At 45.0% G+C, this 71,029-nt stretch overlaps 4 protein-coding genes across 19 annotated transcripts; 1 reads left to right on the forward strand and 3 right to left on the reverse strand.

The window, feature by feature from the left end:
• Positions 1–9,564: 9,564 nt before the first annotated feature.
• LOC103625816 (type I inositol polyphosphate 5-phosphatase 4) lies at positions 9,565–14,564 on the reverse strand. 5 transcript variants are annotated; one of them, XR_552545.3, is made up of 13 exons: positions 13,803–14,539; positions 13,598–13,685; positions 13,096–13,176; positions 12,800–12,890; positions 12,537–12,641; positions 11,941–12,438; positions 11,656–11,791; positions 11,277–11,470; positions 11,060–11,168; positions 10,827–10,969; positions 10,454–10,724; positions 10,219–10,372; positions 9,565–10,073 (listed from the first exon to the last, which is right to left on the reverse strand). XR_552545.3 is itself a non-coding variant. In XM_008646216.3 (12 exons), exons 1-11 carry the CDS (start codon positions 13,830–13,832, stop codon positions 10,496–10,498), a joined length of 1,704 nt encoding a protein of 567 aa, XP_008644438.1. In that variant the 5' UTR covers positions 13,833–14,564; the 3' UTR covers positions 9,565–10,372; positions 10,454–10,495. The 5 variants fall into 5 exon arrangements, 1 of the variants encoding a protein (XP_008644438.1); XR_552544.3 differs by having other exon boundaries at positions 9,565–10,117; XR_004849334.1 differs by having other exon boundaries at positions 9,565–10,117; positions 13,096–13,184; positions 13,803–14,534.
• A 2,945-nt stretch (positions 14,565–17,509) lies between these two features.
• LOC103627970 (cyclin-dependent kinase C-1) lies at positions 17,510–22,441 on the reverse strand. Its single transcript, XM_020537673.2, is given in 7 exon segments — positions 17,510–17,814; positions 17,816–17,967; positions 17,970–18,122; positions 18,124–18,344; positions 18,347–18,599; positions 18,602–18,745; positions 21,572–22,441. Coding segments are annotated over 7 exon segments (1,917 nt in total). The 3' UTR covers positions 17,510–17,690.
• A 14,106-nt stretch (positions 22,442–36,547) lies between these two features.
• On the reverse strand, positions 36,548–41,140 carry LOC100193988 (uncharacterized). The gene is made up of 5 exons (NM_001139053.1): positions 40,762–41,140; positions 40,612–40,637; positions 38,218–38,307; positions 38,032–38,120; positions 36,548–36,878 (listed from the first exon to the last, which is right to left on the reverse strand). The coding sequence occupies exons 1-5, from the start codon at positions 40,884–40,886 to the stop codon at positions 36,750–36,752; spliced, it is 459 nt and encodes a 152-aa protein (NP_001132525.1). The 5' UTR covers positions 40,887–41,140; the 3' UTR covers positions 36,548–36,749.
• A 2,583-nt stretch (positions 41,141–43,723) lies between these two features.
• Positions 43,724–59,006, forward strand: LOC100276230 (uncharacterized). 12 transcript variants are annotated; one of them, XR_566547.4, is made up of 12 exons: positions 43,724–44,484; positions 45,729–46,199; positions 46,290–46,433; positions 46,949–47,050; positions 47,719–47,930; positions 48,374–48,424; positions 48,502–48,571; positions 49,594–49,698; positions 49,847–50,092; positions 57,936–58,004; positions 58,279–58,329; positions 58,612–58,999. XR_566547.4 is itself a non-coding variant. In XM_020553220.3 (10 exons), exons 1-10 carry the CDS (start codon positions 43,747–43,749, stop codon positions 58,768–58,770), a joined length of 1,995 nt encoding a protein of 664 aa, XP_020408809.2. In that variant the 5' UTR covers positions 43,724–43,746; the 3' UTR covers positions 58,771–58,975. The 12 variants fall into 12 exon arrangements, 4 of the variants coding, with proteins under 4 accessions (XP_020408809.2, XP_008681627.2, XP_020408810.2 ...); XR_002269417.3 differs by having other exon boundaries at positions 49,601–49,698; XR_002269416.3 differs by lacking the exon at positions 49,847–50,092 and adding an exon at positions 57,502–57,642 and having other exon boundaries at positions 49,601–49,698; positions 58,612–58,975.
• The last annotated feature ends 12,023 nt before the right edge of the window (positions 59,007–71,029 follow it).

The following is a 71,029-nucleotide window of genomic DNA, read 5'->3' on the forward strand; positions in this document are numbered from 1 at the left end:
CTATTCATCGTTACTATTCACATACACTGTTCATCATCATTACTATTTATCATTACTATTCATCATCGTTACTATTCATCGATGATATCTATAATTTCTTTTCCATCGCCACTATTCATCGTTACTGATCATCGTTACTATTCATCGGTCATCTAGTCATCCCAAATTTCAACTACTCGTACATCATGTTGTCCAGTCCACCTAAGACCAGCCAGACCCGTATTCCAGTCATACGAACTCCGGTGACTGTGATTTTTCTTCCAGTAGGGAACTTCCCATCTGGTCACCCATCCTAGGTTTCTCCAAGTTGAGCACGCTTAACTTTGAGAATCCTTCGAACCAGGCTCCCAAACTCAGATTCCAATAAATCTCGTTTCTAAATTCTTATCAAACTATTCCCTACCCAACCATGTCATCCCTTAAGCATGGTCCATATTCCAGAAAACTCCCAAAATACTCTTGTCCCATATTCTGCCTATAACTCTCCTGTTCATACTAAGTCAGACGATTCATTCGTCACTATTCTCACCAACAGTGAACTTCACTGTGCTACACCACATACACCCAGCTATAAATACACCCAGCTACCCTCTCCCTCTCCACACACACTCAACACCCTCAGCCAAGGCAAACACCCCACCCACTCAGTTACTCTGCTCTGCCGGCTACACACATAGTGTCGCTTCGCCTCCAGTCCACCCTCCTGGTAAGCACCTCCGCTCCACCACCAGTAATATCACAACACCACATGACACAGATTCTACTCAAGACTCTACCCATCCATATATCGCTATTCTGACCACTATACTAAATATTTGTTGGTATACTTGCTGGTTTGTATGTTTGCTTGTTCATGTTGCATAGTTATCGGAGCGTTCGTGCCGTCTCGTGGAGGCCAGATCTGCAAGTCTACGCTAGGCGGTGGAGCCAGAAGCCAGTTCCGCGAGCTCCCCTTCCCCCTTCGTCGAATAAGCACGGCAAGCTCACTGGATCCCTTTGATGCATAAATTACCTATGTTTTACAACCACAACCCTCAGCCTGTTATTTTATGCATAATATGATTTTGAGACAAGTTATTATGGCCACCCAGCCGCTTGCCGCAATCAATCCCTGATATAATTGTTACAAATGATTTGAGGAAAGGTGTGAGTTTTCAAAAGAAAATGCTTTTCAAAATGTGTTTGATGAAGGGTTTTCACCCTTATCACCTTTGAGTAGGGATGATCAAGGACTCCCTGGTTTAGGGGAGGGCATAAGGTGATGGCTCAGCTGGTTTAGGCGTGAGCAGAAGGATTGTCCCCTCTTATAAGGACCGGTTTGTCATCTTTCACTACCTGTACTCATGATAAGTACAACCACTCGAGACTGTGTGGGCAGTCACTCAATCTGAACTCGTACGGTCCAACCCCAGGGTTATGAAGGCTGGGGAGCACCGGGAGGATAAGGAGGGGGAAAGTTTTGTCCGGTTTGGACATGGCGGTGGCCTGACTCCTTCCGGTATAACTGTTAAGGTTAGGACGTGCGAGGAAAGAAAGAGATTCGGATTCGGATCTCATCGGCCATGAGATCGCAGAGCCGGACTAGTGGGTAAAGTGTACACCTCTGCGCAGAGTTTGAGAACCTATTCGAATAGTCTGTGTCCACAGGAATGGACGAGTCTGGTGTGGTATGGCAATTAGTGTTTGGTTTTTCCAAAAAAAGGGTGTGTTTGAGAAAAGTGGTTTTTAAAAGGACCGGCGGTTGAGCCGTGAGCTATGGTGGACGGGAAGTCCAATAGTTGTTTTTGAAAATGAAAACCAGTGGGAAACTGCTGAGATACCTGGATGGTTTAGTCCAGGGGATTTTGTTATAATACTGAAAAACTTCCTGCTCCTTTTGGAGAGGATGCACTTTGCAAAATACAAAATGTTTTTCAAAACAACCCTGCATAAAATATTGCTGTTTCTGCAAATATCCTGAGCTCTACATATTCCATGCATTATATCTGATTTCCCCATTCCGCGGGTGAAGGTGGGCTGCTGAGTACGTTTGTACTCACCCTTGCTTATTTGTTGTTTTTTCAGAAAAAGGAGATCGGGTAAGAGTTACGACTGTTCCCAACCTTGCCTGTGGCTGTTGGACCGCTGAATTGCTTCACTGCGTATATCGGGCTGCTTCAGCCCCACTCTGATGATATGTCCCGAGTTGTGGACCAACTCTTAAAGTTGTTCGCCACCTTTGTAGGTTTGTCTCGTTTAAGCAGATTTGGTATCATCTGATGTATAAATGTGTTTACTAGCCTCCTGGGACTAGTAATTGTATCACATTTGAGTCCCAGAGGATTCGGGACGCTTCAGGCTTGTGGCAAAAGGTTATGCCCAAGTCGCAGGTTTGGACTTTGAGGAGACTTTTGCTCCTGTGGCTAGGCTAGAGTCAATTCGTATCTTGCTAGCATATGCCGCTCACCATTCTTTCAGGATGTACCAAATGGATGTGAAGAGCGCTTTCCTCAACGGGCCAATCAAGGAGGAGGTGTACGTGGAGCAACCCCTAGCTTCGAGGATGAACGGTACCCCGACCACGTGTGTAAGCTCTCTAAGGCGCTCTATGGACTTAAGCAAGCCCCAAGAGCATGGTATGAATGCCTTAGAGACTTTTTAATTGCTAATGCTTTCAAGGTCGGGAAAGCCGATCCAACTCTTTTTACTAAGACTTGCGATGGTGATCTTTTTGTATGCCAAATTTATGTCGATGACATAATATTTGGTTCTACTAATCAAAAGTCTTGTGAAGAGTTTAGCAGGGTGATGACGCAGAAATTCGAGATGTCGATGATGGGCGAGTTGAACTACTTCCTTGGGTTCCAAGTGAAGCAACTCAAGGACGTCACTTTCATCTCCCAAACGAAGTACACACAAGACTTGCTAAAGCGGTTTAGGATGAAGGATGCCAAGCCCGCAAAGACGCCGATGGGAACTGACGGACACACCGACCTCAACAAAGGAGGTAAGTCCGTTGATCAAAAAGCATACCGGTCCATGATAGGTTCTTTGCTTTATTTATGTGCTAGTAGACCGGATATTATGCTTAGCGTATGCATGTGTGCTAGATTTCAATCTGATCCTAAGGAGTGCCACTTAGTGGCTGTGAAGCGAATTCTTCGATATTTAGTCGCTACGCCTTGTTTCGGGATCTGGTATCCAAAGGGGTCTAACTTTGACTTGATTGGGTACTCAGATTCTGACTATGCTGGATGTAAGGTCGATAGGAAGAGTACATCGGGGACGTGCCAATTCTTAGGAAGGTCCCTGGTGTCATGGAATTCTAAGAAACAGACTTCCATTGCCCTATCCACCGCTGAGGCCGAGTACGTTGCCGCAGGACAGTGTTGCGCGCAACTACTTTGGATGAGGCAAACCCTCCGGGACTTTGGCTACAATCTGAGCAAAGTCCCACTCCTATGTGATAATGAGAGTGCTATCCGAATAGCGGAAAATCCTGTTGAGCACAGCCGCACAAAGCACATTGACATCCGACATCACTTTTTGAGAGACCACCAGCAAAAGGGAGATATCGAAGTGTTTCATGTTAGCACCGAGAACCAGCTAGCTGATATCTTCACTAAGCCTTTAGATGAAAAGACCTTTTGCAGGCTGCGTAGTGAGCTAAATGTCCTAGATTCGCGGAACTTGGATTGAATTATAGCATACATGTGTTTATGCCTTTGATCATGTTCATTCTGCATTTTGTTGCTTATTGTGGTGCTCAAGTTGTACAAACACTCCCTGGACCTCAGAAGTCCTTTTTGCAAGTGATGCACATATTTAGGGGGAGCTGTGCTACAACTTGACCCTTTGAGACTAACCATGTACTTGAGTTTGGTTGTTTTAGCCTCAAAGGAGGATTGAAAGGGAAAAGGTGGACTTGGACCATGCAAAACTTCCACTGCACTCCGATGAAAAGAGTAACTTTTCCAAGTTCATCTTTATACTCTTATTGCCTTTGTGTTCTCATTTGATGATTTTGGTGAGACAATGGGGTTAAAGGGCCAAGATTGATCCCGTTTTGGTGCTTGATGCCAAAGGGGGAGAAAATAAAGGCCAAAGCAATAGATGGATCAGCTACCACTTGAGAAATTTTGAAAATAGTAGATTAGAGCTTTTGGTTTGTCAAAACTCTTTTATTGTCTCTTATGTCAAAAGTTGGCCTCTTGTGGGGAGAAGTGTTGATTATGGGAAAAAGGGGGAGTTTTTGGAATCCTTGATCAAATTTCTTTGGGAAACCTCTCTTCATGTCTCTACAAGTGGTTTTGACTTAGAGATAGGAATTTGAGTTTGATTTGCAAAAACAAACCAAGTGGTGGCATAGAGTGATCCATATATGTCAAATTTGAATCAAAATAATTTGAGTTCTTATTTGAAGTGATTTTGTACTTGTTCTACTTGCTTTATGTTGTGTTGGCATAAATCACCAAAAAGGGGGAGATTGAAAGGGAAATGTGCCCTTGGGCCATTTCTAAGTATTTTGGTGGTTTAGTGTCCAACACAAGTGCCTAAGTGTAAAATGGTGGACAAAGTACAAATCAAGGATAAATGTATGTTTCTCAGACTTAGTACATTGTTTTAGAGACTAATGTATTGTGTCTAAGCGCTGGAAACAGGAAAAGACCAATTGGAAAAGCCTTGGCTCGAGCAGCCAAGACTTTGCTCAGTCTGGAGCACCGGACTGTCCGGTGGTGCACCGGACAGTGTCCGGTGCGCCAGGCTGGCTCGTGGGAAAAGGCTGTTCTCGGGACTTTGACGGCGGTGTACGACTATAATTCACCGGACTGTCCGGTGGGCCGTTCATAGGCGAACTCGTCGCTCTCGGGAATTCATCGGCGACGTACGACTATAATTCACCGGACTGTCCGGTGTGCACCGAACTGTCCGGTGAGCCAACGGTCGGCAGGGCCAACGGTCGGCCGCGCGATCTGCGCGGGACACGTGGCCGAGCCAACGGCTAGAAGGAGGCACCGGTCTGTCTGGTGTGCACCAGACATGTCCGGTGCGCCAACGGCTCTCTGGCTGCCAACGGTCGACTGCGCCATTTATGGAAGGAAATCGGGCACCGGACAGTGTCCGGTGTGCACCGGACTGTCCGGTGCGCCAGTCGACAGAAGGCAAGATCAGCCTTCCTAGATTGCTCTCAACGGCTCCTAGCTGCCTTGGGGCTATAAAAGGGACCCCTAGGCGCATGGAGGAGCACACCAAGCATCTCCTAAGCATTCCTAAGCACCAAGACATCAATTCCGCGCCTTTGATTCTTTGCGATAGCGATTAGAGCTCTAGTTGAGTGGTGAACTCATTGAGTTGTGTTGTGAGCTCTCATTGCGACTTGTGTGCGTGGTGTTGCTGTGATTTCTTGTCTTGAGTGCGTTGCTAATCCCTCCCTTGCTCCGTGCTTCTTTGTGAACTTTAAGTGTAAGGGCGAGAGGCTCCAATTTGTGGAGATTCCTCGCAAACGGGATTGAGTAAAGCAAACAAAACACCGTGGTATTCAAGTGGGTCTTTGGACCGCTTGAGAGGGGTTGATTGCAGCCCTCGTCCGTTGGGACGCCACAACGTGGAGTAGGCAAGCATTGGTCTTGGCCGAACCACGGGATAACCACCGTGCCATCTCTGTGATTGATCTTTGTTGGTTATTGTGTTTTGTTGAGGATTCCTCTCTAGCCACTTGACAATTTTTTGTGCTAACAATTAACCAAGTTTTGTGGCTTAAGTTTCGAAGTGTTACAGGATCACCTATTCACCCCCCTCTAGGTGCTCTCAATATATTAATACTAGCCAGTTGTTGTTGCTTTGCTACAATTGTAATATATCATATAAATAGATATTGAGATATTTATCAAAATATAATTATTGTTTATTTACAAACACTAAAGTACGTGTGGTTTGGTGGTTAGCCCTAAATTTCTGAAGCAGGGGGCAGGATCGGGTGCTGGCATACACAATAGATGGATGCTCGGGCTCTAGGCATGGGGCCCATAGGGCATGGTGTCGAGGCGAGGCGTATGGGACTGGAGAACCACTCTCCCGCGCCAGGGCGCGTGGGGCGGGCTCAGAGTTGTCAGCATGAAAGACAAAGCAGTGGTATCACCATGTGCACATATTAGATTCTTTATAGAGTAGTATTTGGCGTCCACATTAGGTTCTTATATATAGTAGCATGGGACGGGTCTAGAATGTCAGCGCGGAAGGTGAAGCGGTGGTAGCACCTGGTGCCCACATTAGGTTCTTAACAGAGTAGTATAGATATATATCATATACTCTTAATCATTAGTTTTTTATGAATAATTTCTATATTAAATTAAATATAAAAGTGTCTAAATTTCTACTATGGCACCAGTTTCATGGTGTGTCATGCGTCATATGTGATCACGTAGGTCTGTTTTTCTTTGTCGTTTCCCGCTTAACAACGAGTCTTTACATTATATATGGGTCTTTAGAAATCACCCACGCTCGACACTGAATACGATAGAAAGGTATAATACCACCTCGTTAGTTGAAGTAAGACGAGTGAGACCTATAAAACATAGGTCAACCTATACATTTCGGCCTATTGGCTACAGATAAGATGTGAAATTTGTCCTTATCGATTTAATATATGATATGTGGACCATATATTTAGTCTGATATTAAATTTATTTTTTATGGTTATTAAATGTGATTGTGTGGTGTTGCAACACACGGACATGATACTAGTCTACTCACACTAACTTCAGTGTACACGACGTGAGCATAAGGGCATGTACAACCCACAATTGATATGTATATTAAGATATAAGTGTAAAAAACACAAGAGACATATCTTGACGAAGTAACGTCTCTAAATCTTGATACAGTTGAACTCATACAACCCATACAAATGAGCCACGTGTTTAGAGGTTCTATGGCTAACTCCAGCAATGTCGTGCATACGAGTGTTTATAACACTGTTTGCCTTCATGAGTTTGAAATATGAAGTGATATAAGAATTGAGATATAGAGTATGATGGAGTGGAGATAGCGGAATATGATACAAGATTTAGATATATTAAGTTGTATGAACTAGTTTTTTAAGTCTAGTATAGAGAACTTATAACATGCAATAAGAGCGACGCGCGCGCTGGGCTTACGGTCCATTGGACAGACGCGAGCTTTCCGTGAATAATGGTCGCCCCGGCATGCTCGCGTGTAGTGTTGGGAATTGGGTCGGGTCGGACCAGTCCGGCCCAAACCCATCGTGCTTCGTGCCAAACGGGTTCGAGCCAGGAAAGCCCAAATAATTTTTGGGTCGTGTCGTGCCAGCCCAAAATGTAAAAACAGTGGCCCAGCCCGACCCTAAACCACGTCGTGTCTTCATTGGGCCGTGCCGGCCCAAACCCGACATGTATATTTGACCACATAAAATTAAAATTTTATAACCATATAAAGTTTATAGCTTACTAAATTAAAGATATTAAACAATTCTAACATCATTTAACCACATAAACTCCAAATATAACAACAATATAAAGTCGATATCTTACTAAATTAAAGAAATTAAACAGATTGGACTTAATTGGGTCGTGCCGGCCCAAGCCCGGACCATCTATGCGGGCCGTGCCGGGGGCCCGACGGGTCGGAATTTGAGGCCTGACCCAGACCCGCCTTCGGACCGTGCTAGCCCGGACCATATTATTTCGTGTCGGCCCGTGCTTTGGGCTCTTATTTTCGGGCCGTGCTCGTGCTGGCCCAAAAAGCCCGGCCCACATTTCCAGCTCTACTCGCGGTGCATGCTGCAATCATGGCTCAGCGGATCGGAGAGTGTCTGAGTGTGTGCAGCGCAGTACATTGTCAGTGCTAGGCTGCTAGCACTAGCACACAACGGCCTTGCACTGTAGCAATACGTGGTGTGTCGCGTCGCGTCTGGTTCCATGCTGTTCCGTCCGCCGCCTGGACTGCTGTATGCTCGCTTGCACCGTTGCACTTGTACTGTACATGGTACCACTACACGCTTGATGCTCATCACTAGGAGCGAGGCAGGCGGGTACTGCAGGCTTGCGGAGCATCTGCATTCTGCAGTTCCAGTTCTCTGGACGTCATTGTACCGCAAATGTCCCCGCCCAGCCGGCGCCCCGTGCTCGGCACGGCACGGCACGGATCGCAATGCAGTACCAACAAGAGCTGCGCGCGGTCAGTACGTGGGCCGTGCGGCGTACCGACTGATCGGGCCCATGGGGTATTGCCGCCCGCATTGGGGGCGCTGGGGCTCTTTCCCGCTTTTTCCTTTACGTGCTGCAGCCATGCACTGGGGGTAGGGCTGGGCAAAATACTCGTGGCTCGTGAGCTCGCTCGACTCGTGGCCAGCTCGGCTCGACTCGACTCGGCTCGTTTCAATTTTATCACGAGCTGAGCTAACATCTCAGCTCGGTTCGTTAACGAGCCAGCTCGACACGAGCTCGAGCCAGCTCGCTAGCTCGAATGAGCTAGCATTTATCTGTAAAACAAAACATATACTTGTATTTGATGAATTAATAAGTGATGAACTATATTAGTTTAGGGTTTAAATGATGTGATATATAAAATTATAAGTATTGTTAGTCTTTTCTAGTGTTAAATTAGTATAAAATTAACTAGTAATTGATTATATTGTTGTATATATACATGTATACTATTTTTTGTTCTGGCTCGCGAGCTAAACGAGCCAGCTTGAGCTCGCAAACGAGCCGAGCCGAGCTGGTTCTCTGGCTCGGTTGCTTAACGAGCCGAGCCGAGCCAGCTCGTTTCCTTAACGAGCCAGCTCGAGCTCGGTCGAGCCGAGCCGAGCTGGCTCGATATCCACCCCTATGGGGGGCAGCTAGCGCGCGCAGTCGTTCGTTGCTAGCACATCCATACCGTATACACATACGTATACCGTATACGCTTTGCTCTCCCTCTACTGGGTACTCTTCATCCCGTACGTCATAGGTAGGCACACACCTGGTCACAGGCCGGCGACACGTACGACCTTCTTGGTCATCACTTATCAGTCATCACCACCTGATGGCCTCTCTATCCATGCACCATGCATGCGTCAGGAGAGAGAGATACGTTGTTCACGCTTAATAACGGTCAAAAGCATGAACATGCAAATATCCTTCACATCACATGCACCGGACCGGGCTCGGGCTACATTTACACTTCCCTTTCCCTTTTACCGCCTTTATCTTTCACTGTCCGTGCTTCTTGCGCAGCAGCAGCAAGCATCTATGAGATGAGATCCCCGTCTCATCCCCTTTTACTGCCTTTAATTTCGACAGCTTATCAAGCTACTCTCCTGGGATTCCAGTAAACGGGACATCAGCAAGCACAACATCCGGTCAGAAGTCAAAGGCACCGATCTTAAATTCACAATCACATCAGTGCAGGTCGCCTCTAGATGGCAGGTGAGGAGGAGTGAATGACCTTGGCATCACAACAAGAAGTCACCGAATTGTCTCCCAGGAATCCACCAGCAAGGGAGATCACAAGAGACTAACCGACACTTGGCCACATGAATACGCAGACAGCTTGTCTGATGTAGAGGACAAGCAAGCAAGCTGATAACAAGAATAATGCCATGCTTTCCAGCCAGGAAGCAAGGCTCTGACCTGTTACAATTAGAAAAAAAAGGTTTAACAGCAATGAGCACAGCAAACGCAGGCATCATTTCGCTTCTCAGGCACTACACCACAGGGACAGAGGAAAAAAACAAATAAAAGGGTTATTATACACATGATTACACCTTTGCAAACCTCCCAAGTCACATCAATCCATCACCACTGTTCCCTCATCAGCAATGGAGATCATGATCACGGATCAGTTCGGTTCAAGCATCATTCCAGCCTTTTACCGATTCACAATGATTTTACACCTCATGCTGATACACTCCAAAATCTCATTCTAAAAAGATTTCCCAAATGCAAAGGGAGAAACAAAGAAAGAAAAAATATGTATGTTTACTAACTCTCCTAAAAAAAGAGAACCAAATTGGGGACGAGAAGGGTTTTTTTTTTCTGAGCTGTGTGGTTAATGACATGTACAGATGCGGGCCGATCCTTGTTTCAACACGGCTGTCCAAAAGGCAAACGGTTAGTTGCAAAACTGCCCGGCTATCCTGCAATGCAAAAGCAGGTCAACCAGCAAAGGACACGTTCTTAGGCCAACTGAGGAGTTCCTAGATTTCTGCAACAAATCACCGGCCAACAAAGTGGTTACCTTTTATGTCAGTTTTGTGCATTGCGCTTCTCAACCATCTGACTGGAAGCTGTGAAAGCCAGATGAGAAAAATAACCAGGCTTACATCTGATCAAGCTAGTGACCATGCAGTCTATGGCCCAAGGTATTGTTTGTTCATCAAGGACCCGGCAACCTGTGTCATCAACGCAGCTGTGTAAATACAAGGCATACATGTAAAAAAAAGGCAAGCAGAATTGTCGACCACGTCTACTACCTAAGTTGAAGTAGAAAACAAGCTCCAGCCATATGCCCTATGTCAGCCAAACCAGTAGAACTTCATTTCTCCGGAGCTGTATGGATACGGCAAAAGCTCTTCCACCTCGATTCTAGAGCTGGAATAGCCCATGTTCCTTCTTCTGTGGCGGGCACTCTCAACCTCAGCCATGAAAATACTGTAGACTGGTCTGTGGTCAGAGAAGCGAGACTCTCCGCGAACGTAGGACAGCTGCGAGAGGCCATTACCGTACCACAGAATGCGATCGCACCTTCAATAAGATAAAAACAAACGGCGCGTCAGGGAATTCCTTCGGAGTAACTCGATGGAGGGTGCAGTTCTTGTGGATAACAACAGGGCAGGAAGAGATTACCAAGCGGGTGTTCTCCGCTTTTCTTTGGGCCGCACACCAGAATAACGATCCGAGTTGAATGAGTACTTATATGTCGGAGGAAAATAAATCCTGCCTTCTTTCCAACCATGGAAAACACGCCCGCATCTTCGTTCTATCCGAAGCTGTTTAAAACAGGTAATTTCAAACATGGTCCTCGCACAGCCACACTGAGTAGAAAAGATGTAGTGCAATAGAGCAGTATAGCAAACTACCTGATCTTTCTCTAAAAGTTGCTTCCAGTTATGCATTTCGACAAGAGCTTTAGCTGAGCAGTACGATAGGGCAATCCGATAATTCAAATCCCCAAGCCAAATGATACGGCTGCAGTTAGGAAAAGGAACATCCAATTAGTGCCACTTCTCAGTTGCTACTACATGGCTACGCATAGGAGCATTGCCTCAGGAAAATAAAAAGAGCATCGATGCGTACTCATGCTCAAGAATCGTTTCTGGTGACTTGACATCAGCAGCACCACGGACCTGTGGAAATCTAGTCTTTCTTAGAATTTCCATAACGTCAGAGTTTCTCCGTAGTTCATCTCCCTCCTTTTCACCAGAGGTCAGATGACAGCAGACAAAACAAAAGGTTGTGTGGTGCAAAGACATGCTTATGGATATAGAACCCTGCAGAAAAAAATGAAAGCATGCTCAGTAGTCTATATTGTAGCAACAACGGATAACCATCCATCCACGCCTGAGGTGATCAATCTAAGAACAACAAACTGTTTTCTAGAAATTATGATAAAAAGATTGTAAACAAAATGCATAGCAGGACAAAATGAAGACCGTGCAGAATGTACATCATGTACCTTATTTCCAAGATAACCCATTAGTCCTCTACCCACGCAAGAAACTTTCAGGTTTCTCACATCATTTCTTATTTCGCTGCGCACCCAAACGGTGAGAAATATACCGACCATTTGCTTGCTGGCAACCAAACAATACCTAGTAGAAATACAACATTTATGGAGTCATTTTCAGGAACATAGAAAGTTAGAAAAAAAGCACCATAGGCACTATGATTCAAAAAATAAAAATTGTATACCAGAACACACTTGTGCAAACTTTTATGGAACATGTCGACAAGAAAATACCTAGATGTATTTGTCTGATGATCATTTTCTTCCATAGGCGCGGAGGCACCATAGCCATATGGGAAGGGTGGAAAATATGCTTCATTGCTTGTATCCTCCTCGATACAATGATCATCCGGTGATCCCATGAATGGGAAGTTCCTATCAAAATCACTTGGCCTGCCTCCCAAGCTAACTGGGTCACAGACACTGAACCTACGATCCAACCTTTGGTGTGGTAGCATATGATCCCCTTCAACTCTTAAACTCCGGCTAAGGTTGAACGACCGACGATGCAAATAGGATAAACTGTCCAGCCTTCTCGACGATCCCTCAAAATCAGCATTTTGTTCTACAACTGGATCAGGGACAGGAGATGGCGTGCGATAGCCACCATAACAGCATGAACCAGGATTCTTATTCAGTGTCCTCCTGACAAGGGATACCCATTTTTTCGCTGGGAGATTATCTTCTGTGCCAAGAACATTTCCAGCATTCAAAGGAACAATTTCTTGAAATCTGACAACAAGAAAACGAAGTTAAAAGGGAATAACTTAAGAGCATATGGTAAAGTCAAATATCGTTCCAATTTTAGGAAGCCCTTGGGCACCACACACCCTAACACATAGATATCAGCTGAAGGTGAAGAATGGAGCCAGTCATCAAGATTCAATCCCCTCGGTGGGGATTTACCACCTACATTCCATGTGGAGGCAAAGATTCTACAAAAGAAGGGAAACAAAAGAGATCTTCATCAGATCATCGCAGTAAAGTCAAGCTGCAAGAACTACCTACAAGCAATAAGTTCCATGATTACAAACAACTCACTGGTTTCAAAACTGAAAATCTGGGATGCACACTACCATACTACTACTAGCACCTGTAGTTCTGAACTTCTGTGAGGCATGCCGCATCGAAGTCGTTTTTTCCTCCTCTGATTCGATCCATACTACTCCGCTTCGACGGTCGGTCTACAAGGCATTAAGGAACAACAGAAACAAAGAAGAATCAGATGAACCGGTAAGAAACACACAGATAAAGACTATTTGAACGACCAATGGAATCAGTTTAGCAAAACGAGGAGCTCTGGCAAAATAAAGGGGAGGTAGCTACAATCTTTGATGCCTGAAGACAGAGAAAGAGAGAGAAGCGTGGTCCAAAAATGCTTTAACTGACCAGTTCTGCTTTTCTTGGCGGCGCCTGCCTCCCGCTCTGAGCAGCTGGTCCTCCATTCGCCATCATCATGCCCGACCCTCCCTGAATCGCTAATAAAGCAAATTTAGCCCAAACAAACAAAAATGCAGCAGATGCAAAGGAAAAGCCAGTTGTTTGAGTCCGTTTGAGCAGAGCTACTGTCTCGGAAATGAAAGCGAAAACTTAGACAGGTAAACACGCCATGAGACGAGAAAGATACAAAAATTACAAGCAGCAACAGACGAACATCTGTATGTATCACTTGGGCGAAAAGGTGTCTGATTGGGACATTCTAAGGACCAATACCAGGAACGAAGACTAGAGGCAGCCGAGTCGGATTGAGACATGTTCGCTGGTAATGTATCCGTCTCTGAATGAAAGTATGAAACCTAAGAACTAGACCGGACAATCTGGTAATGCGAGAGACGTCAAGCGCAGGATGACGAAAATTCCGTTCAGCAAGCATTACTCGGTGTAGCGTTACCTTGGGCGGCGGCGCAATCCGCACGGAAATCATGTGGCTTAGTCTTGATGTTGAACCACTTCCTCACGAGGGATTTCGACCAGGAGAGCTGCGCATGAATGTGAACAAAGCAAAAAAAAACCACAAGGCTCGATCAACCAAAAAACACAGCAAACGGAGCAACGAGGCATATCCCATACTGAACGGAAAGCAAGCAAGCAAATACCTTGCTCTTCTTGTTGCTCTCTTCCCTCATTGTCTCATACCTCCCTGAAACCACGCACTACAGCAGTGGGAGAACTGGCGCTCCCTCCCTTCCTCAGGGCACCTCGTTGGAGGAAAGAAAGCTCAAATCCCGCACAAATTCCGCCTCTCAGAGCAAGATTCTGGCCCCGGGAGCCGCGAATCGACTGCTCGAGTATTATAGCAGCAAAATGGTTCGGCTTGCCCACAACAAACCAGCCGCGACCGCGACGGGGATCAAGAGTCCATCTTTCCTTCCTGTGAGTCTGTGACCTCCTCCGCCCCTAAATCTTCCTCCTCTCCTTGTAACGGGGAGGAACGAGTGCCCCGCCTCGATTGGCTTCTCTGCAGCAGCACAGGCTAGTAGCACTGTAGGGGTATGGCAAGACAGCACTTTGCTTCTGAAATTCTGAACACACTCTCCTCCTCCTCTTCCGCTCCCGCTTCCGCAGGCCTCCTCCGTCTGGCTCTAGGGGTTAAGGCTAGCGGTACAGCCAGACGCCGAAAACAGGTTTGTACAGAACAAGGACTAGGAGGAGTAGAGTAGAGTAGAGTGTAGTAGAGGTCAGCAATCTGCACTCAGCAGTGCGGTGTATGGTGGTGTGTGCAATGCGAAAGCGAGATGCAAATCGAGCCTATCTCTCTCTGTCTCTGTTCCCCCTTCCTCTTTTATCACCCACCCTGCGTGCCCATCTCTGTCTCCGTGCTCGGGTTCTCTAATCTAATCACCCCCCGCTGTCAGCCTGCCCGCTCAAATCCGAGCCGCTGCTTAGCTTAATACTAATGAGTACATGGGCAGTAATGTAAAGCTGGTACGAGCTGGGGCTTGCGAGGAAGGAAAGGTGCGTGGCGTGAAGCAGCAGCGAGAGAAAATGGCAACGCCGAGAATGAAAAAAAAACATTATTTAAAAAAAATCTGGAAAGCTAAAATGATGGAAACGATAATAATGGAGCCTGGTAACAAACAGTTGGCGCTTGGCGGTGCAAACGAAACGGAACCGGAGAACAGTAACCGTAGAAGCTGGCCGGCCATGGCTGAGGATGGCTCCAGCGGAAGGAACAAAAGCTCCCTGGGAAGCGGGACCCACGGGGCAGGTGCGACCGGCTGTTGGGCCTTTCCTCCCCCTGGGCCCGCTTCCAGCCAACTGTCAGTTTGCCGCGCGTTTCCTCTGCGGACTTGCGGTGGGCTCGCGCTTCTTCTATCCGTTTTTTTACCCCGGGCCCGCCTGCTGGGTACTGGCAATTGAAGCTGAGCTTTACGCCGGACGTCACTTCACTCTTGTCGTTAGGGTTTGCGGTAGCCGAGGCAATTAAAAGTCGACGTCATGAGGTTTTTTTTGGGGGAAAAAATTCCGGCGGTACTACCCTCGTTTACCTACCGATAGATAATTGGCCACGACGTCGACGTGGCCTCTTCCCTCCCCGTCGGACAGCGGGCGGCGTCCGTCGTCGTCGTCGCTGCTGCTTTGCACGCATGCATGCGAGTGCGATTGTTCACCATCATCGATGGGATGCGATGCGATGCCATGCCATGCATGCACGCCTCCGCTCCTGCGTCTTTTCACGCTTGTCGTCTTCACGCACGCACCGGGACCGGCCGAGGCAGCGCCACCCAGCAAGCAGCAGCCAGCCACACATGCATTGCGCCCATCTCTCTCGCCCGTGCGTACCTGAGCGCGTGTACTCTGTTCACTCCCGTCCCCAGCGACCAATGTTGTACACACAGTCGTGGGGTCCCCATGCATGCATTCCCCGCCTAGGTAGTAGCTAGTGCTACTGTACTAGGCATGCATGATGGGAGGAAGATCAGCCATATGGCATACAACAACAAGCTATTTTTGTTCCATGCGCGTGCAACACACGTCACATTCCTCAAAGCAAGAAGAAGAATTCTGGGGGTTTGCTTCTTTGTTAACCCTATCTACCTGCTTCCCAAAGCCGCTAAAAAGCAATTCTAACTCATGCTTTGCACTGCATCTGCACGCTCGATCGCCTAGTAGCTAAGCTGCTAGCCTCTCACGATGGAATCCGCTCTAGCAAATTATATAGCGGTGGCAGCTCTCTGTCTCTGGGATCTTGCTTTGAGGCGCTTTGGAGCTAGAATCGCGGAGCAGCGAGAGAATTCACGTGCCATGCCAAATGCCCTGGCCGTGGCCCATGCGCGAGCCGAGGCCAGGCGACCGATAATCGGTCTCGTCAACTGCTCAGCTGACCCCAAAACTCAAAGCTTGCTCCTGTTTTCTTTTTTTATTCTCTTTCCTCTCTCTCTCTCTTGGCTGCTGCAGGTGGAAGGAGCTAGCGACGATGTCCATTGGTCCATGTGAGCAGTGAGCAGTGACTCCAAAAAAAAAAGGAAGAAGCTGATGCTGGGTGATTATCCTGCTAACGAAGCAAGTGAGCAGTGGCACGTCGCAATCACCATCACGGCTTTTGGGAAATTAAGAAGGCAGCAGGCCGGGCCAGGGGGTCCTTGACTCGCTAACTTTCTCTCGACAGCGCCACTGGCCGGCCGCCCGACCCACCTCGCGAACTGTGCACCTGCACCGCCCTGCCCGGCCCGGCCCGAGCGAGCACCACCGCGCGCGCCAAGCATGCTCAGTTGCTCACGCAACAGTGGGGGCAATCAGCCCACGTATGTTTACTTTCCGTTTTTAATTTCACTTTATAAACAATATATTTTTCTTGTCTATTAACCTTAGACCAACTCCAGTAGACTCCCTCTCCGTATCCCTAAAACGCGCGGCCAACACATTCTCTCTCCTCTCCGTATCCGTCTCCGTTTCCAGCAACACTCCCCATCCCACTCCGCATGCAGTCTATGACACCTGGGGCCCGCGAGCAGCCGCGCGCGCACGCAGAGAGCTGCGGAGAGGAGAGAGAAAGCGTGAAAATGGGGAGTGTAGGGACACGGCGTCTATTTTGCGGAGACGGATGCGGAGCCTGCTGGAGAGCGCAATAGTGCCTCAGACCGTGCAAAATGCGGATGCGGAGTGAGATGGGGAGTGTTGCTGGAGTTGGTCTTAGGTCTCATTTGGATCCTTAAATTGAATTCTATTCTAATAGCCGTAATTTAGACATATATAAATTAAACTAATATAGTTTATGTAGAATATATTTGTATACTAGGAAAAAGATTCCCTGCAGTTGAGTCACTGACGTATGGGGGTTAAAACCAGGTTAGACCCACACGTCAATGACCTTAACTGTAAGGTGCAATACTGCAGAAGATCTAGTTGCCATATACTATTATTGATCATACGAGAGATATATTTATATGCTACATTTCTACTAAAGGGAGCGAGCCGAGTAGCATGTTATAAATTATATAGTATAAACATAGTCTAGTTATAAATAAAATCGATTACCACCTCTCATCCTATAAATTCAAGATAGACTTATACCTAGACTTTAAAAAGTGATGGTATGTTAAATTCTAAACCAAATAACCTGCTATATTAAATAAATTCTAATTTCATCGAAATAAAGGGATCCAACAAACGGTCTCTTATAGTAATATTCAACCATGTTGTTTGCGTGACAAGCCTCGAGGTAAGCATACTCCATTGAGGCCTTGTTCGGTTACATGGGATATAATCCCACCACGGATTTAATCCGGGTATGGATTAAGTGAATCCATATCTCACACCCAATCCCATGGTGGGATTAAATCCATTAACAAATCCATGTGACTTTCAAAGCTAGTTATTCTTTTGATCCATGGATTCTAATGTAAACTTGTGCAATATCTCATGGATTTGTTCCATACCTAATGGGCTATGGATAGAATCCATGTCTTCCATAGTTTAAAAAATCCCCAAACCTTTGGGTTATATTCCATGATGGGTTTAACCGAATAAAAAAATTTAAGTAGTCATGGATTATTTTGGGGCATGGATTGAGGCATGGATTTAATTCCAATCCATGTTAATCCAGAGCGGGATTGGTGTAAACGAACAAAGCCTGAATGTGGCAGCGCATTATCTGTTGCCTCCATGGTGCTCCATAATCTTCACCTTGTCCTCGCCGAGGACGCTGTTATAGCCTATCACCAAGCTGTCCCCCGAGTACATCGCTTCCCGGTCGTCTTCCACATCAACAGACCCGCGGTCCCCGCGCCCGGGCCACCTGCCGCCGCCCGCGCGGCCGCGCCACAGCCACGGGAGCCGCGACCCCCGCCACCACGACCTCTGCCATCTTCGCCGCTGCGGCCCCCGCCGCCCAGGAGTTCAACCGTGAAACGTTTCACGGCTTCCTGTCGCGACAACTTCGGTTGCTGCGCGCTGGGAGCCGAGGGCCGCTCGGCCTCGGCGAGCAGCCTGTTTCGCCGCCTCGCTGCGCCGGATGAACCGGTTATCAGGCGCAGGCTGCTGCGACCGAGGGGCACCGCGCCCGGCACCGGAGAACGGGAGCGTGCGGGGCAGCGGCGGCGCTGAGGAGAAGGGATCGAGGCTCGGAGGCTCCGGATCAGGGCTCGCAGGAGCATTGTCGAAGGGCTTGGTGAAGGTCGGTTGCTTGGGGGAGTCCTCGGGGGTGGCGGCGGAGGCAGTGGGGATCCACGGCCGCGACCGACGCCAGAGAACACGGCGAAGGACGGGATGCCTGGAGAGGAGGGAACCGCAGGCTCCCCGCAACCGCGGCCGACGGATGCTGTGGCGGCGCAGGGATCCGGGCCCTCGTCGTCGGAAATGGGCCTCCCGGGAGCGCGCGACTGCCTGGAGGTTGGAAGGTCGCGTCCGCGCCTGTGCCCGAAACCGTCATCACCGTCGTCGCTTCTAGAGGAGTAGAGGATGAGCAGAAGGCGGGGGCGGAGGAGGAGAGGAGGGGAGGGGAGTGTTTGGGCTCGACTTGTTCAGCGAAGGGAACGGTGGACTGGTGAGATACGACGCGCAGGTGTCCGGCCGTTGGATCCGCTTGACAGTTCAAAATCTACGGTGATGTTTTTTTATAAATATAAAATTAGGTCCCATTTGATTTGGGTGACTAAAGTTTAGCTAATTTTAATCTCTAAAGGAGTAAACATGGTGGCTAAATTGGATGACTAAGCTTTAGTTTTTTAGTCAACAAGGGGTGACTAAAAGGAACTAAAGTAGGATTTTACCTTATTTGTCTCCACTTTCTTCTTGCAGCAAAAATCCACTAATTAATAGGGATAATACAATTAACATTCATATAAATTAATGCTCTTTAGTCTGGTTTAGGCACTGAAACTAAACAGTTTATTTTAGGGACTAAACTTTAGTATAGTGACTAAAGTAAGCGTTGAGATGGACTAAAATTTCCCTTCACACTACTTCAGCCAGTGCAGATGACATAAAAACTAAGAGCTATAAAAAATTAATTTAAGACAGAGAAAGTATTTTTTTCACCTGGGTCACCAGAGTTAGCTTCACTATATAATATAAATTTTCTTGAACTGTAACGTGTTTTACTAAAAGATTTATAAATTTTATTTGGGTCAGCTGGCTCTAATAAACCCCAAAAATTCGCCCCGATAACTGGTTTGGCCCCAACAAAACACTAGATGTGCTGCTCCTCAGCAAAAGACCAAAGGACATATTGCATGCAAGACCTGGCTCCATCAAATACAATGGTGTTAATATGTTTCCAAAGTTGCAGCGAGGATGATCAAGGTGTTGATTCCTTCTCTTAGCTTGTGATGTACATGTGTGAAGTCCGAAAGCTACGACAAAGATGAAGATAAAGCTCATATAGGTTCGTGCCGATGGACTTAGAGCAGTGAAGAATGAGTGCTAGATCTTAAATGAGGGACTAGAGAAGCCGAGTGCACCTAGAGACTTTACTAGACGCGGTGACATGTTAGAGCGGATATGTTGTCGATGTAGTTAAGTACCGGTGAGACACGTGTCTAAGGATGTGGGGGGCGCTTGTGGAGTATGCTACATGCAGATGTTTGGTGGTTGAGCCTGAAAATCATTCGTGACTGTTTCACGAATTTAGCCTCAAAACCCGAAGGCGTGGTTCCGGAGAGAATCGTAGGCGACACATAGACCCATCATGAAGGATGCATCCAGACAAAGTAACTTCATAAAAGAAGCATGACCATCAGATCATTGTAGCAGTCCCATCCCTCCACGTTATTTAGTTTCTATAGCATTAATTCAGTTGCCACATAGACTAAAAGATGATGTGGCAAACAATTAAATGAAGAAAGAGTAAGAAATCGAGTCTTGCATAAGATTTGGTTTCAACATGATATCCAAGACACAATGAGAGAAGAGGAGTATTAAATTCAGTTAAGTAATATTGATGTTTACACTGGAGAGGTAGCCTCAAAATTTACATTTTAAATTTGACAAATTTAGATGCAATTTTTGAAAGCCGAAATGATTTCAAATAGAAAATTTATCAACTACAAAATTTCATAACTTTTAGAGATCTACAATTTTATGTTTATGTTTTTTTCATACGAGGCCATTTGAAAAACTAAAAAAACAGAATAAAAAATATTTTTACTGATGGTTCCTTAAGAAAATCGAACCGCCACTAGAAATTGATTTGGCAGTTCTTTAAGAAAACCGTCACTAGAAAAACCGCTTGTAAATTTTAAACTTCACCGTAGGCTTTGAATTCTTATCTATTAGTGAAATGAACTGTATTGTGTGTTGTGATAACTCAAAGGATACCTTGATTTGATTTGTAGTATGCCTAGACCTAATTAATGACCAGCATGTTGGAAAGAAAGATAAATAAACTAGCACTACATTTTTTGTGTTATAATTGACGTACTGGTAGGTTTTGTATTATTTTATGGGCACTGTACTCTATCTTCAGTTGCATTTTCAAGTGAAATGTACGCACCCGCTTCATGATTTCTTAGTTTGTTGTATGGGCGTCAACTGCTTCTGAACATGGACATTCTTAACGGGTTTGCACAATCTGTTGGGCTCATGAGTGGGAATGTACAACGCAGACAGCTATGCACCTCCTAGCTTTTGGTATGGAACTCATGCAGTCATGCCTATGGTTTTGGGCTGCATAGTGGGTGGAATGTGTTCAACGGGAAGTACAAGGCAAGAGGAAAGACCTACGCGATCCTATGGTTCTAGCAATGAAAACTTGGATGGTTTAGATGAGTTGAAGCATGGACCATGAAGTACTCGATGGGTTTAAAACCATCAGGGTTGTTCTGGAGCAGCTGCTGATGCAAAAGAACATGAGCCTCCCAACAGTCATGTCTATAATGCAGTTAAACAGTACAACCTTGCAGATTTTGGTGAGACCAATTCAGATGCCACACTTTTTATTATTAAATCATATACTGAGGATGATGTTCACAAGAGCATTAAGTACAATGTGTGGGTAAGCACCCCTAGCAGAAATTTAAAAAAAAACAACTAGACGCTGTCAATTTCCTCCGTTGCCTAGAGACTTAAGTTAGTTCCAGTTCTTCGCCGTTCCTTTATCAATTTCCTCCATATATAGCCCCCGATCGATCTGTTGTTGATAGATCTGAAGAATAAAGAATGATACAGTTCCATAATGAAGATTTGTTAGTGCTGAAGACCACCGGTGTCTGATCCTTGATCGCTACTACGGCCAAGCAATACCATGCATGGGTGACCATCATGGACCGTGCAAGAAATACTTCAAAGTGATGCAGGCAGCACCGGTGACGATTCATTGTTTGGCAGTTCTGGCGCGTTCATCTTGGCAAACCACGGGTGCCTGAGCGCGGCAGCTGCGGTGAGCCGCTTCTCGGGGTTGCACGTGAGCAGCTAGGCCGCTGAGTACCTGGAACCCTTCCTCGGACAGCTTCGTCTCGGGGAAGAACTCGCGTAGCAGGTTGCGCCCCTGTATCGGCACGATCTGGGTGGCGAACGGTGTGGACGAGAACCACGGCCATGCCGTTTCATCTGGCACGCCGAGCACCTCAAAGATGCCGGCAAGCTGGTTTGCTGCATCGGAGTGCGCGAATAGACGGGACCCCTTGATCAGCTCCGCCATCACGCAGCCGAGTGACCAAGTGTCAACGCGGGCGTCATAGTCGGGCTTTCCCAGCAGCATTTCGGGTGCCATGTACCACAGCGTGCCGGTGGCCTCGTACGGCGGCTCCTGCACGTCCATGCCCATGGCGAGCCCGAAGTCGCATATCTTTACGATGGTGCCGTCGGCGCTGACCAGGATATTTCCCGGCTTGATATCCCGATGGACGACGTGGCCATCATGCATCTTCTTGGCCCCCGTGAGCAGCTGCCACATGACAGCGCGCACGGTCGCCTCAGGTAGCGGCGGCATCCCGGCGTGGTGGCGCTGTCGGAGGAGGTCGCAGAGGCTCGGGCCGACACACTCCATCACGAGGAAGCTGTCCATGGTGGCCGGGTTGCGGGCGATGCTCAGCAAGCCGACGACGAACGGGTTGTCGCGGCAGCTCTTCTTCAGTAAGCCCGCCTCTCGTAGGAGCGGTATCTGGGCCACGAAACCGACGGCGTCGGTGAGGCGCTTGATGGCGACGATCTGGCCGGTGGCGCGGTGGCGCACCTTCTTGTAGACGGCGCCGAAGGCGCCCATACCGAGGCAGCAGATCTCCTCGTATTCATCAATGGTGCTGTTTCTGGGCGCTGCCCTGGGCTCGCGGACGCCGGTGGCTATGCAGGAGGCCATTGGGGCGATAGCGTAACAGACGGATGATTCGGCGGCTGCTTGGTGGAGGGTGGAGGGCAGGGGTACCGGTGCAGGAGATGGTGACGATGCAGTTTGTAGACCGTTATATATGCCCGAGTCCGACTGCAACTAAGTCCGAGCGGAGTTTAGTTGTAATTATCCTTAGGGCCTGTTTGTTTAAGCTTATAGATTATATAATCTAGATTATAATCTAAATTATATAATCTAGATTATAATCTAGATATATTATAATCTATATGTAGTTGTTTGGTAGTTTAGATTATACAAATGTAGATTATTCATAAAGACAACAATACTCTTATTGTTTATTTGAGGTGAGAAAAGAAGGATGACATATATTGTAATTTCTATTTACATTACCATGGGTAGTGGGTCTTTTGGTAAAATAATCTCAAATAAGCTAATCTTGAGGAGCCCTCGCACCGTTACTCCCTTGGGCCGTTACTCCCCTGGGCACCGTCATCCTCTAAATGATCATTAGCACATTTCCTTTTCTCTTCGTGCCTGGGCGCTGTCATCCTCTGTCGTTCTCCCGAGGCGAGCCATTCTCTTCTTCTTCAGTCTCTCTGTTTTTTGACTGGTCGTCGTCTTCCTCCCTCCTTCCTCCATCGGCTCTGTTTGTCACGCACTGCGGTGCCTTCCTCCCCTCGCCCTTCCACCGCTGAGCGAGATCTCCCGCTGAGCAGGTTCCGCACCAGGCGGATCCAGCACCTGTGGTCCATTGCCGCCCCGCCGACGCTGGTGAGATCTCTTACTTCTGTAACCCTAGGGTTTGCAGACTAGGAGGCCGTCATGGAACCTGCCGCGGAGCTATGTGCCCAGAAGCTGTCCGCGTCCGTTGATGCAGCCCGTGACACAATGAAAGCTTCTGCTACCGCTTGTATGGTTGCTGGTGATTATTGCGCCACATTTTCCTTAGGTAACGATGTGGTTTCTACTCTTGATGTTCTTGAATCTGCTGTGGCGACGGAAAAAAAGTGCTATACGTTCTTACAAACAGGCGAGTGCCGCCGTCGATTGTGCTAAGGAGACAGTGGCCAATGTGAAAAAAATGACCTAAGGCTTGTGTTAATGTGAGATGATCTACTTGCTTAGCCCTATGATGTTTTCTTTCAAAATTGTGAATTGTATTGATGTATGTTTAATTGTCTATCTTGCTTGTTTATATGCAACATCTCCTAAATAGAGTCAATTTAAATTAGGATATCGCAATAAGACATTTAAGAAAATAAATCTTCTAACTCGAGTGTAACACCAACATTTTATTTGAAATTAAAATGAAAATATCTGCTATGATTTATTTGAATTTGAGGACTTTTACATTAATTATATATTTAAAAGAATATTTTCTTAAACTATATATTTTGTTTGTGCGCTGCATGCTGCATCATTATTTTTGTTCGTGTGAATTCAAATTTGCATCTAAAATTTTGAATTTGAATTTAAACTATTTTTGGAAATTCAAAAAAAGGTTTATTCTATTTTTTCTCTAGATCACGGACTGATTTCCTGGAATTGTCTTTCCCGAGTTCAATTGGGACTTTGTTCCTTGTTCGTGCAAGCATCGAGTCCTAGCGAAAATCGCAGTGACGCGTAAGACCCACTCGTAAGAGTCGTCTCTGAAAGGGAATTAGGCTTACACCTAGTTCCTAAATAATTTTGGTGGTTGAATTGCCCAACACAAATAATTGGACTAACTAGTTTGCCCAAGTGTGTAGATTATACAGGTGTAAAAGGTTCACCCTCAGCCAATAAAAAGACCAAGTTTTGGATTCAATAAAGGAGCAAAGGGGCAACTGAAGGCACCCCTGGTCTGGCGCACCGGACTGTCCGGTGTGCCACCGGACAGTGAACAGTACCTGTCCGGTGCACCAGGGGACTCAGACTCAAACTCTTCACCTTCGGGAATTCCAGGGGCGACTCGGCTAAAATTCACCGGACTGTCCGGTGTACACCGGACAGTGTCCGGTGCGCCAAAGAAGGTCGGCCCCAGGAACTCGCCAGCTTCGGGAAATGCCAACGGCTCGTCCGCTAATTTTCACCGGACTGTCCGGTGTGCACCGGACTGTCCGGTGTGCACCGGACTGTCCGGTGCGACTCCGGGGCAACGGTCGTCTCCGCGCCAACGGCTCTCTGCCGCGCATTTAATGCGCCGTCTGCGCGCGCAGAAGTCAGAATCGCCCATGCTGGCACACCGGACATCAAACAGTACCTGTCCGGTGTGCACCGGACACCCAGGCGGGCCCACAAGTCAGAAGCTCCAACGGTCAGAATCCAACGGCAGTGATGACGTGGCAGGGGGCACCGGACTGTCCGGTGTGCACCGGACTGTCCGGTGCGCCATCGAAGAGACAGCTCCACCAACGGCCACATTTGGTGGTTGGGGCTATAAATACCCCAACCACCCCACCATTCATTGCATCCAAGTTTTCCACTTCTCAACTACTACAAGAGCTCTAGCATTCAATTCTAGACACACCAAAGAGACCAAATCCTCTCCAATTCAACACAAAGCCCTAGTGACTAGTGAGAGTGATTTACCGTGTTCATTTGAGCTCTTGCGCTTGGATTGCTTCTTTTCTTTCTCACTTGTTCTTGAGATCACAACTCCATTGTAATCAAGGCAAGAGGCACCAATTGTGTGGTGGCCCTTGCGGGGAAGTTTTGTTCCCGGCTTTGATTTGAGAAGAGAAGCTCACTCGGTCCGAGGGACCGTTTGAGAGAGGGAAGGGTTGAAAGAGACCCGGCCTTTGTGGCCTCCTCAACGGGGAGTAGGTTTGCAAGAACCGAACCTCGGTAAAACAAATCTCCGTGTCTCACTTGCCTTTTCGCTTGGGATTTGTTTTGCGCCCTCTCTTGCGGACTCGTTTATTATTACTAACACTAACCCCGGCTTGTAGTTGTGTTTATATTTGTAAATTTCAGTTTTGCCCTATTCACCCCCCCTCTAGGCGACTATCAATTGGTATCAAAGCCCGGTGCTTCATTAGAGCCTAACCGCTCGAAGTAATGTCGGGAGATCACGCCAAGAAGGAGATGGAGACCGGCGAAAAGCCCACTACAAGCCACGGGAGCACTTCATCGGAAGAGTCCCGCACCAAAAGGAGGGAGAAGAAGAAGAGCTCCTCCAACAAAGGGAAGGAGAAGAAATCTTCTTCTCACCACAAAGAGAAGAAGGAAAAATCTTCTTCCCACAAGCCGCATCGGAAAGGCGACAAGCACAAGAGGATGAGGAAGGTGGTCTACTACGAGACCGACACTTCATCAACATCGACCTCCGACTCCGATGCGCCCTCCGTCACTTCTAAGCGCCAAGAGCGCAAGAAGTATAGTAAGATCCCCCTACGCTACCCTCGCATTTCCAAACATACACCTTTACTTTCCGTCCCATTAGGCAAACCACCAACTTTTGATGGTGAAGATTACGCTAGGTGGAGCGATTTAATGCGATTTCATCTAACCTCGCTCCACAAAAGCATATGGGATGTTGTTGAGTTTGGCGCGCAGGTACCATCCGTAGGGGATGAGGACTATGATGAGGATGAGGTGGCCCAAATCGAGCACTTCAACTCTCAAGCAACAACAATACTCCTCGCCTCTCTAAGTAGAGAGGAGTATAACAAAGTACAAGGGTTGAAGAGCGCCAAGGAGATTTGGGATTTACTCAAGACCGCGCATGAAGGTGATGAGCTCACCAAGATCACCAAGCGGGAAACGATTGAGGGGGAGCTCGGTCGGTTCCGGCTTCGCAAAGGGGAGGAGCCACAACACATGTACAATCGGCTCAAGACCTTGGTGAACCAAGCGCGCAACCTCGGGAGCGTAAAGTGGGATGACCACGAGGTGGTTAAGGTTATTCTAAGATCACTTATTTTCCTTAACCCTACTCAAGTTCAATTAATCCGTGGCAATCCTAGATATACCAAAATGACCCCCGAGGAAGTTATCGGGAATTTTGTAAGTTTTGAGTGCATGATCGAAGGCTCGAGGAAGATCAACGAGCTGGACGATGCCACCACATCCGAAGCCCAACCCGTTGCATTCAAGGCAACGGAGGAGAAAAAGGAGGAGGCTACACCAAGTCGACAACCAATCGACGCCTCCAAGCTTGACAATGAGGAGATGGCGCTCGTCATCAAGAGCTTCCGCCAAATCCTCAAACAAAGGAGGGGGAAAGACTACAAATCCCGCTCCAAGAAGGTTTGCTACAAGTGTGGTAAGCCCGGTCATTTTATTGCTAAATGTCCTATATCTAGTGACAGTGACCGAGGCGACGACAAGAAGGGGAGAAGAAAGGAGAAGAAGAGGTACTACAAGAAGAAGGGCGGCGATGCCCATGTTTGTCGCGAGTGGGACTCCGACGAAGACTCAAGCGACTCCTCCGATGACGAGGACGTCGCCAACATCGCCGTCACCAAGGGACTCCTCTTCCCCAACGTCGGCCACAAGTGCCTCATGGCAAAGGACGGCAAACGGAAGAAGGTTAAATCCAACTCCTCCACTAAATATGAATCTTCTAGTGATGATAATGCTAGTGATGAGGAAGATAATTTGCGTTCCCTTTTTGCCAACCTTAACTTAGCTCAAAAGGAAAAATTAAATGAATTGGTTAGCGCTATTCATGAAAAGGATGACCTTTTGGATTCCCAAGAGGATTGTCTAATTAAAGAAAACAAAAAACATGTTAAGGTTAAAAAGGCTTATGCTCTTGAAATTGAGAAATGTGAAAAATTATCTAGTGAGCTAAGCACTTGCCGTGAGACAATTGACAACCTTAGAAATGAAAATGCTAATTTAAATGCTAAGGTTGATTCTCATGTTTGTAATGTTTCAATTCCCAATCCTAGAGATAATAATGATGATTTGCTTGCTAGGATTGAAGAATTAAACATTTCTCTTGCTAGCCTTAGAATAGAAAATGAAAATTTGATTGCTAAGGCTAAAGATTTTGATGTTTGCAAAGTTACAATTGCCGATCTTAGAGATAAAAATGATATTCTTCATGCTAAGATTGTTGAACTTAATTCTTGCAAACCGTCTACATCTACTATTGAGCATGTATCTATTTGTACTAGATGTAGAAATATTGATGTTGATGCTATTCATGATCATATGGCTTTGATTAAACAACAAAATGATCATATAGCAAAACTAGATGCTAAAATTGCCGAGCACAACCTAGAGAACGAGAAATTTAAATTTGCTCGTAGCATGCTTTATAATGGGAGACGCCCTGGCATTAAGGATGGCATTGGCTTCCAAAGGGGAGACAATGTCAAAATTAATGCCCCTCCTAAGAACTTGTCTAACTTTGTTAAGGGCAAGGCTCCCATGCCTCAGGATAACAAGGGCTACATTTTGTACCCTGCCGGCTATCCTGAGAGCAAAATTAGGAGAATTCATTCTAGGAAGTCTCACTCTGGCCCTAATCATGCTTTTATGTATAAGGGTGAGACATCTAGCTCTAGGCAACCAACCCGTGCCAAGTTGCCTAGAAAGAAAACTCCTAATGCATCAAATGATCATGCCATTTCATTTAAAACTTTTGATGCTTCTTATGTGCTTACTAACAAATCCGGCAAGATAGTTGCCAAGTTTGTTGGGGGCAAACACAAGGGTTCCAAGACTTGTGTTTGGGTACCCAAAGTTCTTGTATCTAATGCCAAAGGACCCAAAACAGTTTGGGTACCTAAAGTCAAGAACTAAATTTGTTTTGTAGGTTTATGCATCCGGGGGCTCAAGTTGGATACTCGACAGTGGATGCACAAACCACATGACCGGGGAGAAAAGGATGTTCTCCTCATATGAGAAAAACAAAGATCCCCAACGAGCTATCACATTCGGAGATGGAAATCAAGGTTTGGTCAAAGGACTTGGTAAAATTGCTATATCTCCTGACCATTCTATTTCCAATGTTTTTCTTGTTGATTCTTTAGATTACAACTTGCTTTCTGTTTCCCAATTATGTCAAATGGGCTACAACTGTCTTTTTACTAATACAGGTGTCACTGTCTTTAGAAGAAGTGATGATTCAATAACATTTAAGGGTGTGTTAGAGGGTCAGCTATACTTAGTGGATTTTGATAGAGCTGAACTCGACACATGCTTAATTGCTAAGACTAACATGGGTTGGCTCTGGCACCGCCGACTAGCCCATGTTGGGATGAAGAATCTTCATAAGCTTCTAAAGGGAGAGCACATTTTAGGATTAACAAATGTTCATTTTGAGAAAGACAGGATTTGTAGCGCATGCCAGGCGGGGAAGCAAGTTGGAGTCCATCATCCACACAAGAACATCATGACGACCGACAGGCCGCTTGAGCTACTCCACATGGATCTATTCGGCCCGATTGCTTACATAAGCATCGGCGGGAGTAAGTATTGTCTTGTAATAGTGGATGATTATTCTCGCTTCACTTGGGTATTCTTTTTACAGGAAAAATCTCAAACTCAAGAGACCTTAAAAGGATTTTTGAGACGGGCTCAAAATGAGTTCGCCTTAAGGATTAAGAAAATAAGAAGCGACAACGGGACGGAGTTCAAGAACTCTCAAATTGAAGGCTTCCTTGAGGAGGAGGGCATCAAGCATGAGTTCTCCTCTCCCTACACGCCACAACAAAATGGTGTAGTGGAAAGGAAGAATCGAACTCTATTGGATATGGCAAGAACCATGCTTGATGAGTACAAGACACCGGACCGGTTTTGGGCCGAAGCGGTCAACACCGCCTGTTACGCCATCAACCGGTTATATCTTCACCGAATCCTCAAGAAGACATCATATGAACTCCTAACCGGTAAAAAGCCCAACATTTCATACTTTAGAGTTTTTGGTAGCAAATGCTTTATTCTTGTTAAAAGAGGTAGAAAATCTAAATTTGCTCCTAAAACTGTAGAAGGCTTTTTACTTGGTTATGACTCAAACACACGGGCATATAGGGTCTTTAACAAGTCCACTGGACTAGTTGAAGTCTCATGTGACGTTGTGTTTGATGAAACTAACGGCTCTCAAGTAGAGCAAGTTGATCTTGATGAGATAGGTGAAGAACAGGCTCCATGCACAGCGCTAAGGAACATGTCCATTGGGGATGTGTGTCCTAAGGAATCCGAAGAGCCCCCATATGCACAAGATCAACCATCCTCCTCCACGAAAGTTTCTCCACCAACTCAAAATGAGGATGAAGCTCAAGTTGATGAAGGGCAAAATCAAGAAGATGAGCCACCTCAAGATGATGGCAATGATCAAGGGGGAGATGCAATTGATCAAGAAAAGGAGGATGAGGAAGAACCAAGGCCACCACACCCAAGAGTCCACCAAGCAATCCAACGAGATCACCCCGTCGACACCATCCTCGGCGACATTCAAAAGGGGGTAACTACTCGATCTCGGGTTGCTCATTTTTGTGAACATTACTCTTTTGTTTCCTCTGTTGAGCCACACAGGGTAGAGGAAGCTCTCCAAGATTCGGATTGGGTGGTGGCAATGCAAGAGGAGCTCAACAACTTCACTAGAAATGAGGTATGGCATTTAGTTCCACGTCCTAACCAAAATGTTGTAGGAACCAAATGGGTCTTCTGCAACAAGCAAGACGAGCATGGTGTGGTGACAAGGAACAAAGCTCGACTTGTGGCCAAAGGATACTCCCAAGTCGAAGGTTTGGATTTCGGTGAAACCTATGCACCCGTAGCTAGGCTTGAGTCAATTCGCATATTATTGGCCTATGCTACTTACCATGGCTTTAAGCTCTATCAAATGGACGTGAAAAGTGCCTTCCTCAACGGACCAATCAAGGAAGAAGTCTATGTTGAGCAACCTCCCGGCTTTGAAGACAGTGAGTATCCTAACCATGTTTATAGGCTCTCTAAGGCGCTTTATGGGCTCAAGCAAGCCCCAAGAGCATGGTATGAATGCCTAAGAGATTTCCTTATTGCCAATGGCTTCAAAGTCGGCAAGGCCGATCCTACACTCTTTACTAAAACTCTTGAAAATGACTTGTTTGTATGCCAAATTTATGTTGATGATATTATATTTGGGTCTACTAACGAGTCTACATGTGAAGAGTTTAGTAGGATCATGACACAGAAATTCGAGATGTCAATGATGGGGGAGTTGAAGTATTTTCTAGGATTCCAAGTCAAGCAACTCCAAGAGGGCACCTTCATTAGCCAAACGAAGTACACTCAAGACATTCTTGCTAAGTTTGGGATGAAGGATGCCAAACCCATCAAGACACCCATGGGAACTAATGGGCATCTCGACCTCGACACGGGAGGTAAGTCCGTAGATCAAAAGGTATACCGGTCGATGATTGGTTCATTGCTTTATTTATGTGCATCTCGACCGGACATTATGCTTTCCGTTTGCATGTGTGCAAGATTCCAATCCGACCCTAAGGAATCCCACCTTACGGCCATAAAATGAATCTTGAGATATTTGGCTTACACACCTAAGTTTGGGCTTTGGTACCCTCGGGGATCCACATTTGATTTGATTGGTTATTCGGATGCCGATTGGGCGGGGTGCAAAATTAATAGGAAGAGCACATCGGGGACTTGTCAGTTCTTGGGAAGATCCTTGGTGTCTTGGGCTTCAAAGAAGCAAAATTCGGTCGCTCTTTCCACCGCCGAAGCCGAGTACATTGCCGCAGGTCATTGTTGCGCGCAATTGCTTTGGATGAGGCAAACCCTGCGGGACTACGGTTACAAATTAACCAAAGTCCCTTTGCTATGTGATAATGAGAGTGCAATCAAAATGGCCGACAATCCCGTCGAGCATAGCCGCACTAAGCACATAGCCATTCGGTATCATTTTCTTAGGGATCACCAACAAAAGGGAGATATCGAGATTTCTTATATTAACACTAAAGATCAATTAGCCGATATCTTTACCAAGCCACTTGATGAACAATCTTTTACCAGACTTAGGCATGAGCTCAATATTCTTGATTCTAGAAATTTCTTTTGCTAGCTTGCACACATAGCTCATAAATGTACCTTTGATCATGTCTCTCTCATATGCTATGACTAATGTGTTTTTCAAGTGTATTTCAAACCAAGTCATAGGTATATTGAAAGGGAATTGGAGTCTTCGGCGAAGACAAAGGCTTCCACTCCGTAACTCATACTTCGCCATAACTCCAAGCAACTCTCTATCCTTTGGGGAGAAATGAGCATCAAAGAAAAGGACCGGACTTCGTCTTTGGTATAATCTTAACTCATTTATTTATGACCAAAGGGGAAGATAGCACCTCAAGGGCTCTAATGATTCCGTTTTTGGCGATTCATGCCAAAAAGGGGGAGAAATGAGCCCAAAGCAAAAGGACCGCACCACCAAATTCAAAAACTTAGTGTTTTCCAAAAGTATTTATCATTTGGTATCCTATTGTGTTCAAAAGGGGGAGAAAGTAGTATTTCAAAAATGGTATATCAAAACCCTCTTGAACACTAAGAGGTGGATCTCTTTTAGGGGGAGTTTTTGTTAAGTCAAAAGAAAAGCATTTGAAACAGGGGGAGAAAATTTCAAATCTTGAAAATGCTTTACAAACTCTTATTCATTTACCTTTGACTATTTGCAAAAGAACTTTGAAAAGGATTTACAAAAGAATTTGCAAAAACAAAACTCGTGGTGCAAACGTGGTCCAAAATGCTAAATAGAGAAAGGAACATTCCATGCATATCTTGTAAGTAGTTATATTGGCTCAATTCTAAGCAACCTTTACACTTACATTATGCAAACTAGTTCAATTATGCACTTCTATATTTGCTTTGGTTTGTGTTGGCATCAATCACCAAAAAGGGGGAGATTGAAAGGGAATTAGGCTTACACCTAGTTCCTAAATAATTTTGGTGGTTGAATTGCCCAACACAAATAATTGGACTAACTAGTTTGCCCAAGTGTGTAGATTATACAGGTGTAAAAGGTTCACCCTCAGCCAATAAAAAGACCAAGTTTTGGATTCAATAAAGGAGCAAAGGGGCAACCGAAGGCACCCCTGGTCTGGCGCACCGGACTGTCCGGTGTGCCACCGGACAGTGAACAGTACCTGTCCGGTGCACCAGGGGACTCAGACTCAAACTCTTCACCTTCGGGAATTCCAGGGGCGACTCGGCTAAAATTCACCGGACTGTCCGGTGTACACCGGACAGTGTCCGGTGCGCCAAAGAAGGTCGGCCCCAGGAACTCGCCAGCTTCGGGAAATGCCAACGGCTCGTCCGCTATAATTCACCGGACTGTCCGGTGTGCACCGGACTGTCCGGTGCGACTCCGGGGCAACGGTCGTCTCCGCGCCAACGGCTCTCTGCCGCGCATTTAATGCGCCGTCTGCGCGCGCAGAAGTCAGAATCGCCCATGCTGGCACACCGGACATCAAACAGTACCTGTCCGGTGTGCACCGGACACCCAGGCGGGCCCACAAGTCAGAAGCTCCAACGGTCAGAATCCAACGGCAGTGATGACGTGGCAGGGGCACCGGACTGTCCGGTGTGCACCGGACTGTCCGGTGCGCCATCGAACAGACAGCTCCACCAACGGCCACATTTGGTGGTTGGGGCTATAAATACCCCAACCACCCCACCATTCATTGCATCCAAGTTTTCCACTTCTCAATTACTACAAGAGCTCTAGCATTCAATTCTAGACACACCAAAGAGACCAAATCCTCTCCAATTCAACACAAAGCCCTAGTGACTAGTGAGAGTGATTTGCCGTGTTCATTTGAGCTCTTGCGCTTGGATTGCTTCTTTTCTTTCTCACTTGTTCTTGAGATCACAACTCCATTGTAATCAAGGCAAGAGGCACCAATTGTGTGGTGGCCCTTGCGGGGAAGTTTTGTTCCCGGCTTTGATTTGAGAAGAGAAGCTCACTCGGTCCGAGGGACCGTTTGAGAGAGGGAAGGGTTGAAAGAGACCCGGCCTTTGTGGCCTCCTCAACGGGGAGTAGGTTTGCAAGAACCGAACCTCGGTAAAACAAATCTCCGTGTCTCACTTGCCTTTTCGCTTGGGATTTGTTTTGCGCCCTCTCTTGCGGACTCGTTTATTATTACTAACACTAACCCCGGCTTGTAGTTGTGTTTATATTTGTAAATTTCAGTTTCGCCCTATTCACCCCCCCTCTAGGCGACTATCAGTCTCCTATCTAGAGTTCTTGGACTCGGTCGTCATTGATTTTTGGAAAATCTAATATGAGGAGGACTCTACAAGTACAAATATAACAAAGATGCTATTAAAATAGAAGAGATATGTTTGAGTCCTAAATAAATAGAACAATATCCTAACATATGAGACATTGTCCTGAGCAGATAGGACATTATTTTAATGGATAAGGAGAGTTAGGTTCTCATAGGAATATGTTATCATATTAGATTTGTCATGTAATCTTCCCTTGAACTATACAAGGAGAGGTGGGAGCCGCTTGAAAGAAAAATATGCATTTGTGTCATTTCTATAGAATGTTTTACTGATTAATGTCCAAACACAGTAAAGTAATATGGACTAACATAGTTGTTAATTGTGTATATAAGAACCAGAAAAGAATTTGCACGCACTCTACAATCTTAATTAATTGTGTGTTTCCTACTCATGGTTATCTAATTATTGGTAATATTCCAATAACTTTGAGACAGAGTGCTCTATCAGACCAATTTGTACCAGTTAATTAATTTTATCTGTAATTTGTACAAGTCCATAATACTTTCAAGCTTCTATCTTCATCTGTATTAATTTGTTTGATATTATTGAATATCAGTAATGGATTAGAACGATTTCAATAAGAATTGATTATATAATTTGTTTTTATTGATAAAATATTATTTTAAGAATTTAATCCTAACAGTTCTTATGATTTCTCTTTTCAAAAAATAGAAAAGAAAAAAATGATTGGTAGTTGTGATAGTTGAGAGGAAATATATATTTTATTGGGATGGTGGGATGTAGAGAGATGATAAGGGGAATCGCTGTCGGAGAGAGAAATCTTGGTAACGTGTCGTGTTAGTTGGATGTATGGGGGGAATTTATAGGAAATCCCTGTTGTGTCCATCCACTTCAACTCCAAACCGAATCCCCTACAGTCTGATTTCTCGTTACCGGAACAAATTAAAAACATATTTCCAACTGATTTTTAAATTCGTCTAAAATTAAAAAAAAGATAATAAAAAATAAAACAAGTAAAACAGCAAAAAAAATCGGTAAAATACAACAAAACCGGTAAAAACAGTGGTTCCTAACCGAGAATCCAAGAACAGTTTTATTTGAATTTAAAATGCAAACTAGTGCGCAGATTTAAAAACCAAGAAAAATCGGTTTCTTGATCGAGAAACACGGTTTCTCATCGGGATTAAATAATCGTTCGGTCGGCAAGCGGTTTACCGTTTTCGATGAATAATGGTTTTTAGTTTAAAATCGGTTTGGTTAACCCTGGTCGCACTCGGCACACGGGCATGGCCGGCCAGAGCCGGGCAGCTGGTGGGGTCGCCGGGATCTGCAACGGGAGGCACATCACACGCTGGGAATTGCTGGATTAGGATGAGCGCCTGCTGTCAGTGAACAGTGATTGACTGCTTCCCGTCTCTGATCGAGCAGCTGTCTGATTCCTTCTCTCGTTCCTCTGAGCCACCAGTACTGTCTAATAATAATCATTTTTTCGTCCGATTACTTCTGCACGTGCAGCCTATGATGCCTGTCTACTAGCTTGCCCGCTTGACTATGGCTATGTATGTACTGTAGTGCTCGTACATACACGAGTGTCTCTGACCTACAGAGCATCGGAAACTTGCTTAGTGACTGAATTGGATCCGGGCCAGAGCAAGTCTTAAAATAGAGGTCTTTATTTTATAATATACTTTGCTGATAAATTCCCAAACATGTATAAAATTGTTCATCTCAAATAAAAAAGCCTATATACTATGTGGTCACATTAAAATTTTCTTGTAACATGCTTGATGTGAAGTCCTTGATGATGACATCCATACCAATTTTATCCAATATTATCTCCTTGATACATAAAGTAACCAAACTATTTAGCGTTTCTTGCGACTTCAAACTTTGGAAGCTGATGCAACAGTCACAGGCACAATCACAGACCACACATCGCAAACTCGTTTGAAGCAATATGCTAATGAATGGTGCCACGCGGAAACCGCTAGACGTCGGGAGACGAGAAATACGTGAATCGTTGTGTCGGCTGTGTGAGCCCAACGCTCCGAAACAGTTATTTGTTGCAAAGATCGCATGAGAGTTGGCACTAAATAGTGAATATATATACTCCCTCCGTTTCTTTTTATTTGTCGCTGGATAGTGTAATTTTGCACTATCCAGCGACAAATAAAAAGAAACGGAGGGAGTAGTAATTATTAATATATGTTGCTGACCTGGCCTACTGATCTAAATGCTTCAACGAATTATTAAGATGCATTCACTACTGTGTTGCGAGGTGATCCTGGTCCAATGGTTTTCTCTTAAAACTTTCTCACGAAGAAAGTGGATAGACGATACAGTAAGAAAGTGAATCACACACAACCATTTGTAAATTTGAATACAAATATAAATTTTTTTAACTTTTTTTTGTTGCAGGGAACAAATGATGTATGAAATAAGTTATGCAAAAGTTCAGTTTTATTTGTAATAACGTGATTGATAACATAAAAACATATTAGCATCAAATTTTGTCTTTCTAAAATATTAAATATATCCAAACAATTTGGATAGCCACTTTATCCATAGCGCTCAACTAAAAATTGTCTTCTCCCCATGGTGATAGTGCACAGACCAGTGTGCATTGTACCAATGTAGAGTTCTTTTTTTGGCTATTTTGCTTTAGCATCACGTCCCTATCTACGAGTACAATAATGGTAATGACGTACCAGGCATAAGGCATTGCCTTGTACGGTCTGAATTTCGTGATCACGTACAACTGCTAAAGCTTTCATTCATGACTTACCAGTTACCAGAAGCACAGAAACAGGATGAACAGCCTCCACAGGAGAGCACCTCGTGAGAGGCCGTTCGTGCAGCGAGAAAGGAGGATGCGGTTTCTGCAAACCTAGCAACAACTTGACTTGCTATATCTTTTGCATACACACCAATATCCAAGTTCATGAAACCGTTCACCACTATATTAGGAAAACCGGCAGGCAGCAATACAACAGGGGACTGAACCACAAGAACACAACGATACCTGGGGATTTTTAACGGTTAAGTCAATAAAACAGACCTAGGAACCTAGGAAAGGTGGATGCTTATCTGCACCATCTGGTGAAGCCAATAAAGTTTTAATCGGCTGTCCAGCTCTAAAGTTTTAATCAGCTGTCCAGCTCTGCTCCACAACCTCACGAACTTTGCGGTTGTACTCACGCTTGTTCTCGCTGAACATTCTGGCTGCTTCAGAGTTGGCAGGAGAATTTGGGTTTGGGTCACACAGCAGGGACTGCAAAGAGAAGACAACAACAAATTAGTACGGCATTTGGTACATTGGAGAAGAGTACGGATGACCCAAATCCACCTTTTGGAACTGGTGTGGCCAATACAAATAAAAATTCACAAAACAGCCATAGAATGGATACGAGGTCCTACTTGCATACTAGGATCGAACAATCGAAAGCATTTGAATTGCTAGATACTTTTTTCACAAAATTAAAGCACGTGTTTCATTAAGAGGAAAGGATTCGAACCGTCAAGGATGGCGAGGAGCGGTCCTAGACCTCCTACACAGACCATGACGTATTGTACCATGAGAGAAGCACAGAGGTCAACCCGCTTCAAATATGGAACATGGATTCTGGCAATGCAACGGAGTTGGGTCCTCATATCGATCCGAATGAATCAGTCTTTCTACAGAGGTCAATCTTTGCCTATTAGGCAAGAGGATAGCAAGTTCGAAATTCTGTCTCGGTAGGACATGGATTTCTATTACTATGAAATTCATAAATTAGTTAATGGGGGGGCTACCATTATCCTTTTTCTTGTATGTGTTCCTAAGAGAAGGAATTTGTCCATTTCATGTTTCGAGGTCTCAAAAAAAAGGGCATGGAAACAGATAGAAACTCTTGAATGGAAATTCACATTGCTGGGTACTTATTGGAGGCATGTTACCCATGTGGACATATACCGGTGGTTTGGTCAACAATTTCAATTGCAGAATCAATAAAATATACTCCCTGCTTTCCAAAATTGTAAGCCATTCTGGCTTTTCCAGATACATATCTTTTACTATGCATTTAGACATGATGTATATCTAGGTGCCTAGCAAAACCTACTTGCACAGAAAGTCAGAACGGCTTACAATTTGGAATGGATTAGATGGCTTGTGACCAACCTTTCTCTAGTGACATCAGGTAAACGAGGGAAACCATTTCTTTCTTCCACTGTTCGTATGGAACTGGAGTATTTATTCCAAAACTATATGGCAATTGAAATTATAACAATGCCAATTCAGTTAGGTGGGACCAAATGCATGAGCTTTCAGCTTTCTACTGGATACAAATACAATAATCCATTACAGCAATACAATAGACAGGCAGTGATCGAACAAAATGGGGTTATTTCAACATGATAGGTTGAGTGACAAATATGAGCAATACCTGAATAGAGGTCAATATTGCCGCAACATCGTATATAGGACTCCACTGGTTTTGTAGGATGTCCAAACAGATGCTTCCATCCGCATAAACTGGAAAAAAAGAATTGGTATTAAACCACTTATTGTCAATGTACTCAGGTGCCAATATGAGAATAATTTAGTTCCTTAACATCTAAAGAGAACATACTGTTTGGGTGAAACATCCTCGAAACAAACCGAACAGTCGGAGGTTTGTTGGGGTAATCTTCTGTAAATTGCAGAGTCAGCTTGAACGTGCCTACAAGTGTAAACTTGACATATGTTAGCAAACTGACAGTTAAAATCAGAAAGCAGACGGTTTGTTCTGCTGCCAATAAAAGACACTGAGGTGAACCACGTCTAATGGTATAGCATACCGCAAACTATATTATGGTTGATGTTCACCTATATCATAGAGAAGTCCCAAATAAGTGATTGAACTAAGCTAGTCGATTGTGGCATTAACAAACCAAATCAAAGTATATGTACAATGGATGGAATATGCTGAAAGATGTAGTCAGAAAACAACAATACAAATCATATAAGAGAAAAAAAGAGTTTTAGTCCTTCAGGCGATAGAAGGTTGATTTTTTTTCTGTCAACAGATGTTTTTTAGTACCAAAATACTTCCACTGAGGAAGGGTCTCATGCTCTCCTGAACCACATGGTACTTAAGTTTCATTTATCAATCACAAAAGGTTTCTCTAACTTCCATCTGACGGTGCTTGAATTGTGATACACGTAATTCTAATGAGTTGAATCAACCAAATAAAGGTTAACACATTCATGCCAATACAATTGGAGTAACCTGGTAAAGTGGTACTGAATAATTGAAGCCATGGCCCATGGCCATTGACTAGCTAGTAGCTAATAAAACCGTATCCAGCAGGTTACTCATATGGTCACCTAAAACATTGTTTTCCAATGTAGATTGTGGACTGCACCGTTCGTAGAGTGGAGTTCAAATAGGAGATAGGATGAGAGATATGATGGGTAAGCTGCCGGAGATAGTCTAATGATTTACAGTAGGTGCAGGGCTACATGGTGTAGTCTGTCCTCGTTAGCTATTGTGGAAGTCAATATCTCAGATATTCAATTTACAAACATAAGTTCTATAATCTTGCTTTGTTATTGGCTATATAATGAAGGACAGGCATACATAATCCCAAGTGATATGATGTCTGTTCTTTTATTGGCTGTATAATGAAGGACACAAGTTGTACCAATGTGCTTGGCCAAAATGTACATATCCACAGTTGACTAGATCATTTTCATGCCAATCAGGTATCCTTTCCTTTAGCAGCTTGTGACAACCCTTACCATTAAGAAGAAAACACAAACCATCGCAGATCAAGCTCTTTACTTTATTGGTAAATGGTACATAAGAGATGACATGAGGAAAACATGCAAATGAAGCAGTGAAGCACGAACCCTACATAGGCAGCTTAGAGGTTGTAGTTCATTTACATTTGTTTGCATGCTACCGCACTCAATTATTGAAGCCTGTGTCATTGTACAAAAGTACAAAATGACAGGAACTATGGAACCATGTGGAGGAGCTCAGTAACTTAATTAAGGACAGAGATGTACCGATATGGTTGGCTAAAATGCACATACCCAGAGTTGACCAAACAATATGCCAATCAGACACGCTTCCCTTTGGTGGCTTGTGACAACCATTAGCATTTAAAGAACAAAATAAAGGCGTTACGGATCAAGCTTTTTACTTACTTGGTAAATGGTATAAAAGAGATGACACGACTGTAAGGCTCCTATATCAGAAAAGCATGCAAATAAATGCAAGGTTCCTAAGCAGGCAGCTTGTTTTTAAGCTCTTAGGGGTAAATATCCGTAGTTCATATCCATTTATTTGCATTTACACTTCAAGGTTCCAAATCAAATCAGAAATATGGCACCTATTGCAAGCAATTATTGAAGACCATGTTGATGCCGAAAACGATAAGACTTATGGAAACAGGGGGAGTGTCTCGGTAACTCGATTTACAATTCTAACTTCCCAAGTGCTATGATGTTTGTGTTTTATTGGCTGCATAAGGAAGACAATAAGACATAGATGTAGCAATACGCTTCGCAAAACACACATACTCAGAGTTTAACTATTAACAACTTTCATGCCAATCAGACATGCCTTTTTCCTTTTGGTAGCTTGTGACAACCGTTAGTATTAATAGAGAACAAAAGAAGGCATTACAGATCAAGCTCTTTACTTTTTTGGTAAACGGTACATAAGAGATGAAACAACTGCAACATCAGGAGAGCATGCAAATGAAGCACGGATTCTATGTAGGCAGCTTGTTCTTAAGCTCGTAGAGGTCAATATTCGCAGTCTGTTTACATTTGTTTGCGTCTATGCTTTGAGATGCAAATCAAACAAGGAATATGGGGGTCTATCATGCACAATTATTGAACAGTCGGCATATAAGGTGGAATTCAGTATTTCAGTCAACCAATCACCAACTAACGAAATTGGCAGTACCCAAAGTGCAGAAGCCAGCTATTGAGCAATTACAGATCGAGGCAAACTAAATCGGATGGGTCTCACCTCCGTCCCACGGCGTGTCATCCGGCCTGCAGAATCGCAACAAACGACAATAGCAAAAGCACAGTCAGCACCGTAAGTATTGCAGCCTCGCACCTCATCAGATCCTTAGGCTAGCTAACCTAACATCACAGAAATAGGCGGCCTGATTACCCGAATATGACGGCGTTCCAGAGCATGATGTTGTTGTCGTGCGGCGCGCCGCTGATGCCGGCGGGCGGGTCCTGCTGCAACCGCTTGAAGTCCCGCATCAGGCGCTTCCTCGCCGGCGTCGACATCTCCGCCTCCCAGTCCCAGACCCTAGCTCAGTCCCCGATCTCTGGTCCTGCAGGCCGCAGGCCGCAGCACGCACGCCTCCGCTCCCTGGTTCTCCCGTCTCCCTCCCTCCCCTCCTGACCTGGTACGAGACGCGAGAGGAGAAGCTTCGGAGCGAGAAACGGGCAGGTGGATGTGGGGGAGGACGGAGCCGAGCGCCCGAGCCTGGTCCCCGGGTGCGAAAACGACGCGGCGCGAGCGGCGTGACGTGACGTGCCCCCTTCAGGCCTTCACCCGAGCGGCCGTGATCGCGTTACCTCCAAGCGCGCGTCGCCTCCTGAGTCTGATGGTGCGGTGGTGTGGGTCCTGGCGTTGGCAAAAGGTCGCCTATCGCGGTCATTTTTCGTGCCTGCACTAACCTAACTGTAGCGCTTCCCTAAAACTGTACGATCTTTCCTAATTTTTTCTTTTTATATCTCATTTTATGCCCGTCATTAAAATTACGCTCTTTTTATTCTCCCTCTTACAGTGATTCCCCCTAAATTATCCCTATACTACACTACCATTTTTTCTTACTTAATAAGCACCGTTGGATACGACAATCGAGAGAAGAGGGCCGGTTGTCGTGCCTCCTCATGTGGCGGTTCAGTGTGCCACCTCTCGCACTATAGCAAATTTAGAGGTGAACGGTGCGGTATTTAATATAGTCTTTATAGTCGTTACATGCGCTATAATTCTAACGTAGAGGTGAGCGTTGTGTATAGTCTAAATTCACCCCTATACTTGCTACAGAGAAGATTCTCACTCACTTCTATATTTTTGGCTCGTACAACAGTTCTCAATATATCACTCCTATAACACACAGTCCTAATATAATATACATTTCCTCTCAACCATCACAACAACGCTTTTTTTGTATTTTGTTTTTCTATAACCGACATATTTAATCGACGGTTTAATTTCGTAATTGAATAAATTAAAAACAAAAGTTAATTAATGTGACAAAATATTAGCGGAATAGTATTTATGATTTAGTTAATCTCTACGTAGGATATGATACAATAATAGTAGTCTGTATCGTCCACAACAACACAACAATATGAATCTTCTCTAGTAGGTCGTCATTGTTTCCGACTGAAATCGTTGGCGAATCCATCTGCTTCAACAGGTGTGTCGTGTCTTCCTCCACAAGCTTTGCCTCCATCCACATGTATATACCATGATAGGGTATCCCATTTGAGCACATCTCTCCCACGTCCTTCACTCAAGCATCATTTGTCATCCATCGCACCGTTATGTTTTGTAGCTCATCATGTTTCCTTTCCACCACCTTTTTGGGAGTAACTTACCCGTAATTGATGATGAGGACCCACAAGATTTAGTGGCTTTGTCTGAGGTGGTTTGTCATCGTCGTTGGGAGGACCCATCACATGGTATGGGTCTTTCAGTTCCACGAGCTATCATACCATCGATGAATGTCCCATCCTTGCACACTACTTCGGTTCGAACCTAATATTCGGACCGTACATATACATATCTTGCAAGGTCGCCTTCATTATGCTTTGTTCGAGTTTATGTATTTAGACAAGTTTCTTATCCATAGGTTTATGATGCGTCACCATGTTTTTGAACGGATCCTATACACAAGCCAACAATTCGATGTTTACTTCAGTAGCCGCGCGCGGACTGTAGTGGACTTGTTGGCCTTGGTCCTCATCAAAAGCTATGTGCCACCTTCTCCATACTAGCTTACGGTTTGCAGAGCGATGTTGTCGACGAGTACATATATATAGGCGAGTCTACCGTCAGGGAATGCCTTGTTCGATTTTGTCGCACACTGATAGCTATATTTGAGTCTTGCTACATAGGTTCCCCAAACAAGCTGACATTGCTCGACTTCAGCATATCAATGAGTGGTTGGTGTCATTGCTTTTGTCTGGCATTCCATGTTATGCAACAAAGATCACAAATTTAGCATCGAGAACAAACATTCAATTGTTTTTAAAGGGTGAAAGCAGATCACACATGAAAATTGTGTTGAAACTTGCATAACGGAAAATAGGTTGCAAATACTAGGTCCACGAACAATAATATATTGAAGATACATAAGTTGCAGTACACAAATAATTATTTGGTCCATGCATAAGTGCCGAAACCTACGACAAGAGCAGACAGGCAACATAACTCAGTCACAAGGCATAATACAACACTACATAAGAAAATTCTTATGAAGGGACCAGTGTGGCATATTACGTGTCAGGTTTGATCGTTTACCACAACCAAGATGCTAAATGAGGAGTACCATGATCACAATCAACAATTTCTTTGATCGAGAAGATCTAGGTTAGAATACAAATTGTATGACAACTTATTAGTTGATGTTTGCAACAAATGGGATGCTTGAAATTTTGGAATATTGTGACGCTCCTTCGTTTCAACCTGAGTATTACTCATTTGTTTGCCATGGGTGTCACATATATTTTGCCTGAAACGTTACTACTGATTTTCGTAGTTCGAGCGGTCTGTACACAAGTTGAAGAATGCAACGAAAATTGAGAAAGGATGGTAGTTATGGTAGCTGGAAGAAAAATGATATTTATGATATGAGTGGTATTTAGGGGGATGAAATAGAGGGACCGTTGCAGCCTGCAGGTGATAGTGAAAGAGGGGAAGAGATAATGTTGATATGGAGAGAATGTGGGATAGTGCTGAAATAAATTTAGGTGGTGTTTGGTTTGCCCAAATATAACGTAAATGGATTATATGAGGTAATGTATATCCATACTTTTGTTTGATTTAATAATACTATGTAATACTATACAGTCTAATTATAACTAGTAAACATTACCACCGATAAAAGATCCCATTATTATTCATTTAACAATGATTGAACCAAACAACACATTAGAGGACAGCCTTAACCTAAAGCCCACATGGATCCTTGGGCCAGGCCGCCAAACAGGCCAGCCCGCTGCATCTCACAGTTCAGTTGACCCCTGCGTGAAACTGCGGATTGTTTTCACCGGATATTTCTGCGTTGGACGTGGACACTGGAAAGCGTCGCCGGGTCGCCGTCAAACTCGCTGCCACGTCGGTCCGAACCAAATCCAGCACCCTGCACCCTCTTCCTCCATCGCACCCTATCCTCCTCCTCCCCGGTCCGGCGGTCCCCACCGGTCCACCACGGCACCACCGTCTCCCCGCCCCCCGCGTCCGATCACCGCACCGGCGAACTCGGCGAGCCGCTCGTCGCTGCACGCTAAGCTGGGAATGGCCGCTGCGCTCGCCAGCTCACCGCTTGTTCACCTATCCACCTCCCGCCTCCGCCTCCCCAGGCCCCGGGCCTCCTCCAGTTCCGCTCCAGGCTGCTCGATCGGCGTGTGCTTGGGATGGAGGCTGAAGGTCGGGTGGAGGGCTCTGAGGCGGTGCGACCGGCTTCGATGCTTCTCCACCGACGGCGACGGCGTGGAGGAGGGGGAGAAGCGTGGCGAGGAGGAGGCCTCGGCGACGGCGGCCCCGGCCCCGGACCCAGCCCCAGCGGAGACACAGGTGGGCGCTGCGGAGGAGCTGGCGTCTGAGCGGAGCCGATCAGGGAGCTTTTCGTCCTCATCCTCGTCCGGGGTAACACTAAAATGCACGATTGATCAACCTTTGCAATGATGGAACAACCACTCAGTCCGGGGTTTGTTTGTTAATTTGTTTCTGGTGGGAGATATTGTTCATTTCGATGGGTAACGTAGTGAGGGGTTAGCTGTGGGCGTTGGGTTAGCTGGGGAATGGATGCCTTGTAGAGATTTGTGTGTGGGTGTATGTGTAGCTTTGTATTGAGCTCAGTGTTATGTGACTCTTCACCATTCACTAGCCAGAGCTTTTGTGGAATGATCTGATTTTATACAATTAGAGTGCGGCTAACGTACTGGTTATCTGCTCATTGTTGATTTTCAAATGGAATTCTGTTATATACTTTTTATACTAGTTGCTGGTAAGCTGTATATTAGAGATTAGAGCAAATAGTAGTACTGGGCTACTGGCATATAGGGCAGTTTGAATTGTTGCCCGTGGAAGCCTGGCCCAATTTTGGTGGTTGACCGTGGACAAGGATACCATTTGGATGGCAGCCGAGATTTGGCTTGCCCTGGTTCCTGTGCCCATGCAGCCGTTAATTTTCTAGTTCAATCCTGGCCGATTCCTCCGCTAAATTTTGGCTGGCCAATTGTTTGGCATGGCCTGCATGTGGCAGCATCCAAACTTCCATAACTAGTGATATTCCAGATATATGGTTATGTAAATATTTTTGCCTGAATTGAGTTGCTAGGTGCGTAATTGTGCACAGGCACCATCCCTCATAGGGTTGGTCTTGAGTTAATTTTGGGCCTAGTATGCTGCCGGAGTTCAATACTTCAATGCATCCTTGCAATTTTAATGGTCTGTTGTTTTCACTTGATATTGCGTGCTTAACATTCAGTTTCACATATGGGTGCGAAAGAATCACAGTGTGCTTGTTCCTATGGTTAATGATCACAGTGAAACTAATGTATTTAATGAAAACATTCTGGCACTTCACGCTGGGTTGTATTAAATTGTACCCAATCATTGGATCCTGCTCTGTTTCCCTGTTATCTGACAATAACTGTACGGCTACTTGTATTTTATCCTTTACTTGTGCGAGGTCCAATTGTGCTTTTATGTAGTTACCTGCCGTAGATCATATTTTATTTTGAAATGATTGGGCTAATTATTCGTCTCTTTGGTTTTGTCTTCAAATTACACATTCCTTATAATCTGTAAACAACATCTGTGTTGGTACTATGTGCATGAATATTTCTCATCTCTAAACCTGTTCTGCTACTTTTTACTTTAACCAGAATCCTGGTGTATCAAGCGAGCCACCACTGTTGAGTTTTAGTGTTGATAATATCGATACAGTTAAACTATTGGAACTTCTAGGCCCGGAAAAGGTTGACCCAGTTGATGTCATGGCAATTAAGGAAAAACTCTTTGGTTATACGACATTCTGGTTGACAAAAGAAGAGCCTTTTGGTGATCTCGGTGAAGGAGTCCTTTTCATTGGGAATCTCCGTGGGAAGAGGGAGGAAATCTTTGCAAAACTTCAAAGGCAACTACGCGAACTTGCTGGTGAAAAATACAATCTTTTTATGGTGGAGGAACCCAATTCAGAAGGGGATGACCCACGTGGGGGACCACGTGTTAGTTTTGGTTTGCTTAGGAAGGAAGTTTCTGAGCCTGGACCTACTACCCTATGGCAGTATGTCATTTCTCTGTCACTTTTCCTTCTCACTATGTTCTCCTGTGTTGAGCTAGGAATTGCATCAAAGGTATGCTTATCTTACTCTTCGTCTATTGTATGCTACTTCATCTTAATACACATCAGCATCAAGTTGCTTATGCACTTTAGTTTTATGCAGATTAGCAGTCTTCCACCAGAAATTGTTTCATATTTCACTGATCCAAATTCTACTGGACCCCCTCCTGATATGCAACTTCTGCTCCCATTTGTGGAATCGGCTTTGCCAGTGGCTTACGGTGTCTTGGCTATCCAATTATTTCATGTAATTAGTACCGTAATTATGTTGAACATCTCTTTATCCATTAGTTTCTGTTCGTTTCTTAGTTCCTTTTAACATGTAAAGAAGCTATGTGAACAGCATACAACCATTCAATCAGTTTCAATGCTACCATGTTTGCTCCAATTTGTCATCAATAGTGTTTTTTAGTGAAATTGAATTTACAGGTTTTATTTGTTTTCGATTAGTGAATTACCTTATTCAGAATTATTTTTTATTAGTTCCAATGTTGAAAGCATTCTTTTATAGAGGTCTCTATATCAAACTCAAATTTGATAGTGTTATTCTTTTGGAAGGACTTTGTATTGCTTATAGTCTTACAAGGGATTAATTTGAAGCACAATATAAAAAACAATGACCTACATGTAAACAAATTGGACTCTTGCCAAGGATCCTTTAAACTTATGAAAATTTACATGGTTGTTAGAACTGTTGTTTTATGTGTCCTTTCTTTTTGGTATGTTTTAATTCTACCTAATATGTCGACGTTCTGCATGCAGGAAATTGGACACTTTTTGGCAGCATTTCCAAAAAATGTGAAACTAGGCATTCCTTTCTTTATTCCGAACTTCACCCTTGGAACTTTTGGTGCAATTACTCAGGTTAGTATTTCTTAAAGGAGGTCAAATATATGGGACTAAGGAGTTTCTTGGACAACCAGAGTTGAATGTGCCTGCTGCTGCTTTCTTGTTTCTAGATAGATATTGATCAGTAGCATGCTATGGTTGCATCAGGGGCGGACTCAAGTGCAAGCAAGCATGGGCTCTTGCCCAGGCTCCTCCATTAGTGCTAATGAACCTTTAAACGTGCACCAAGCAGTAAAATATAGTTAAACATGGGTAAAAACTAGGCAAAGCTATATGTTTATAGTATGAGTATTATCTTTGCCTAGGCTCTCGAAGATTTCTGGGTCCGCCACTGCGTGGCATCTTGATAAGGCCATGTACTTTAATGTTTTCTTCTACACTAGCTGATTTAAAAGCTACTAATGTACAGCCTACAACATAAACTGTAGCATACCTCTTTCAAAATATCTCTGGCCAACTTTATATAGGTCACTGAATAAACTTAAATAATTCGAATAATGCTTAATTTCATCAATTGCCAGAGGTATGCTCTGTAGTTGTATTGCCCAGATAGCAATCAATCTTTTTTTGGCCCTAACTGGTTCTGTTTATGCACATTTCTGGCTGTGCACTGAACATAAGACTGATATACGATGCATACTTTTTTCCTTGACATTTCTTACCTTTTATATTTACTCATGTAGTTCAAGTCCATTCTTCCGGATCGAAAGACAATGTTTGACATATCAATGGCTGGTCCTGTGGCTGGAGCTGCACTTTCCTTTTCAATGTTCTTTGTAGGCTTATTACTCTCTTCAAATCCTGTTGGGGCAAGTGATTTAGTAGAAGTACCTAGCCAGCTGTTCCAGGGTTCATTATTGCTTGGACTCATTAGTAGAGCAACACTTGGATACAGGTATCTGATACTTGATATTTTGAACTCAATTCACTTCTAATCTATACTAGTCATTAGGCTTTATTTTTTCCCAGTTCTGTTTGTCATATATTCACCACTTCATGGAATCACGAGTATCATTGGAGACCTATTAGATGCCATTCTCGAACACATGGATAGTTTTACCTCTTCCCTTACCAGTCACAACGCACTTACCAGATCAGTTCAAGAGGAAACAAATCAATTATTTTAACTTATACATATGAACAATGATATGTCATTGGATTCTTATGCTTATATTATGGACCACCATTGTGGATCGTACACCGACTTAGATACAAGTGACACTTGTTCTATTCCAATTCCTACCTATTTGTATAATTTCTGAGCACATTAGTCTGATCTGTGGCATGATTTGAAATAATCTACTTGGTTGTTTCTAATGAACGTATATTTACTTCCAGAGCTATGCATGCTGCTACAGTTTCGATCCACCCTCTAGTGATTGCAGGCTGGTAAAGTATTGTTTCCTAAACCCTCAAGCCCTTGCAACCAAACAAGTGTTGCTTTTCTAATTATTGCAAGTTTTTAGGTGTGGTTTAACTACTACTGCATTTAATATGCTTCCTGTTGGATGTCTTGATGGTGGAAGAGCATTACAGGTAAAAATTCCTGTTAAGTTCTGATTAATAAAGCCAGAATATCAGACATCCACGCTACCAGTACTTGAGATGTTCTACAGCGCCTAACACTGTTTTTGGACATGCTTTTCTTTGACCTGTTATGCTAAGTTTCTAAGTAATGTGCCTTGCGATCCCATAAACAAGTTTAGACTAATGCGGTAATGCCTGAGTAATTATACTTGTCTTCCACAAAATATGTTTCGTATTTTTTACTTTTGTATCCAAGAAATCATCACTAAAATATTACTATTTGTTTAGAGTACATATTGTTTTCATAGGATTGTTAGCTATCACCAAACATTATTATATAATTATGTTAATATGGTCCAGAGTCTGGGTGTGTTTAGACTACAGCAAGGTACACTGTTACAGTATTGCAGATGCTTTTCCTGTGCCGCTCCATCGTAGTGTGTGTCAGGCATCAACCTGACATTATACGCTACCGGTGAGGATGAGAGTCCTATGAAGAACGAGCTCAACACAACACCAATACACACGAGAACACTTGGAACACGAATGGTTTTGGTGCTGCCTGAAAGCACAACTTTTCTGAACTCCTATTGCTTCTTTTATTCTGAATACAAAGAGCAGAAATGCTTGGCGCTTAGCCACACATCACGCTACAAACGTGTCCATCCCCATGTCCACGATGCCGCTAATTCACTGGTCATTCCAGGGCTGTGTGTGAGCTAATCTTGCCACGCCCTCCTATGCGCAAGGCCACCACAGGTGGGAGCTCGTGCACATGCAGAATTGAAAACAGCTAAACATGCAACTACCATGCACACGGATTACTAACAAATTCTCTTAAGCCTTGCGCACGTTCGGTACATCAATGACCCCGAGCTTAGTACGAAGTTCACTGCACCGCTCATGTCTCCGGGCCTTTGTCAAATTGTAGCCAGCTGCTTAACAGTCCCAATGGACTCAACTGTGACCCTGTTCTCCTTGATGAATTCTTGAAAAAATGATATCTAACATCAATCTTGCTACGATCATAGAAAACAGGGTTGTACTCAGCTTCGCATGATGACGGGGCTACCACCTTCTGCTTTTGAGACTGCCAGGTTATGATGTTGCTGCTGAGGAAGAACAGGACACTAGAGGTACTCTTCCTTGTATCAATATCTCCAGCAAGGTCACTGTCACTATAACCTTCAAGCTGTGCCTCCTTCGTCCTCTAGTAGTGGCAACCGTAGTGAAGAGTCCTTGCAATTTACCTGAGCACTCTCTTTACTGCTGCCATATGTCCAGTGGTTTCTCAATGAATCTGCTTATGTACCCCATTGAGAACGCCAAATCTGGCCTTGAATTCACCAAATAGCACAGAGAACCAACAATGAACCTATACCGAGGAGCGTCAACAGCAGGGACAAAGCTTGACTTAGCTTCAACCTGGGCTCCATTGGGGTGTTGCTTGGATTGCAGCCTGACAAACCCTAGATCACTCATCTGGCTTACAGTGATCCCCATCTCAGATTGTGCCACCTCCAGGCCAAGGTAGTACCTCAGCAACCCTAGATTACTCATCTGGAATGTGTTCTTCATTTTCTGCTTGAACTTGTCAATGTCGGAGTGGTTACCACCAGTGATTACTAAGTCGTCGACGTAGACTCCCACACTGAGACGTCGTTCTCCCTGACCTCACAGATACACAGGATGCTTAGAGGCACTCCACGCTTGAGCGAGGCGTCTAGTTTCGAGTATCATGCACGGAGGGGTTGACGGAGACCATAGAGCGCCTTGATCAGGTGGAGCTCCTTGTCCGCACGCCCTTTGAGCACGAACCAGGCATGATGCTTGACGTACATCCTGCAACTCGCCTTTGAGAAAGGCCAACTTGGCGTCATGTGGTGCATTGGCCAGCCTTCACTCGTGGCGTAGGCCAACAACAATCACACAGAGTCAAGTCACGCCATCAGAGCAAAAATCTTGTCGGAGTGGACACCTTGACGTTGTACATACCCCTTGGCGACAAGTCTGGCTTTGAACTTGGTGATGATTGATGAGCCTGGCTTCATCATGATTGGTGCTGTAGCCCCACTTGAGGTTGATCGGTCAGACCCTAGGCGGTAGTTCGACAAGCTCCTAGGTGTCATTCGTTTTGATGGAGGTGAACTCATTGAGCATGGTTTGGTGTTAGCTCTTGTGTCTCATTAAATGTCGTCGGCTTAGCTTCATTTGCCAGCAACAACTGCTCATCCAACTCATGTGTGGTGACCCCCGGTGGCATGGCCGACCCTAGTACATTATCAATGTCACGGTACCGGAGCGGGCATCGTTGTTGTGGTTTGCGTCTAGCTGCTGTGAAGTGTCAACACCGGGTGGCGACACAAACTCAATTAGGGACGTGTCCTTGAGTGTGTGTGTGCTCAGCGTCGCACTCCTAGTGTCATGCGCTGGTGAGGTGTGGGTTGGCGGTGCTGATGAGGTCGTAGGTGAAACATCAACCCCAATTGATGTAGTTGCGCTCGTCATTGTTGTGGTGGTGATCGACCTAGACAACGACATGTTAAAGTTCTCGACGATGAAGTCTTCCACTTCGACGCATCGTGACGCTAGGTCGTACACCTGGTACGCCTTGGAGCCCGCTTCATAGTTGAAGAAGATGGTGTGCTTTGCTCCGATCGTCGAGCTACTTTAGATCTGGTGTCGTCACATTCATGTATGTGGTACACCCAAAGGTGCGCAGATGATGAACGTCAGGGACACTCGCGGTCCAGAGCTAGTAGGGGGGGGGGTGGTGTTGCCACCCACACTCTTTGACAATGAGCGATTGAGCAGACAAACTGCCATAGTGATTGCCTCGCCCTAGAATTCGTCCGAGAGTCCATTTGCCTTGATCATGCTCTGAGCTATCCGACCATGGTCTGATAGCAGTGCTCAATGATGTCGTTCTGCTGAGGAGAGTAGGGCATGTTAGCTCGTCACAGAGTCCTAGCTCGATGTAGTATTGCTTGGAGTCCTTTGCCAAAAACTCCCCAGTCCATGTGGAGTGCATGAACTTGCTTGTCGGACTTGTGCTCAGCCGCCACCTAGATGTGCTTGTAGCATCCATGCGGGGAAGCAGAGACAACCACATATACCAGGAGCCAAGGTTATTAAAACGGTAAAACGTTGGAACGCTCATGGGTGAAATTTTGACTTTTAAACGTTTAAACAAAGTTTAAACGTAGTTTTAAACAACACATGAAAAATACCAATACATCATAATTTCAGACAATAATATGAAGTTAAATACCAAAATAGAGAGGTTAGTGGCTTACCAAAACTTCACCCATGAGCTGGATTGAACCTCAAAAGTAATTAATAGACTGGGCCCAAAAGTAGCTAATGATCTAAAATGCATAAAACACTGTGTTTTACAGTTTAGAACGCCAAAACGCTAAAACGTGGTTTCAACCCCTAATTAGAGTTTTGACGATTAAACGTAGTTTAAACATCGTTTAAACGTAGTTTTAATAACACTGCCAGGAGCGGTCATCGACGAGAAGTACCGATTCCCACTCGGCATTGATGGTGAGATGGAATTGCAAAAGGTCGCTATGGAGCAGCTGCAGCACCTCTGTCGCTTGCCCCAGTGCACGTTGAGGGATTGGTGAGCGACAATGTTTACCAGTGAGGCACGCTTCACACACCTGCTCCACTTGGGTGAGCAGGGGCATGCCGCGGACGAGACCATACCTATCCATCTCGCGCAGCATGGCAAAGTGGAGGTGGCTGAATTGGGCATGCCAGACCCAAGCTTCCTCTTCTCCTCGCGTCGCCAGGCAGACATGATGTGCAATGACGATGTCAAGCATGTAGAGCTAGCCTCGGTTGTGGTGGACCTTGGCAAGCAGGCAGTGCTCCTCGTTATGGATCCACATCACCCCGTATTCCACCAGCACTTAGCACCCGATCTCGTTGAGTTGGCCAATGGAGATGTTGGTTGTGAGGCGCGATAGGTAGTAGACGTTGGAGATGGCGCGGTGCTCGCCGGTCTTGTAGGAGAATAGCACAGTGCCGATCCCCTCGATGTGGGCATTGGAGCCATTGTCGAATCACACTGAGCCAGTGACGCTGGCGTCGAGACTTGAGAATACCATCTGCGGGCCTGGCATGTGGTTGGATGTGTCATTGTCCTAGATCCATCGCTTCGAGTCACAAACTCTAGAATTGTCGAAGGCGGGTGAATACCTTTTTTCCGAGGAAGTGGAGCTGCCCATCGCCACAGACCGACGACGATATCGCTGCAATCGAAGCCAACACCGCGCTTCAAATTGGGGAAAAGTTCCCTCCCACGACACCTAGGGCAAGAAGTAGAGTGGGCTCATCATCCTGGGCCACATGGGCTTGTAGCTTGCTCCTCCTTACCTTGGCAATCCTTGGCCCAATTGTCTTTCTTGGCATAAATTTTGCACACATCGTTGCCTCGTTGGGGTTGGCATGGCCCGCATTCGTCCCGATCTATGAACCGTTGTTGCTGTCAGTGCCGTGTCCTCGGCCCCATCGCTGGAGTTTGACCTGCCACGGCTAGACCTCTAGTCCTGCTTCTTGTAGTGCTCAATGTACTGCTCCTCCGTGAGCAACAACTTGCCACCGACGGATTACGCCAGTGCAGGTTCGTTGTCATCTGTTGCCTTGAGCCTTCTAGTCACCTCGATCGAGGGCGTGGAGATGTTGAGGAGAGTTTCACCGGAGATGACAAGTTGCTTATACCTTGGGCGTGTGATGTGTAGGTACTTTGCAACCACCTTCTCGTCTGGCTCTAGGTCACTAAGAGTTGCTAGATGTTGGACGATGTTGGTCAGACATAGTCATATAGTGTAGTCCTCAATCAATTCACCATCCTGGATCGCGATCAACTCGTAAGTGCGACGTTCTGTGCGGCTGCCTTTTGCACCCGGTCATCGCAACTGCAAGGGTTCTTGACGGCCTCCCATGCCCCCTTGGCCAATGGCTTGGTCGCTAGGGTGAAAATCATCTTTGGGGGAACCCCACTATAGATTGCCTCTAGCGCCATCCGATCATCGTGGAACTCGACATCACCATGCTTGATGGCGTCCCGTAGATGATGAGCTTGGAGATTCAGCTTCATAAACAGAGACCACAAGTGGTAGTTGGTCCTCGCTAATTGCGGCCATTTGCGAGAGTTGCCAGACTCCCTGACCACACGCTCAATCACGACATCCCGTGGACAACGTGTGTCATGGGTTCGCGAGTGGCAGACGTTGCGGGTCCATGCGGCACGACAACGAATAGCTTGGCGATGGTGTGCGTGTTGGGGTCTTGTCGCCGGAGCCATCAACTTTGCTAGATGTACCCGTCTTGTCTGTTGCCTGTGGCGTCCGGCTATGGCTCTGACTTGGCGACACCATGGTGGCGCAAGGTCCTCACGTACAGCTCCAATGCCAGTTGTTAGGCCTCAACCCGATGTTATATGCAGGCGGCGAGGATGAGAGCTCAATGAATAACTATTATGGTCACTAGATTGGTGAGAGATTGGAGAGGGGTATCGATGGGCAGGAACGTCGGCCGGGGGCCTCTGCCCACGGCCGAGCAAGAGGAGGGTTTCTCCCTTCTAATTCTTGCCTGCTTTATTTCTCATCCATTGATTACATAAATAGGCCGGTTGGCCGCCCCTATCTAGCTAGAGATCCTTATCTCCTAAAAACTCTCCTAAAAACTCTCAACAAACTACTAACTGATAACCTTCCTAGATAATCTTAACTAATCTCCTAAATAATCTCAACTAATCTTCTAATCTTATCTCTAACTATCCTTATCTAATCCCCCTTGGAGGGCCCATGGCTGCTGCTGTCGCAGCCCCTCCGTGGGCCTCCTTAGGCCCTGACACTACACCCCTCCTGGACAAGCAGCTCGTCCTCGAGCTGCCGCATAACGGGTGCTCAAAGACCGAGTCTACTTGACCCAAAACCAGACACCTAGAAGACAAGCCTTTTACATCTCGGCTTATCTTATTATTCCGAATCTGATTTTTTTACCCCATAAGATAAGGCGGACACGCACGTGTGCAGTCACCTGGATCCCATGGACGCCATCTGCATGAAAGGGGAGCACATGGATGGGCACCTGGAATAGGTCGCAACAATAACCAGCGGAGGCGCCGTCGTGGTGGCCGGTAGCGGAATGTGGTGGCGCTAAATAGTGTGCCCTTGTTGATGACAAGGTGAGTGCATTCCCTACCGCCGCTGTCGTAGAGTTGAAGTTCGTCGCCCGCGGGACACGTACCATGCTTGCACTTGGAGATAGCGGCCCGGTGCCACTGCTGATGGCCGTCCGATAGGGCGAGGTCGCGCCCCCGTGTGCCGAGGTCATCCGTCACCAAGGCTGCCTCGAGCATCCGCCGGCGCATCTCCCGCACTCTCCGTCGTGCAAGGAAGCCACGAGCAGCAGCTTGTATGCCCACAGTCGCCGACGTCCGGAGCCGTGCGGACAACGCCAGCTGGTGTTGCTCATGTTGCACTGCTGCCTTGATTTGCAGCAGCCCTTGCTCAACCTTCTGGAGCGTGGCTTGCATCTTTGTGAGATTAGCCCTTATATTGGTCCACAAATCCCCCATCGATGGAGCTGGTGATTGCTGAGTCGTGGCTGCCCCTAGTGGCGTCGCCCATGGGGACGGAGACACCGTCAACGAAGATGATGTGATGAAATTTGGCGTTGTCCCTGGGGATGGGCACGTCGGCGTCCAGGATGTGGTGACAAAATTGGCAGGCGATGCTGCCCATGGAGATAGGGATGCCGGTTGCCAGGATGGCGTGACGAAGGTGGCATGCGGCGCAGCCCATGGAGATGGGGACGTCAGTTGCCAGGATGGCGTGACGAAGGTGACATGCGGCGCTGTCCATAGAGATGGGGACGTCGATTGCCAGGATGACGCCGTGAAATTGGCAGCAGAAGCCATGGGATCAGATCGAAACCCAAGCTAGCCGATACCAGATGTTATGGTCGCTAGATTGAGGGATTGGAGAGGGAATTCGATGGTTGGAGCTGCTGGTGGAGGTGGTGCGGTACTGTTCATGCGTGAACAGTACTCGCGGTTACGGTTCACAGGGCGCCGGCCGAGGGGCCTTTGCCCACGGCCAAGCAAGAGCAGGGTTTCTCCCTTATAATTCTTGCCTGCTTTATTTCTCATCCATTGATTACATAAATAGGCCGGTTGGCCGCCCCTATCTAGCTAGAGATCCTTATCTCCTAAAAACTCTCAACAAACTACTAACTGATAACCTTCCTAGATAATCTCAACTAATCTCCTAAATAATCTCAACTAATCTTCTAATCTTATCTCTAACTATCCTTATCTAATTCCCCTTGGAGGGCCCATGGCTGCTGCCGCAACCCCTCCGTGGGCCTCCTTAGGCCCAACAAGTTAGGGTTGTCCGGAGCCCAACAGTTCGTTAAGCACACCCAACTCAGGGAAAGGCCCAATCGCCCCAAAAGACTAGTCCAATGGGGGAAGGGTGGCTCTCCCTTTTAAAGTGGCTTTCTCCTCCCAAGTTAAGCAAGGTGGGATAATTTTGAGGCTCACACGGTCACCGTCCGACTACAATTGGGCCAACTGGGCCAATTGCGTCTTTGCCAACGGGTAATAGTGGAGGATGTCCTCATCGGGTGGGAGGGCGTTGCGGCGGCTGATGGCGCGGCGGCTGGTGGTGGTGAGGGATGGGCGGCTGGTGGTGGTGAGGATAACCTGGAGCTGGTACCAGGTGTCATGGACCTTCGGTCCATGGGGATAGCTGTCTTCTCCGGCGAGGTTATACCCCTCTGCCGCAGGCTTGGTTCTAGGGTAGCAGCCCTAGGCGCTTGGAGAGGGTCATTGCAAGAGAGAGAGATTGGTTTGATAATGATCTTGCTTGATTTATTCCCTGCTGCCATGCGGCTTATAAATAGCTCTATGGCTAACCAACTTCTCCTACAAACTCTCAACCAACTCCTACTTTCTTGGACTTATCTGCTGCTAACCAACTCTCCACAATTCTCTCATCTCGATCTTATTCTCTAGCCTTATCCTAGCTCATCTCAATCTTATTCTTTAACAAGGAAGCCGCGCACTACAGCTTGCAGGCGCACCACGGCCTGCTCATGTGATGACGGCCATGGGGTGGCCCTGGAGGCCACAGCAAGGTGCTTCTCCCCACGAAGGGACTGTACCTAGCGGCGTGCCAGGAACCCTCGCGCTGCCGCCTGAAGCCGCACCACTGCTTGGAGTTCCTTCTCTGTCTTCTCCTTGTAGCGGTGGAACATCACAACGAACTGATCCCACTTCTCTGTGAAACGGCCAAAACTCTCTTCGAGTCGAGTGAATGCATCTGGAGTTGTAGAGGGCGGGTGGGAGGGCGTTGCGGCGGTTGATGGCGCGGCGGCTGGTGGTGGTGAGGGATGGGCGGCTGGTGGTTGTGAGGATAACCTGGAGCTGATACCAGGTGTCATGGACCTTCGGTCTATGGGGATAGCTGTCTTCTCCGGCGAGGTTATACCCCTCTGCCGCAGGCTTGGTTCTAGGGTAGCAGCCCTAGGCGTTTGGAGAGGGTCATTGCAAGAGAGAGAGAGAGATTGGTTTGATAATGATCTTGCTTGATTTATTCCCTGCTGCTATGCGGCTTATAAATAGCCCTATGGCTAACCAACTTCATCTCTAGCTAGATAGGAGCGGCCAACCAGCCTATTTATCTAATCAATGGATGAGAAATAAAGCAGGCAAGAATTAGAAGGGAGAAACCCTCCTCTTGCTCGGCCGTGGACAAAGGCCCCCGACCGACGTTTCTGCCCATCGATACCCCTCTCCAATCCTTCAACAATAACGAGTTCAACGCCACACCAACACAAGCTAGAACACTTCACGAACGGTTTTGGTGCTGCCTGAAGGAGCAGCTTTTCAGAACTTTTGCTTCTTTTATTCTGAGCAGGAATGCTCGGTGCTTAGCCGCACATCACGCTACGAACGTGTTCATCCCTACGTTCATGATGCAGCTAATTCACTGGTCATTGTGTGCGAGCTAATCTCGCCACACCCTCCTACAGCATGGCCATCGCAGAACTGAAAACAGGTAAACATGCAACTACTAACACATGCGCAAGGATTACTAGCAGCGTGTCATGGTATAACAGGTTCTGGTAGTTATTTGGATTGTAGTTCCATGAGAACAAGTATGCAGTAAAAAATGTCATCTCATTCTGTAAAAATATGTTCAATGTGAGCATTCAGTTTTTGCAGCCTCCGTTGAACTTTTAAACCCAAACCATGGCTTGTATATAACTCGTCAACTCCATGAGTATTTAGCAGCAAAACATCGAACTTTTCATCAACGGCGTATTTTAAGTCCACTTACATATTCAACAGGGTGCTTTTGGCAAGGATGCTTTGTTTGGATTTGGCCTCACAACATACTCGTTGCTTGGACTAGGAGTGGTAAGTTGCTCCATCTTGTGCTTCGTGTTTCTATTGCAGTCATGGACGGCTTGGTTTCTGAGCTTTTCAGAAGTGATTTCATCCATATGCCATGCACACAATAACTCCATGATACGGTTAATGTATACCTACTTCTATCTCAAATATCGTGTTATATAGTTTGTTTTCCCTTATTGATGATTCTTCACTTTTAGCCTTTACCACGGTCTGCTGTGTGATTATGCTTCAGTAATATTACATCCGACTCTAGTTTTCTTTCTTTTGTTTCTTCTAGCTTGGAGGACCACTGTCTCTTCCTTGGGGTTTGTACGTGCTAATTTGCCAGGTAAAATGGGCAGCAGATGCAGATGGATGCTTCAGATATGCACTAAGAATTTACTCCCACCGTCCCAAAATATAATTCGTTTTAAACTAATTACACATTTATTATGTAGTTTGTATATGTCTATATTCATTATCATATGAACAAACGTGGACAGAAAAAAGCGGGCTAGAAAGAACTATATTTTGGGACGGATGTTGTATTATTCTTTTACAGAAATGCAATGACATAAGCCTTTTTATGAGAACACCTACTTATTAATTCGTGCCTTCTTATTTGTCTCAGAGAACACCGGAGAAACCATGCTTGAACGACGTAAGCGATATTGGAGGTTGGAGGAGGACGGCCTTGATAGCTTCAGTGTTTCTTGTTGTTTTGACTCTCATCCCGTTGTGGGATGAACTCGCGGAGGAACTAGGTGTAGGGCTTGTTACTTCGTTCTGAGATACGGTCCTTACCGATAGAATTAGGCCGTGATGTAGCTCAATTTTGTATTGAAATGTAGCGTCCCATAGCGGGACTGCTGTAAAGGCATGTGCAGTTTCCTGATTAGGTGAGCAATGATATCACCTATGCGAGTGTCATGAAATTGTGCCAAGACGCTGACGATTATTATCAATTACATACATGTACGCACATTTTGACCATACGAGTACAGATACACACAACCTACCCTTCTATGAGCATCTTCAAACGATTGGGCGTGAAGCCATGAAGTCAGTAGAGGCAAACGATTGGGCATGGAGTCACTAGAAGCGTTTTGCATGGGCATGAAATCACCAGAAGCGCCCTGCATGCCATCTATCACTACAAAAATATGAAATATTGAATTCTTTTACAAATTTGTGAATATCCAATGTCGATTCTAGGACTTGAAATGTGGCTAGGCAGGTTAGGACGCTAAGGCCGATTTTTTTGTATTCCTTTTTTTTTTCAAAACCTCATGTTTACATTGTGTATAGGATTGTTATCGTGTTTGAATCATAAGATAATACGACTGCTACTCTGTTTTGGATCCTCAGGATCGACTCCGTGATCTATGGCATTGAGGTTATATGGCTCAACATCATAGATCATCGCATCGAGATATCACATTACTAGTGGTATGGATATCACTATAGTCCTGAATAGCAATATCTCGGCGTCGTAGGTTGTGATGCCATAGTACTGTTTAAACGGTCACAACCAATGCTCTATTCGAGACCGATCTCATTTGTTTCTCATATCTCTCTTCCCAATCATTTCGATCTTCTCCAATCTATTGATTCACCCATATAATCACCTTGTTTGGGACCCCAAAAGTGAGATACAATGTTCCTGAGAAACTTGATAGTAGAGTGATTGTCAGTCTTGGTGACAGCCGCTGCCCTCAGCCACTTTGTGAATTTATCAATGGCTACTAAAGGTACTCAGCCACCAACAGTCTAGGGGAAGGGCTAAGATGTCCATGGTCCAGAACTCAAAGGGCTAAGATAGAGATGAATTATAGTGCTTGGACTGGTGTGTAGATTTGCTTTGCGTGGAATTGACATGCTCGACATCTCCTTACTAGCTTAGTTGTATTCTTGAGACTATTGGCCAGTAAAATCCTTATCGACGGGCTCTACTAACCAACATGCAAGATGATGAATGGCTACCACACTCTCCCTTAGGGATGCCAATGAGTATACCATTGTCCTGCCTACAAAAACACAATTAAGGAGGATCCTGCTTGCGCCACATCATTAGAAGTCCCCTTTGTGGGGGATGGATATCTCCTGAGTCACCAAGAAGTGGACTTGCTTCTTGGGCCGCCTGAAAGGGCCCGATAAGTCATCCAAGGGACACATCGTGGGCCTCGACAGAAGGTAACTGAAGCCGACTTAAACTCCCATGTATCAGATCAGGGAAGCCAATAGAATGCCGCAAGACTCGGTCTGCACATGCAGGTGGGCGCGAGCTTTGCAAAAGAGCCAACTCAATGCTGGAAGACTCTGTGTAATCACAACAGGTAGTGGATAGACTCACATAAGTGCTCTAATCTGTACAGGGATATCTCCTTAGTTGGCTATATAAGGCTGAGGGGTACCCCTACAAAGAGGTTAGAGCCCGCTAAATCGTTAAACGACCATCATATTCTACCTCCAGCAATCACCTGTAAACCCTTGAACTCAGCAACACAACCCCCAAAACCCATAGGACGTAGGGTATTACACCTTGTGGCGACACGAACCTGTATGACTCGTTGTGTTCCATCGTGCCCTGCACGAACCATCGAGCTGCAATCGACATCGCCGTCCTCTCAAAAGCACTACGTGGTACGCCCCATAGTGCGCTATCAGTACCATACACCGACGCCCTTCCACCAACACATACTGAAATATGCTCTGCAACAACATCATCATCGCGGACATAATTGTCTTTCAAGTAGCCCCTAATTTCATAGATCCATGCATCGAGGTCTTAGGTCTACATGAGCATTCTTAGTTAGATTTGAGGCCCTTCTATGGGTGATCCATCATTGCAAGTGGGCAGAGCATTTCTTAACAATGTTGTTGGGGCCACGAACACTTTTGCGCTGGTTAGGCCCTCCTTGCTCAGTTTAGCGGGTTGAGTGGTGGATTTGTGGAGCCTTAGCCCGAAGGTCATCGTAGACATATATGTCTCAGTTGAAGTAAGTGTGGTGAGTTCACCGCCTATCATGTTTTTGCCCCAGGGATGTACTTATAGTGCATGATATCGAACAGGAGGACTAGTTGTTTCACTATGATGGTATAGGCTACCTGTTGCTTGTTGTTACATGCACAAATCCTATGAACCTAATTAATAACAAGTTAAGAGTCACCTTTGACTAATAATTGGTGAACCCTGAGGGAGATGGCAAATTTTAGCCCCACGATGAGCGCCTTATACTCAGCTATGTTATTAGTGGCAAAGAAATGATGATGCCTGACGTAGTGGATCTGTTCACTAGTTGGGAAAACCTGATGAAATCTATGTTAGTGTCTTCACGCTAACTAGTAGACCCATTAAAGCATAGCACCCAGTGATTCCATCTAGAGTTGGTTTGCAAAGGACTTGGGCTGGCCCTAGGTCTAACCCTGGAAAGTCTAATGGGGTCCATTCTGCCATAAAGACTATGATTGCCTGACTCTTCACTAAGTGGTTGGGGACAGATTTGAGATCAAACTCCGCTAGTTTGGCTGTCCACTTTTGCAATGCGCCCGTTAGCATGTTGATTGTGTCGCGCCACTCTTGGTGTGAAGGAGGTTACCGCTGAGATCGAATTCACATGAAAGAAGTGTATAAGATTTTGGGATATGGCTAGGACCATGTAAAGCCACTTTTGCATCTTCGGGTACCTAGGGCTAGACTTGGGGTAGAGGGCCACTAGGGCAGTGGCCCTAGGCCCCCAAAATCCGGTAGGCCTCTCTTTGTCGCCTTTCTATATGGGCACCTTGGTTTGGCCTAGTAATAAACTGAAAATGACAAAAAAAATCAAAGCTCACAAACCTTAAAAATACTAAATGGTGTTGAGTTGGAAAATTGTTGCACTAAGTTTGTAGAAACATTCCCTCTGCATGGTTAATCTAATGTTGATGTAAATGATCTAATTTATGAGCTGATGGTTCTAAAGTTAAGTTTACCAGAAACACCAATGTCTTCTATGCAATTTTTTGGGTGTGTCAAAAATATGGATTGGATATATTTATTGTTTATCAGATCTTATTTACCATGCCTATGGTTGTGGAATCAGCTGAGCTTTTTCAAAGTTGAAATTATCGAATAAATATTCAAGCTCTAAAACGTCTCAAGAACCACTTAACGATTTGGCAACTTTATGTATTAAGAAGAAATTACTATATGAGGTTGATATTAACACCACCATTGATGACTTTATATTAAGAAATGTTAGAAGAAAGTTTTAAGATATTATACGAATAATTTGATAGGTTTTAATATGATTTTAGATTATACTGATAAAAATATGTGTGTATATTAAGTAAGTAAAATTATATTTATACAGAAGAGGCATCGATCTCTGAATCCGTCCTAGGTCTCTAAAATGTCATCCGACCCTGTGGGGTACCTAATCTTGGCATTGTGGATGTTGTAGAAAATACACCGGTGTACCAAAGGTACCTGTGGAAGGATTGCTAGGGCACAAAGAGTGAGCTCTGACACCATAGATTATGCATTATCAGGTCATGACATTACGAGTCTAATGCACAAGAATTTTTATAAAGGTTTGGACCGTAGAGTGTATAATACCCTACATGCTCTTTTTGATGATAGGTTACTGAATGAAGAATGCATATAAGATTACATGTAGGGTTTGTGCTTGTCCTTGCATGAACAGAGAGAGAGGAACGAGATGTCGCAGTTATAGGGATGGAACCTTTATGCCAAGATCTATAGCACTAGCCTCAACGTTATGACCTACGATGTTGAGGTATTGCCACATCAGGGCCACATGTGTCTACGGCTCTACGCTGCTGATGACGTGAAGCGTTAGTGCCATAACCTTTGACATCGAGCCGTGTAAATTTGGCGATGTGGAGGTCACGATGAGATCCAAACACGATAATAGCTCTATTAAAGATGTAAACATAAAATTTTTGATAAAAAATACAAATAAAATAAATATCATACACTATACGATGAGGCCTTTGTAAGATGGTTTTCAGACTAACCTAGATAAGACATGGTGATGATGCCTTTGCAATATAGTTTTTAGACTAACTAAAAGCTACTCCTAAGTAATAGCTGACATGAACTTACGTTTTTTGCCTTTTTTCTAGTAGCTGTGAGAAACTGAGGATAAACTATTATAAGCACACTATACCAGTCTAGTTTAAAACAGTGGGTCCAAGACATATAGACCATTCGAAATTGTCTTGCTCACCTGTCGCGACTCCGGTCCATTCCACTCCACGTTTCCACCCTGGCAAATCTCCTGTTTTAGCTCTCTCCCTTCACTCCAGCGGCTTGTCTGTACAATACAGCATCCCGTGTAGCGTGTACCCACCTCGTCGCCACCACAATCCTCATTCCCCAATCTCGTCCGCTTCCCTCCCCGTCCCTTACCTCGCCGAGGAGGGGAGCCTCCCGCTTTCAAACCCTAGCCTCTACTCCTCTGAGCTCCCACCCCTCCACTTCGCTCCCCATGGAGGACGAGGACGCCGACCCCGGCAGTGGGGGTGAGGCCTCTCCTCCGCACCACGCCACAGTGGGCCTGTTTGGTTCAGCTTTTTTCTAACCAGCTTTTTCGAGAATCTAGCTGTGGGGAGAATCTGGCTGTGTAGGGAATCTAAGTATCATTAGGATTACATGTGGAGGAAGATAAAGTTGTCCATGAGGCTCAGGATCTATAAAGTGACGGATTACTACTATTGCGACGACTCAACCGATTATATGTTTATGTTGATTTTGAATGTTTTTTACCCAAACAAATTTTATAGAAGCTGGCTAAAAAGTTGAGTGTTTGGCAGTTCGTAGCAGCTTTTGGTGGCCAGAAGCTGCGAAAAGCCGAAACAAACAGGCACAGTGTCGAGCGATCGGGCGCGCGACATGGATTAGTTAATACTAGTAAAATAGATTAGTTAATATTGGTGAAATATATTAGTTAAGCAGTTTGGGCTCTGCCCTTATAAACTTTTTTCTCTAAAGATTTGGCTAAATTAATAAAGGTTATACATTCGAATTTATTATCTTACAATATTAAGTGATAAATAATGATTTTTTGATTGTGCTTTTAATTGAACTATATATTTAAAAGGATATTCATGTTAATTACAAACTTTGTGTGTGTACACTATATATTTGAAACATTTGCTTAAATGGATAAAATAAATAATATCAAAAATATGCTTTGCGTTCTTGTTAAATTTTGTTTGTCGCATTTATATCAACTTTGAATTTTGAGCTATCTTTAAATTTGAAATTTAAAAGGAGAAACAGAAAATAGAAAATAAAACTGAAAATAATAAAAAAGGAAGTAGTGGTAGAGTGTTGAAGCCCTTGCGTAATTGTAAGTGTTTTTATTTAAATACAAACATTACTCTTATATATTATTTAATTAATTTGATTCTTAAGATGGTTAAGAGTAGACATACAAATCTGTAACCTTTGAAAATTTGATGAGTCAAAACATCGAAACTATTTTATCATGTTAGCTCGTCTTTACACTAAAAGTTAAATATCAGTTAAGTTACAACATAATAAATTGTTTATATATGATAAACTTTATGAGTGTTTAACTTTTGATACGAACTTTATGTTGTAAAGTTTATATTTATTTAATGCATAAGTTATGATCTATTTAAAGGATGGCTCTCTGCCTCCCAAGATCACAAGGTTTTATATATAGATAGGTACTACCACTTAGGTGTGTTTGGTTATACTTTTGAAACCTACTTCTTCTTTCAAAAAGTAGAAGCTCAACCAAAGGGGCTTAGCTTTTCCACCGCTCCTTTGAAAAGCAGCTTTTCTATAGTATAAAAAAGTAGTTTGGACCCTGATTTTGCTGCTTATCGAAGTTTGTTATATAAATAACCAACACAATAAATTAAAATAAATAAATGTTATATTAAATAAAATAAAAATGTTTTTAAAGAAATGTTTATGACAAATGGAATTAAAATTTTTATTTATTATTAGGAGCACAAATGTGAAATCAAATTTTAATTAGATATAATGATTAAGAGATATTTAAATAGAGTGCGTATAAACAATATACATTTTGTCTACATTGGACAACTCACGGTAGTTTAAAACCAAACTACTTTCAGCTTTTTTCTCACAACATCCTTGTTTTCACAGCAAACAACTCACAACATTTTTTACAACTCATAGCTAAACCAAACGATCACTTAGAAGTTAGCTTCATTTGTTGGTAGCCACTGTCACTGGAAGCAAGAATGGGTGGTTCTGTCGCCTATAGTGTACTAATTAATTATAAATGAAGTGTGAGATAGTGCAATGCATTGATGTCTGTTTGATTGTCTGTCTTGCTTGTTTGTACATGATATTTCCTAAGTACAGTCGATTAAAATTAGGATATCGCAACAAGACATTTAAGAAAATCCTTCTTCCAACTCGTGTGTAACACCTAAATTCTAATTTAAAATTTAAATAAAAATATCTTCTACGATTTATTTGAATTGAATGACTTTTATATGAATTATACATTTAAAAGAATAATTTCTTAAAATACATATTTTGTTTGTGCACTGCATGTTGCTACATTATTTTTGCCTGTGTGAACTCAAATTTGCATCTAAAAATTTGAATTTGGATTTAAACTCTTAGAAATTCAAAAAGGGGGTTTCTATTTTTTTCTCTAGTTCATGAACTGATTTGCTGACCTCAGTCGTAAGAACTATCTTCCCCTATTTCAACCAGGACTTTGTTCCTTTTTCGCGCAAACATCGAGTCCTAGCGAAAATCACGGTGACCGACACGTAAGACCCACTCGCAAGAGTCGTCTCCATCTAGAGTTCTTGGACTCGGCCGTCATGATTTTTAGAAAATCTATTATGATGAGGACTCTAGAAGTACAAATATGGCAGATGTATTATTGAAATAGAAGAGGCATGTTCGAATCCTAAACAAATGGTACAATATCCTAACATATAAGACAGTGTCCTAAGTAGATAAGACATGATTTTAACGGATAAGGAGAGTTGGATTCTCATAGGACTAGATTGTCGTATTAGATATATCATGTAATCGTCCACCTCCTTAAACTATATAAGGAGAGGTGGGGGAGCCCCGTGAAAGAGAAATATGTCTTTGTGAAATTTCTATAAAATTTTAGTGATTAATGTCTAAATATAATAATATGGACTAACACGTTTGTAAAGTGTGTATATAAAAACAAGGAATGAATTTGCACGCATTCTACAATCTTAATTAATTGTGTGTTCCCTACTCATGGTTATCTAATTATTGGTAAGATTGCAATAACTTTGGGACATAGAGTGCTGCTCTATCACTAAGACCAATTTGTATAGTTAATTAATTTTATCTATAGTTTGTACAAGCACATACTACTTTCAAGCTTCTATCTTCATCTGTATTAATTTGTTTGATATTATTGAATATCAGTAATGGATCAGTACTATTTTCAATAAGACTTGATTATTTATTTTGTTTTTATTAATAAAACATTATTTAAAGAATTTAACCCTAATAGTTATTAAGTTTTTCTTTTGAAAAATAGAAAAGGAAAAATGATGGATATTTGTCATAGTTGAGAGAAAATATTTTTTTATTGGGATGGTGGTTGTAGGGAGATGATACAAGGGAACCGTGAAGCGTCCCAATCCTCTGGGACTCAAATGTGATACAATTACTAGTCCGAGGAGGCTAGTAAACACATTTATACATCAGATGATTCCAGATCTGCTTAAACGAGACAAACCTATAAAGGTGACGGTCAACTTTAAGAGTTGGTCCACAACTCGGGACATATCATCAGAGTGGGGCTGAAGCAGCCCGATATACGCAGCGAAGCAAATCAGCGGTCCAACAGCCACAGGCAAGGTTGGGAACAGACGTAACTCTTACCCGATCAGCGATCTCCTTCTCTGAAAAACAACAAATAAGCAAGGATGAGTACTTACGTACTCAGCAACCCACCTTCACCCACGGAATGGGGAAATCAGATATAATGCATGGAGTATGTGGAGCTCAGGATATTTTGCAAAAATAGCAATATTTGATGTAGAGTTATTTTGTAAAATATTTTGTATTTTTCAAAGCGCATCCTCTCCCAAAGGAGCAGGAAGTTTTTTGATATAGAACAAAATCCCCTGTACTAAACTATCCAGGTATCTCAACAGTTTCCCACTGGTTTTCATTTTCAAAAACAGCTACTGGACTTTCCGTCCACCATAGCTCACGGCTCAACCGCCGGACCTTTTAAAACCACTTTTCAAAAGCATTTTTGGAAATGAAAGGGAATTAGGCTTACACCTAGTTCCTAAATGATTTTGGTGGTTGAATTGCCCAACACAAATAATTGGACTAACTAGTTTGCTCTAGTGTATAAGTTATACAGGTGCCAAAGGTTCACACTTAGCCAATAAAAAGACCAAGAATTGTGTTCAACAAAGAGAGCAAAGGATAACCGAAGTGTGCCCTGGTCTGGCGCACTGGACTGTCCGGTGTGCCACCGGACAGTGTCCGGTGCACCAGGGACTTCACTCTGAACTCTTCACCTTCGGGAAAATCCAGAGGCGCTCCGCTATAATTCACCGGACTGTCCGGTGTACACCGAACAGTGTCCGGTGCCCCAGGGAAGAGCAACTCTGGAACTCGCCAGCTTTGGGAATTTGCTCCGCTATAATTTGCCGGACATGTCCGGTGTACACCGGACTGTCCGGTGAGCCAGCGGAGCAACGACTACTTCGCGCCAACGGTCAACTGCAGAAGCATTAAATGTGCGCCAGAGCGCGCAGAAGTCAGGCACACGCGAAGTGGCGCACCGGACACTCTACAGTGCATGTCCGGTGTGCCACCGGACATCCAGGCGGGCCCAGCAGTCAGAGCTCCAACGGTCGGAACCTAACGGCCTGGTGACGTGGCTAGCGCACCGGACACTGTCCGATGTGCACCGGACTGTCCGGTGCACCATGCGACAGACAGCCCCACCAAACGGCTAGTTTGGTGGTTGGGGTTATAAATACCCCCAACCACCCCACATTCAAGTCATCCAAGTTTTCCACCTTCCAACCACTTACAAGAGCTAGGCATTCAATACAAGACACACCAAAGTGATCAAATCCTCTCCCAATTCCACAAAAGCTTTAGTGACTAGTGAGAGTGATTTGTTGTGTTCTTTTGAGCTCTTGCGCTTGGATTGCTTTCTTCTTTCTCATTCTTTCTTGAGATTCATACTCACTTGTAACCGAGGCAAGAGACACCAATTGTGTGGTGGTCCTTGCGGGAAGTTTTGTTCCCGGTTGATTTGAGAAGAGAAAGCTCACTCGGTCTGAGGGATCGTTTGAGAGAGGGAAAGAGTTGAAAGAGACCCGGTCTTTGTGACCACCTCAACGGGGAGTAGGTTTGCAAGAACCGAACCTCGGTAAAACAAATCCGCGTGTCACACTCTTTATTCGCTTGCGATTTGTTTTGCACCCTCTCTCTCGTGGACTCGATTATATTTCTAACGCTAACCCGGCTTGTAGTTGTGATTAACTTTGAGAATTTCAGTTTCCCCCTATTCACCCCCTCTAGGCGACTTTCAATTGGTATCAGAGCCCGGTGCTTCATTAGAGCCTAACCGCTCGAAGTGATGTCGGGAGATCACGCCAAGAAGGAGATGGAGACCGGCGACAAGCCCGCTACAAGCCACGGGAAAGCTTCATCGGAAGAGTCCCGCAACAAAGGGAAGGGGAAGGAGAAGAAACCCTCTTCCCACAAGTCGCATCAGAGTGGGGACAAGAAAAAGAAGATGAGGAAGGTGGTCTACTACGAGACCGACACCTCATCGCCATCTACCTCCGGCTCCGACGCGCCCTCCATAACTTCTAAGCGCCATGAGCGCAAGAAGTTTAGTAAGATCCCCTTACACTACCCTCGCACTTCTAGACATACTCCATTACTTTCCGTTCCATTAGGAAAACCGCCAACCTTTGACGGTGAAGATTATGCTAGGTGGAGTGATTTAATGAAATTTCATCTAACCTCACTCCACAAAAGTATATGGAATGTTGTTGAGTTTGGAGCACAGGTACCATCCGTAGGGGATGTGGATTATGATGAGGACGAGGTGGCCCAAATCGAGCACTTCAACTCCCAAGCCACAACTATACTCCTCGCCTCTTTAAGTCGAGAGGAGTATAACAAGGTGCAAGGATTAAAGAGCGCCAAGGAGGTGTGGGACGTGCTCAAAACCGCGCACGAAGGAGATGAGCTAACCAAGATCACCAAGCGGGAGACGATCGAGGGGGAGCTCGGTCGCTTTCGCCTTCGCCAAGGGGAGGAGCCACAAGACATGTACAACCGGCTCAAAACCTTGGTGAAAGTCGCCTAGGGGGGTGAATAGGGCGAAACTGAAATTTACAAATATAAACACAACTACAAGCTGGGTTAGCGTTAGAAATAAAAACAAGTCCGCGAGAGAGGGTGCAAACAAATCTCAAGCAAATAAGGAGTGTGACACAAGGATTTGTTTTACCGAGGTTCGGTTCTTGCAAACCTACTCCCCGTTGAGGTGGTCACAAAGACCGGGTCTCTTTCAACCCTTTCCCTCTCTCAACCGGTCCCCCGGACCGAGTGAGCTTCTCTTCTCGAATCACTTGGGAATCAAACTTCCCGCAAGGACCACCACACAATTGGTGTCTCTTGTCTCAATTACAAGTGAGTGTTTGATCACAAGAAAGAATGCCAAAGAAAAGAAGCGATCCAAGCGCAAGAGCTCAAATGGACACTACAAATCACTCTCTCTAGTTACTAAGGCTTTGTGAGGAGTAGGGAGAGGATTTGATCTCTTTTGGTGTGCTTTGCAATGAATGCTAGCTCTTGTATAGTGGTTGGAAGCTGGAAAACTTGGATGCAATGAATGGTGGGGTGGTTGGGGTATTTATAGCCCCAACCACCAAACATGACCGTTGGTGGAGGCTGTCTGGCGTATGGTGCACCGGACAGTCTGGTGCACACCGGACATGTCCGGTGCGCCAGCCACGTCACCAAAGTCGTTGCAATTTGACCGTTGGAGTTCTGACTTCTGGGCCCGCCTGGATGTCCGGTGGCGCACTGGACATGTACTGTAGAGTGTCCGGTGCGCCAGCATGGGCGTGCCTGACGCCTGCGCGCTCTGGCGCGCATTAATTGTTGTTGCAGGTGACCGTTGGCGCGAAGTAGTCGTTGCCCTTGCCCCGCTGTTACACCGGACAGTCCGGTGTACACCGGACATGTCCGGTGAATTATAGCGGAGCAGCAGCGACAAATTCCCGAGGCTGCCAAGTTCCAGAGCCGCGACCACTTGGAGCACCGGACACTGTCCGGTGTACACCGGACAGTCCGGTGAATTATAGCGCGCCGGCTTCTGAAACTTCCCGAGGCAGAGGAGTTCTGCGCGAGGTCCCCTGGTGCACCGGACACTGTCCGGTGCGCCACCGGTGCGCCGGACCAGGGAGCCTTTCGGGATGCCTTTAGCTCTCTATTTTGAACCCAACTTTGGTCCTTTCAATTGGCTTGTTGTGAACCTTTGACACCTGTATAACTTATACACTAGAGCAAACTAGTTAGTCCAATTGTTTGTGTTGGGCAATTCAACCATCAAAATTATTTAGGAACTAGGTGCAAGCCTAATTCCCTTTCAATCTCCCCCTTTTTGGTGATTGATGCCAACACAAACCAAAGCAAATATAGAAGTGCATAATTGAACTAGTTTGCATAATGTAAGTGTAAAGGTCGCTTGGAATTGAGCCAATATAAATACTTACAAGATATGCTTGGATTGTTTCTTCATTTTTAACATTTTGGACCACACTTGCACCACATGTTTTGTTTTTGCAAACTAGTTTGTAAATCCCTTTCAAAGTTCTTTTGCAAATAGTCAAAGGTAAATGAATAAGATTTTGCAAAGCATTTTCAAGATTTGAAATTTTCTCCACCTGTTCCAAATGCTTTTCTTTTGACTAAACAAAAACTCCCCCTAAATGAGATCCTCCTCTTAGTGTTCAAGAGGGTTTTGATATATCATTTTTGAAAT

This window comes from Zea mays, chromosome 5 (assembly GCF_902167145.1).
Source record: "Zea mays cultivar B73 chromosome 5, Zm-B73-REFERENCE-NAM-5.0, whole genome shotgun sequence".
NCBI lineage: Eukaryota > Viridiplantae > Streptophyta > Magnoliopsida > Poales > Poaceae > Zea > Zea mays.

Coding starts and splice junctions, on each gene's coding strand:
- LOC103625816 (XM_008646216.3), bottom strand. CDS start 13,832: ATGAGGGAAGAGAGCAACAAGAAGAGCAAG. Junction 11,792..11,940: donor CATCAGACAAATACATCTAG/GTATTTTCTTGT, acceptor TATTTCTACTAG/GTATTGTTTGGTTGCCAGCA. Junction 11,471..11,655: donor TGGGTTATCTTGGAAATAAG/GTACATGATGTA, acceptor TTTTTTCTGCAG/GGTTCTATATCCATAAGCAT.
- LOC100193988 (NM_001139053.1), bottom strand. CDS start 40,886: ATGTCGACGCCGGCGAGGAAGCGCCTGATGCGGGACTTCAAGCGGTTG. Junction 40,638..40,761: donor TGGAACGCCGTCATATTCGG/GTAATCAGGCCG, acceptor GCGATTCTGCAG/GCCGGATGACACGCCGTGGG. Junction 36,879..38,031: donor CAATATTGACCTCTATTCAG/GTATTGCTCATA, acceptor TTCTCTTTGCAG/TCCCTGCTGTGTGACCCAAA.
- LOC100276230 (XM_008683405.4), top strand. CDS start 43,747: ATGATTGAACCAAACAACACATTAGAGGACAGCCTTAACCTAAAGCCC. Junction 44,485..45,728: donor CGTCCTCATCCTCGTCCGGG/GTAACACTAAAA, acceptor TACTTTAACCAG/AATCCTGGTGTATCAAGCGA. Junction 48,425..48,501: donor CCTCTAGTGATTGCAGGCTG/GTAAAGTATTGT, acceptor GCAAGTTTTTAG/GTGTGGTTTAACTACTACTG.